The 51,691-nt window shown below is 39.7% G+C and overlaps 3 protein-coding genes across 4 annotated transcripts in view; 1 reads left to right on the top strand and 2 right to left on the bottom strand.

Moving 5' to 3' along the window:
* Positions 1–2,248: 2,248 nt before the first annotated feature.
* cdipt (CDP-diacylglycerol--inositol 3-phosphatidyltransferase (phosphatidylinositol synthase)) lies at positions 2,249–9,109 on the bottom strand. The gene is made up of 6 exons (XM_017681790.2): positions 9,067–9,109; positions 7,451–7,585; positions 7,199–7,352; positions 6,465–6,546; positions 4,801–4,882; positions 2,249–4,143 (listed from the first exon to the last, which is right to left on the bottom strand). The coding sequence occupies exons 1-6, from the start codon at positions 9,107–9,109 to the stop codon at positions 3,998–4,000; spliced, it is 642 nt and encodes a 213-aa protein (XP_017537279.1). The 3' UTR covers positions 2,249–3,997.
* A 6,147-nt stretch (positions 9,110–15,256) lies between these two features.
* Positions 15,257–44,262, bottom strand: taok2a (TAO kinase 2a). 2 transcript variants are annotated; one of them, XM_017681769.2, is made up of 20 exons: positions 43,441–44,262; positions 36,459–36,599; positions 35,964–36,035; positions 33,718–33,819; positions 33,560–33,605; positions 33,171–33,267; positions 31,563–31,676; positions 29,688–29,779; positions 29,252–29,345; positions 28,504–28,585; positions 24,262–24,429; positions 23,382–23,588; positions 21,562–21,705; positions 21,024–21,260; positions 20,629–20,757; positions 18,932–19,135; positions 18,106–18,345; positions 17,436–17,657; positions 16,794–16,976; positions 15,257–16,455 (listed from the first exon to the last, which is right to left on the bottom strand). In XM_017681769.2, exons 2-20 carry the CDS (start codon positions 36,588–36,590, stop codon positions 15,514–15,516), a joined length of 3,507 nt encoding a protein of 1,168 aa, XP_017537258.1. In that variant the 5' UTR covers positions 36,591–36,599; positions 43,441–44,262; the 3' UTR covers positions 15,257–15,513. The 2 variants fall into 2 exon arrangements, with proteins under 2 accessions (XP_017537258.1, XP_017537259.1); XM_017681770.2 differs by having other exon boundaries at positions 17,445–17,657; positions 43,441–44,261.
* A 7,244-nt stretch (positions 44,263–51,506) lies between these two features.
* The window catches only part of LOC108410616 (mast cell tryptase-like), a 7,428-nt gene continuing 7,243 nt past the window's right edge, over positions 51,507–51,691 (top strand). The window contains exon 1 of the mRNA XM_017681788.2: positions 51,507–51,691. This exon is cut by the window's right edge and continues 11 nt beyond it. Coding sequence (XP_017537277.2) covers positions 51,507–51,691 — 185 coding nt within the window.

Genomic DNA, 51,691 nt, shown 5'->3' with positions numbered 1-51,691 from the left:
GTCCATATTCTACATTTTTCACTCATATTGTATTTGCACCATAAAGTTTTCATGGTTTTGTGTACCAAAAACTCAATATTTTTTTTTACATAATTATAACATTTTACACCCTCCCTTAATCACTTAGAATAAAATGTTAGTTTCCCTTTAAAACGTATATGTAAATAACCTCTGTTCTGATTGGATGCTCTGTAGTGTGCAACATTTAAAAAGCAACCTGGGGGGGGGGCACGTTAGGAAGTTTGCATGAATGGGCCCAGTTAAACTGCTGTAGAAATATGTAAATTGTTTGGTTTTCATGACATAGTCAAAAAGAATGAATTGAAAATGGGATGCAGCTTTGTACAAAGGACCGTAGTGACTGGGAAGCAAGTGGTATGTTTTGAAACTTTCATTCCAAAAAATTGTTTAACAATGAATGATATGGGCCATTTGAGGTACAGTATCTCACAAAAGTGAGTACACCCCTCACATCTCTACAAATATTTTATATCTTTTCATGGGACAACACTATACAAATGAAACTTGGATGTAACAAAGTAGTCAGTATACAGCTTGTATAGCAGTATAGATTTACTGGCCTCTGAAAATAACAATACAGCCATTAATGTCTAAATAGCTGGCAACACAAGTGAGTACACCTGAGTGAACATGCCCAGGTTCTACCCAGTTGTGTCGTTGTCCCTCCCTGGTGTTATGTGACTTGTTAGCATTACAAGGTTCCAGGTGTGAATGGGGAGCAGGGCTGTTAAAGTTGATGTTTTGAGTACAATTCGCTCATACTGGCCACTGGATATTCAACATGGCACCTCATGGCAAAGAACTCTCTGAGGAGGTGAGAAATAGAATTTTTGCTCTCCACAGAGATGGTCTAGTCTAAAGATTGCTAACACCCCGAAACTGGGCTATAGCACCGTGCCAAGGTCATACAGTGGTTTTCCAGGGCAGGTTCCACTCGGAACAGGCCTTGCCAGGGTTGACCAAAGAAGTTGAGTCCACGTGTTCAGCATCTTATCCAGAGGTTGGTTTAAAAAAATAGACGCATGAGTGCTGATAGCATTGCTGCAAAGGTTGAAGAAGAAGAAGGAGGTTAGCCTGTCATTGCTCAGACCATACACTGCACAATGCATCAACTCAATCTGCATGGCCGTCGTCCCAGAAGGACGCCTCTTCTGAAGCTTACACACAAGAAAGCCCAGAAGCAGTTTACTGAAGACAAGCAGTCCAAGAACGTGGTTTACTGGAACCATGTCCTGTGGTCTGAAGCGACGAAGATAAACTTGTTTTGCTCAGATGGTGTCCAGCATGTGTGGTGGCACCCTGGTGAGGAGCACCAAAACAACTGTCTCTTGCTTAGAGCCAAGCATGGTAGTGGTAGCATCATGGTCTGGAGCTGCATGAGTGCTGCTGGCACTGGGGAGCTGTGATTCTTTGAGGCAAACATGAATTAACAACATGTACTGTGACATTCTGAAGCAGAGCATGAACCTCTCCCTTTGGAAACCGCGCCGCATGGCAGATTTACAACCCGATAACAACCCCAAACATACCTCCAAGATGACAACTGCCTTGCTGAAGGGTAAAGGTGATGGACTGGCCAAGTATGTCTCCAGACCTAAACCCAATGGAGCACCTGTGGGGCATCCTCAAGCGCAAGGTGTCTAACATCCACCAGCTCCATGATGTCATCATGGAGGAGTGGCAGAGGATTCCAGTAGCAACCTGTGCAGCTCTGGTGAATTCTATGCCCAAGAGGGTTAATGCAGTGCTAGATAATAATGGTGGTCACACAAAATATTGACCCTTTGAGCACAATTTGGACATGTTCACAGTGTACTCACTTGTGTTCCCAGCTATTAAGATGTTAATGGCTGTATGTTGAGTTATTTTCAGAGGACAGTAAATCTGTACTGCAATACAGGCTGTACACTGACTATCCATTATATCCAAATTTCATTTCTATAGTGTTGTCCCATGAAAAGATATAATAAAATATTTGCAGAAATGTGAGAGTTGTACTCACTTTTGTGAGATACTGTAGCTGAATGTACTAATTAGAAGGGGTGTCTAGAATTTGACATTTTTGCGTCAGTTTCCTGGACTATATTTTCCTTTCAATGGAGGCTCTCCATTCAAAATGCTGTGTAGTCCAGGAAACCAACCTATAGCGTGTGACTGAGCCTGGAGGCTTTTATGGGAGTAAAGTATTGTGTCAGCACAAATGTTGCACAAACTATTCGGCAGGCTATTAATTTTATGAGGATTTCTTTATTTCTGTGAATGTCTACAGAAAGCAATAGTATGTCTAGTGTTCCTCTAGTACTAATACATTCATGAGGTTTGGATGACACAGTGGGATTACCAGAGGTGACATTTCCACTCAAACAATTTATTTTCCCAATTAATACCAGGGGCGGAACATACAGGAGTAATTGTACTTATTCTAGAAGATTTGTACTTTAGTCGAGTACAATTGAAATTTAATAATTGTATTTCTAAATCAATAACATTTTAAAAGAAAAAATGTATTATTTTTATCAGAATATTCTATCAAATTCCTGCTATTGCTAAAATTATACTGTCTGTGTAAGTATATATATATATTTGGGCTTTTCGTACAAGTATGTATTTGGCACCATACTTCCACTTCTAACTCAGTAAGATTTTAATACAGGACCCATTTTTTCACATAAGTAAAGTTACTGTGTACTGTTTCCACCCCTGATAAACACAAAATATGGCACTGTCATGTACCTTTATGCAAGTTTAAAAAAACTTTGTTTTTTAAAACCTCATATCTGCAAAATTATAACTTTACAGGAGAATGACAAAAAAATAAAAGCTACCTACTTAACTTTTAATGTAAGTCAAGACCCCCCCCCCCAAAAAAAAATGGAGATAAGAGGTCCGACAGCAGCGATATATTATTATTTTTTTTTAAACTTACATAAAAGGTAAAATGATAGATAGCAACAATAATATATTACAACTGATAAAAGAAAATCCAATTAACGTAAACAAAAAACAAACCACAACACCCAACTGGTTTTCATTTTGAAGTGTGGAATGTGCCAGTCATTCGTTTAGTTGAGCAAGCTGGAGAATATGTGCATGTTTATCCCTGCTACACTACTCTTTTTTACCAAAGGGTAACATACATCATGTCCATGCCTTTACTCAGTGGTTGGTGTGAGGGTCAGCATCAAATAATATTTCATTATTAAGATGGAATAAGAAAAACACAAACCCAAGATACTTAAGATTAAAACAAGAGCAACAGCAATCTGATATATAACCATTACATTACCACTAGTAGTCTATGAATAAATAAATAATTGATCAACAGTTCAATTGTATTAAAGCAATACTCAGCTGTAACCTAAGCTTAATCTGCCACTTCTGCATCATACCGCTGATTACCACAATTCTCATGCATTTCCACATATTTAGGAAAGAACATATTCTCTCGAAGAACAAGTGGGTGGGTTCGCAACATATGTGGTTTCAACAGACTGCAGCGAATTTTGTTCTATTGCTTTTAACGAGAGAGACTTGTTTTGATCACTGTTTTTGCACATTTTATGTCAAAAACATAAATCTCAAGGTGGTCATAAGCATCGCTTCTGATACTTTTTTCATCATGTTTCTCTAACCCCTCCCTCTTAATTATCTAGATAAACATTTTAATTACATGACTCTATAACAGCTGCTCTGTGGTTTCTATGACAAAGGAGTCTCAAATCAACAGGCAACACACTGAAATGTCTGTGGTAAATCAACCGTTAACATCAGCTGTAACAGAGGTTAGGTTGAAAAACTAAAGTATTCCTTTAACTTATCTTTTAAACTGCTCTTTATCTCTTCAACCTCCCAACCCCACAGGTATCATCCCTCTTTTTATTCACCCGTTTTTCATTCATCCCCTCCTTACACAGTTACTGCTTATACATCACAGGTCCATTTAGATGCACTCCTCCATTCTTCCTTTATTCTTCTCTCACTTGGTCTTGCTCCTTTCCATTTCACGGTCAGCTAGGTCAATGGCAGCCATGTTGCGGGAGGCGGTGATGAGGTGGAGTACGCTGATGCCTGCCTTCAGCACACATACAATGCCACACACCGCCAACAGCCACTGTAGCCACACTAAAAATACATACACATACAGAGTTGCATACAAGAGCTTTGGGGGCATTCACATCTGGTAGCAAATTTGTTCTTTATTATTTACTATTAATTTATCTTGGAAATGTCTTTTTGAAAGGCTATACAACCTTAGAATAACTGCAGTAAAAAGTAACAAATTTTTGATGCCTCCAGCCACTGCATAGATTTGTTAAATTCCTAGAGCATCACATCTGATTTGTACATAAGTACAGATTAGCCAAAACAGGTACTGAATGATAACTATATTCGATACTGGCCTTCCGAGGGCTTCCAACGGTTAAGCAAACACTATATGCAATATGGGTCTATGGGAATTCCCTATTCAATGTATTCATAGTATTTGTTTTTATTCTAATATTAGTGTTTTTCTGAGCAAAGAAACACTTATTGACCAGTAGAAAAGCTTTTAAACAATTTCCTCAGCTGCCTAAACCTTCTGCACAGTACAGTGTATATACAAGATACAGCAGGAATTCTAAGGACAACAATTAGCCATTTACATAGTTAGACACACAACATGTAGACGACAAGCAGTTTGTGGCAAAGGCGAGCGAGATGGGAGAAGTAGAAGGAGGAAAAGAGAAAGAGGGAAGTGTGGCTAGGCAGAAGGAAACATTAGTGACTGCAAACACTCACCCTGTGGCTCTTCGATGTAGTACAGCACATACAGCAGGCAGTAAAACAGCTCATTCCCCATACACATGAAAAAGAGCACCGGCTATGGAAAAAAGCACAGCAGTTAGAGGAGCCTATATACAGTAGCGTATCACTTGGCATAAATATTTGCTGTTTTTGCATTTAATAACAACTTAGTATATAATGATTATAAAAAAACATATATATATACATACATACATACATATACACATACATACACACACACACACACACTTTTATTTATATTAGTTTTACTTTTATCTATATTTTTGATATATAATCCCTTCAAGATTTGAACATAAACTGCCTGCCAAAGGTTTTTTAAAATGTTGTGTAATACCAATAAGGACCTTTTTGTTGATTAATGTAACATAATAAAGACTAACCAAATCTGTCTTGATGAGGACAATCTCATGTGTAAATATTGGTGACAGCAATCACTGATGGTGCTTGTATGGAAATAAGGCCAAATCCCATACTGTTTATCCTCATGTTGTGATGTCATAACTCATCAGCACTCAAATCAATCAGCTGTTGAAACCACTGTTTCAATACGTGGACAAAAAAATGGTCAAATTACATGTCAGGCAAAGCCTTTAATACCAGGGAAGACACTTTGATGAGCATAAACCTGAATGCTCCAAAATATACCCAAAGTGTAAGCAAATAGCTTTGCAGGAACTCTGTACTTAACTGGGCCCAGTTTCCTGACGGCACAAAACAAGACATGAAAAAACAACACGAAAAAAGCTAAATATTCAGATGCAAGTTTTATGTATCAAAACTACGCAACATCTATGATCTATGATGAAATGGGCAATCTGTGACATTGTGCAGTATGTTTTACACTTTGGAAAAATGAAAGGAGCTCCCCTTTTCAGGAGTGGAAACTTTATGAACTCCTTTACTCACAGCTCAGATCTTCATAACTCAGAACTGATTTTGAAGATGCAGCTCTGCATGAGACAAAGCTCAAAACAAACAGACTGAATGTCTTTAAGAGCAAAACAAGATCCTCTACTCACAGATCGAGCAAATGTAACACTGGGCTACTGTTGATTTTAGAAAAGTGAAAAGTAGCATAAAGAGTTTTATCACTTCATTCAGAAGCTGAATATCTGACTGCTTCCGCACAGGCTATAACCTAGAAGTGTAACTCAGTTTGATCTGCTTTCAGAGATTCTCATCCTTTTGCCATTTGTGAAAAGTTGTATCTGCTGGAACACAGCTGCTCTATCATCTTGGTTGTCGCCATGCCAACACCAGAGATGGCTTAGTCAGATTTTGCAAGAAAAAGTCTGTAAAAATCAAATAGAGGGCAAATAAAATGTCATATTTTGGCCATCTGAAGAAAAAAAAAACGCGTTTTGTGTGCAAGATACAATCAGTTATACAAGTTTGAATTACTGTTGTCCAAAAAATTGCACTAATAGATCGCATTCGGTGTTCAGATTATCTTAATTGGTAGACAGAAAATTTAGCGTGATGATCACTGTACCATTTAAGAATGATCTTTATGCTAAAATGTTATTGGCAAATACAGTCCTGAAAAGTAAGAGTGAGAAAAGTCAAATTTTAGAAGAAGAAGACAAGGTGTCTGTAAATTCCGACAGGCGGTGTAGATATGTGTATTTGAGCATTACCCTGGAGGTGTAATAGATCCTGAGAATGGGGTTGCCAGACAGGTCAATGGTTTTGTGACTGGTTGCGCCCTTCATCATAGAGCTAAGAGAGAAAGATGCAAGAGGACAGAACATACATTTCCATTTGAAACAGATGTTTTACAGGACAGGACAAAGTGTAAAAATCTACTTTCTAACACCAACTGATGAGACAAACTGGCAAAATCACATGGCACCTCCTAAACAGCAGTAGTGTGTAAAGGGGGTTTGGTTTTTCTCCTTCGCCCAAGCGCAGTTGATCAGCCAAGACATTTTTGGTGTCTAAATGTCTTTCTTTAGGTTTGCAGCAGAGCTACAAGGGTAAGGTAGCTGACAAGTGAAATTATGGACACCAATTAGGTCCATACCAACTTGCCTTAAACCACATTTAGTAGTAAAAATAGATTTTTGTATGACACAGCATAACACACTGTTAATTAGACTGTATAGCTAACAACAGTAATGTTGGCAGTCAAACTATCGCTTTAACACTACGTGAACATGCACCTTACATTATGCCAACCCCTAAATCTGAGATCACAAAAATAATAAATACATAATTTAGAAAAGAAAGAACAAAACTGAATTTGAAATATATTCCCTCTGTGATTTCTTGAACTGAGAGCCAGACAGCCTTCTGAATTTCTGGGAAACAAGACAAATGACCACTTCATACTGCATGCACCTGAAAGAAAACAAAAGGGTGTCTGACTCACCTGTGCAGGTGCAGCCAGTGGCTGGCCACATCCAGGCTCATGCTCAACTGAAAGAGGAAGGTGTAGGATGGGTAGAGGAGAGCCAGGTTCACCAACAGACACATGGTGGCACAGCGGTCAGTCAACATGTCCAGCATAGCACCAAATTTAGTGCCTGAATGGAAAGGAAGACGGCATGAGAGAAAAGTGGAGAACTCTCCAACTGCATAAACCACAATATGTCCCTATAAAGTAAAGGGAAGAAATAACTACCTTGATTAAGGGCTCTTGCTGCGTGTCCATCAAAGGCATCCAACAGTGCACTCAGGAGGTAACAGAACACCGCTGGAGCTGGACAGCACGGCATCAAATAGAAGGACAACAAAGCCAAAATAATTCGGGCATAACCTGTGGCAAGAAGAAAAAAGTATGGCGAGCTAATTTAGCTTCTACTTTCTATATATCAAAAATTCAAAATGTACAAAAATACTAGCAAAATGCAACTTGACATTCATGTCTAAATAAATCTTTCGTAGCAGAAATATTTTAGCATGCAAGATTTCTCTCACAAATGAGAATTCATGGCTTTTCCCAGTTCATTTTTAATGGGAGGAATAAAGGAGTTATTAAAGTACCCATTCTTACACGTAAGATATTTTACTTTTACATGAAAGACCTAAAGTGCAACATGTAGCCTAATAATTACATTTCTGCTAATAAGATATCAATTGGGACATGCATAATTAGAATAATTAGAATAAACATGTTTAAGTGCAATATTTATCTGTGAAGTCCTTTGGACTTCTTTTAGTAATTCCACACTGTCAGCACTATCATATTTATTATTATTTACTCATTAATATATACATTATGAGAACATTTTTCTAGTTTGTTCCACAGAACTCTGAAAAAAAGAACATGTTTATTTCCAAACCCACATTTTAAAGCAAAGTTTTCATGGTGGTTTTGACGTGTTCAGTCCCTCCATATTAACCCAGACATTTCAAACTAGAAGAATCATTTTAGCTTTTAATTTGAACTCTAAACATAACTTGTTGTCTTCTAAATGTTTCTTTACTGGAAACAAAGGCCAGGATGTTTTCATTATTTTATTTGACAAAAATCATATTAAATGTGCAAGTGGGCTTATGAGGGCCTCTGCTCTAATTCAGGCATGGTGAATTAGGCATGGTGGGCCGAGGACCAAAAAAACTAAACAATATACAAATAAAGAAGGCCGATAGGTTTCTAATCTGTTTTTGTAATGTATTTTGTACTGTACTATATTTTAGTATTAAAATAGTTTTAATTAGGAAAAATTGATTTCAATATGTTATACACCCCCAGACCAACTGTGAGTCATACTAGCAAAAACTCTTCATCCCTATTAAAATGAAATGAAAAATAAAATGGCTCTCCATAAAAGCGCAATGGTCACCCAAGACTAGAAAAAAGCAAGTAATTAGGAAACACTGCTGTTTCTGCCGGACTGACGGAACCTGGCAGGCCACCTTAAATGGTGCTGCCTCATGTGCAGAATGTCAGCCCTGTGAGGCCGATGTGAGGAGCCCACTGCATGGCTGACAGGATGTTAGTAACCGACTGACTGAGCTGCTGTACTTCTTGCTTCAGTGGACGAAGTTACCCTTTTTAAACTGAACAGGGTTGAAGTTGGTTTCCCTATTCAGCGGCTTTTTGATCGGGTTTTCCAGTTCCACCTTAAATGCTGCAGCAGTTTCTCCTACACTGATCTCCTCCGACCATTTTTGATATGATATTAAAACGACCCACAGAGCAAATCAAAAGACAGTCACTCATTCAAACACGGCTTTAGCTCATCTAACCGACACACACACACACACACACCGCGGAGCCTCGGCGGGACTTACCGATCAAATTCGGCACGAACAGAAAGATGTTCTCCTCGGCCATTATAAGCACCGTGGCGTGCTGATCAGAAGGCTGACTGGGTTTTTTTGTCAGTTAATTCTGTGTCGCTTTCTGTTTCAGCAGCTCGATGATCGTCAGGAAGCATACATTTGTCGTAAGGTGTGACGTCAGGTTTCCGCTCGCGCAGTTAACCCATTAATACCCGTGTCTGTGTTCAGTCCTTGAAATCTACACTGCTCAAAAAAATAAAGGGAACACTTAAACAACACAATATAACTCCAAGTAAATCAAACTTCTGTGAAATCAAACTGTCCACTTAGGAAGCAACACTGATTGACGATCAATTTCACAGCTGTTGTGCAAATGGAATAGACAACAGGAAATTATTGGTGATTAGCAAGACTCACTCAATAAAGGAGTGGTTCTGCAGGTGGGGACCACAGACCACTTCTCAGTACTGATGCTTTCTGGCTGATGTTTTGGTCACTTTTGAATGTTGGTGGTGCTTTCACACTCGTGGTAGCATGAGACGGACTCTACAACCCACACAAGTGGCTCAGGTAGTGCAGCTCATCCAGGATGGCACATCATTGCGAGCTGTGGCAAGAAGGTTTGCTGTGTCTGTCAGCGTAGTGTCCAGAGGCTGGAGGCGCTACCAGGACACAGGCCAGTACACCAGGAGACGTGGAGGAGGCCGTAGGAGGGAAACAACCTAGAAGCAGGACCGCTACCTCCGCCTTTGTGCAAGGAGGAACAGGAGGAGCACTGCCAGAGCCCTGCAAAATGACCTCCTGCAGGCCACAAACGTGCATGTGTCTGCACAAACGGTTAGAAACCGACTCCATGAGGATGGTATGAGGGCCCGATGTCCACAGATGGGGGTTGTGCTCATAGCCCAACAACGTGCAGGACGCTTGGCAAATTCGCCACTGGCGCCCTGTGGTCTTCACAGATGAAAGCAGGTTCACACTGAGCACATGTGACAGACGTGACAGAGTCTGGAGACACCGTGGAGAGCGATCTGCTGCCTGCAACATCCTTCAGCATGACCGGTTTTGGCAGTGGGTCAGTAACGGTGTGGGGTGGCATTTCTTTGGAGGGCCGCACAGCCCTCCATGTGCTCGCCAGAGGTAGCCTGACTGCCATTAGGTACCAAGATGAGATCCTCAGACCCCTTGTGAGACCATATGCTGGTACAGTTGGCCCTGGGTTCCTCACAATGCAGGACAACCTCATGTGGCTGGAGTGTGTCAGAAGTTCCTGCAAGATGAAGGCATTGAAGCTATGGACTAGCCCACCCGTTCCCCAGACCTGAATCCGATTGAGCACATCTGGGACATCATGTCTTGCTCCATCCACCAACGCCACGTTGCACCACAGACTGTCCAGGAGTTGACGGAGGCTTTAGTCCAGGTCCGGTAGGAGATCCCTCAGGAGACCATCTGACACCATCAGGAGCATGCCCAGGTGTTGTAGGGAGGTCATACAGGCACGTGGAGGCCACACACAATACTGAGCCTCATTTTGACTTGTTTTAAGGACATTACATCAAAGTTGGATCAGCCTGTCGTGTTTTTCCACTTTGTTTTCATTTTGTTTGTGACTCCAAATGGCCTCCATTGGTTAATAAATTTGATTTCCATTGATGATTTTTGTGTGATTTTGTTGTCCGCATGTTCAACTTTGTACAGAACAATGAAATATTCTCATTGAATACTTTTATTCAGATCTAGGATGTTATTTGAGTGTTCCCTTTTTTTTGAGCAGTGTACATTTTCCAAAACTTATTAAAAGTTTTTAAACATTAAATTCCATCGTTTGGTAACACGGAGGTACTGAGTAACGGAACAAAAATCCACATGTGATCGTGAACAGAAGCTCATTTTTAAAACAATAGAAAAGGGGGGTAGTGTAAGAAGTTTCTTTTGCACCCTTCAGAACAAGGCCTGTAGCATTTTTTTCTTCTTTTCATACTAATACTGGTCACTGGACATGGAAGAGTTAAAGTAAAGCCAAAGCCTTCCCCTTTAATCTGCACCATCTCCAACTTGAGCTCCAAAAAAAAATATTTATCAGAAAAATTCTGTTTGGTAGAATCAATAATGCAAAAAAGCATAGAATTGTGCCTTTACAAATCTATAAAAATGATCTGTAAATAGCTTTATTGCAAAAATAATTATTTAACCTGATAACCTTAATTTACAACTATGATTTGAAAAGCCAAATGCTGATTTGTTTGGTGCAAATACTGCAACAAAAAAGTTACAAAAGTCACTGTACATCTGCCATCCTGACTGTATTACAGTTGTAGACAGCTCATCCTTTTCCTCTTGGAAAATCAGCTGTCTGCTGGCTGAAATAGATGAACTATGAACTAAAAGGCAAATCAAAGATAAATTTGTATGAACAACTCTTGGCTTAAAATGGTTATGTTTGCCACAGCTAGTGATGGTTGTTGGCTGTGTTAAGCCTCTGGGACAGGCCTGCAATTAAGATTTGTTAATTGACCAGATAAACACAGCAACGTGTCTCACAGCGACACTGCGGTCAGCCCTATGGACTTGGTCTCTATGGTAACCTCAAACCCTGTCCAGTGTGTTGCTGCTTCAACATGACCTCAGTGACTCTTGCCAGCAGTGCGGATTAAAAGCAGTGAAGCACAGGCTCCAGCAGTGGCTCATTGAGTGTAGGTCTCACAGAGCCAACAGCAACAACATGATCATGCACAAAATACACACCACAGAAAGATGCACAAAAATGGACTGGAAGAACGACTCGAATGCTAGATTTTTATGCTTTTTTTATTACTTGTTAATGGTTTCTGTACAAGTTCTATAACCCATTTCTTGTTGTCCTGCTCTTGTTAAACCTGAACACAGTTTGGCCTTGTGAATCGCACTTTCTCTGAACAGCCTCCTCTTGCTAACACTTAAATCAACACATGCCTTGAGAGCACTCTTTCAAATGTGTGCTCTCACACACAGACACGCACGCACACACACACACACACACACACACACTCTCTCTCTCTCTCTCCTTGGCCTGAACCGCCCCCATTCTTCCAACAGAGCAGAGATGGGGACAGAGGTGCCCACGCTTTCCTCTGATCATTCCGATTTCTTAGTCCCAGACTTAGAAACACCCCCTCCAGAACAGACGGCTATAAGAATCCAGCACGTTTTGCTGTAAACACATGGAGTGAAGTGGGCCAAAGCTACGGTGGCCGAGGTTTAGAGTGGTTCTCCTCCTCTGTCTTCAAAAGGTAAACAAACTCAGTTACAACAAAAGAGATTTAACATAGGAAATGAAAAAAAAAAAAAGATTAACTGAAGGGGATGTTGGAGGAATGGGAGCTGAAGAGGGGAGCAAACAAAGGAAAACGAAAAAAGGAGAGGTCAGGCAGACATAGGAGTGTGAGGTACAGCAAGTCTCCATAGTGTGTGTATGCAAGGAAGAGACAAAGGAGTGGAAAAAAGACAGCATGATAAAATGAAAAATACAAAAGAAAAAAAAAAAAAAACAGAAAAAAGGAGGGAAATGACAAAATTATAAAGTGAAAGAGTGAGCGAGCGCGAGAGCGAGAGAGCGCGAGAGCGAGAGAGCGCGAGCGAGCGAGATATAATGTATGCAAGTGAGCGCTGGTGTTTGTGAAGAGCTGGCAGTGTGGAGGTTTGGAGACCCCTTCAGTTCACTGTGAAAATCTTTGTATGTTACTGAGACAATTTGGTTGTCCATGTGAACAGCTCAAATTGTCTTTAGTGTGTCTAGAAATGAAAAAAGACAAAAAAAGACAACATCTAGGCATTGAAATGATATGGCAAAACATGCTGGATCAGAGGGGGCATTTTAGACAATGTACAATTAGCTAGAAATTTTCTATACAGCTAAAATTCTTTAAAATGTCCTGTACAAGTTTAATACTGGCTCTAAAATACTACAATCCCAAGAATGCACTGCTTAACAGACACCTAACCCTGAGACGTAACAAGGAATGCTGGGATAGGTAGTCTTTTCTATTTTTTTTGTCCCATCCCCTCCCCCCTCCCTAAAGGTGAGACTTCTCAAGTTCTCCATCACAGTAAAATCACTTGCATTCTCCACCTAGTGGTCAATGTTGGCAAAAAAGGAATTAAAACCGTTAAAAAAAAAAAAGAAAAAAAATGCAGTAATAAAAAAAAAAGTGACAGAATTAGTTTAGAATTAATTACAACATAAATTACAACTGCAGTAGTTGAAGTAATAACAGTATGTTTTTTTTCATTTCTTACTTTCCAATTACTATATGTTCCCATAGCAAAATTATCATTATCCTATACAAGAGTTGAGTTAGTGCTTTTATGTACACACGCATTATATAAGTACAATATAGATCAAAAGTATTTAACAGTGAACAATCTTAAACCTAGCTGTCAAACCTGACAGGTATAATACACATATATACTCACTCATATATAAATGTGCTGTGTGTACGGTTTTGTATACAAATGGCCTCTGTACATTAGGGCTTGATGCAATGTAATCAGCTCTCCTATTGACACGTACGTTACATACACATATGCCTTTGTAGAGAGAGACAAGGAGATGTAACAGTAATACACTGCCCTCTGAATGGCTTTTCCAACACATCAGGCAAGAAGACACCTGTTCTATGAACCAAGATCCTCTTAACATGACCACACAAAAAAGGGTCATTGACAATTACTGCTCGACTAAAACAAACAACTTGGCATCCATATGAGGACACTGGGCGGAGTTGCTTTAGGTCACTCGAGCCTCTGGATGGCAGTATGCAAAGAAAGTGTGGCAAATAAAAAAAATGTTGCTTTAAAAAATAAAAAAAAAAATACACAATTCTCCTTGTCCCTAGTACAACTGTGCATTCTAATGACCATTTTTGATTAGTGTGGTTTTAGTATTATATACACAACTACATGGTATTTATTTTAAGCACCCTCTTTTGTGTTCAGTTTAATATCTTTAAACTAATTTTAAAACAACATGCTACTAACTCTGATGCAGCTTACTATTGCCTCTCTCTCTTTTAGTAGTAAAGCTCACATTGGCATTTTAATTATCATTTCCGGGGCCTTAAAGTCCCAATCAGGAACAGTTGAAAGCAATAGAGACTGGCTGCAGACATGCACCATCAGCTGAATGCACTCTCAGCCCCAGTGACATCACGCGCACATGCACTCTCTGCCACAATGGCACAAGCCGTCCAACGGCACAGTAACTTCTGGCTGCTGCTGCTTAGCGCTTTCATCACTTAATCATTTTTTTTGGTCCATAACACAGCTAGATTACATTTAATGCACCTACTGGTGATCACCTTCAGCATGGCTTTCATGAGTTTCGGCAGTAGCATTTTTGTTTTTTTTTCTGAGAATAAACCCGACATTCATGTCTGATCATTGTGGTTGATTTTATTTTTAAAGTTTCCATTTTTAATTCTCTCATTATCTGTACGACAACGTTGATACACAATCAGTGTACCTCTTGTTGCCCAACAGTATGTGGTTCGCCGTTTTTCCTCATAAAACTGACTAACACTATTGTGGCAGAGTGTGCACTGACGTCACCAGTAGGATGGCGGTGCATGTCAGGCTGAGAGTGCATGTCTGCAGCCAGACCCTTTTCGTTGAAACAGCACCATGCCAGCACAAAAAAGGGGTCTGTAGTTTTACAAAAGCGTAGTGTACTTTTTCTGTTTGAAAGTGTTTATTTCTATAGTACCAAAAACTGGCACAGATACTGCAGCAATTTCTGATTGGAGCCTTAATTGCTGATGGGGGCTAGGAGTATTCACTTTCTGTTGACATCTTGCAAAAGTCAGTGTGGCAATCTAACATCTAATCTTTCCATGGATCCTGACAGGTTTTCTAATGTAGTGTTTGTTATAAGGGTGTGCTAGCACTTCACGGCAAGCAATTCAAGCATTGCTCTTTCTAGAGGTAGCCTGTTGAATTTTCTGGTCTACTGATAAGTGTTCTTTCTCCCAGGAATACAAAAAAAGCCCCCAACAGAACCACTGAATGACCATCCTGCCATACAGTATTGGCACCATTCACTTTCGCATTCTACCTTCAAATATCAAGCACATACCTTTCTTTCTTCTCTCACTCTGTCACATCTCTGTCTTTAGCGCCTGCCCCCCCCCCCGCCCCCAACCCCCACTGCTCCCACCCACTCCCTTGGTAACCCTGAGATCAATCTACCTTATGAGTAAAGGTGATGACTGCTGCTCACTGTCTAAAATACTGATCAGAAAAAGCCACAGCCTGGGCTACGGCTAATCCCACCTGATTTACTATTAAAGGGGTGGAATGAAGATCTTTCAAATCCACACTAAATACCAGCGAACAAAGGCTCTAACACTAAAGAGCCCAACCCAAACTGGGGGCCTCCCTCGCAAATTTCTGCCAAAGGTGTCTGGCTCCTTGGTGACTTTAGGAGTAGGAGAGGTGGGACCCGTTGGAGATGTGAGAGGTGACGGAGGTGCTGCGGCTCAGGCCTCCGTCTCCACCTGGTCCTCCGGGCCCTCCACCCGACGCTGTCCTCCTCAGGGGCCCCGGGCTGTTCCTCAGGGCCATCAGGCTGGGGCCCCTCACCACCAGGCCCTCTCCTCTCCCTCCATACCCACCCTGAGAGGAGGAAGAGGAGGAGGATGATTGGGGAGAGGATGAGGAAAGAGAAATGGGTGGAGGTGGTGGAGGAGGAGGAAGCAGAGCAAGAGACTGAGAGGAAGTGTGGGCAGAGAGATGGTGGTGTGAGTGTCCATGGGAGTAGGAGGATGAAGAGGAGGAGTGGTGGTGGCTCCCTCCTCCTCCTCCTCCACCCACCCACTCTCTCTCTCGCTCCCGATCACGTTCACGGCTCTCCCGGTACAGGTGCGGTGTGCTCTGATGGTGGTACTGCTGCGGAAGATAATGGAGGCGGTGGTGGGACGAGGAGGATGAAGAGGAGGACGAGGAGGCTGACGAAAGAGAACTAGGCAGGCCACGTGATCCCAGTATGTCGAAATCTCGCTCGCTGTCCCTCTCTCTCTCTCGCTCCCTCTCCCGAATCGAGACTGACTCGATTCTGCCAAATCCAGCTGTGCTGTTCTGGCTCCTCCAGGAGGGGGGCGCTGCTGAATTCTGAACACCATGGCTCCAGTGACTGCCCGAGCGGGGCACAGGGCGAGAGGGCCAGCCACCGGGCCCTGAGGAGGGTGGGTTGGGGTAGCCCTGGCTGTAGGCCTCCGCAGGGATGCCAGTGAGGGCCATGTTGCTGAAACCCAGCCGCATGCTCTCAGAGTCGAAAGCCTCAATCTCTCGGGCCTGCCGCTCCAGCAACGTCCGGATGCGCTCAGAACGTTCATTCTGAAGAGAGAGCATCTCTTCCTCGATCTGAAGAGAGCCAAGGATATATATTATGTAAGAATGTGCAACAAACTTCCCTGCTTTGTGAAAGGCAAAAAGTTGGTGTTTAATTCATAAAATTGAAACACTTTTTTTAACGATGATTTGATTCCATTACCATTCATTAGGAAATTATTAAATACATCATGTAATTTCAAAATCTACAATTTGACTATTTTAGTATAATTCTGAATTATTTTAAAACAAAAAGGGGATGGTGATTTATTCTTGGAAAAAGGCAGCTGATTTACCTCTTTCATATTGATGTTACTGAACAACATGAACAATATACAACACTTGCATGCATGTGTGCACATATGTCTCACCCTCTGTTCAAGCAGCGCTCTCCGGATGGATACTCTTTGCTCCAAGTCTTTAATCTCCCTCTCGTGCTGCGTATCAGTGTGCATTTTAATCTTGCTCTGATACGCATTCAGCAGCTCCAGCTCCTGTTGAAGCTGCATCCGCAGGACTTGGTACTCTGCCTCCTGCGTCTCATCCAGTCGCAGCTAAAGAGATAAGCAAAGGGGCAGGATGTCAGCAGAGAATCAGACCGTCAGGAGCTGAGATGGCTTTAGAGAGTTTTAGAGACTTTTAGATACCTGGTGTGATCCATACTCCTAAAACATGCTGTACAATGGTTATAAAAAAAATATAGGGCTGGCCAAAATAACATGAATATTAGCAATATTCTATGCTAAAATTAAGTATTCATTTGTTGCTTTGGTATTTGGTCCTCTATGCAACATTCAGAAGCTTTGTCTTTTTTCATGCTTTAATGAATTAATTTCATTTATTTAATTGAATTTAATTGATGCCCTTGGGTAGAAGCATATATTGTAATATGTGCCTTTAATTATGTGGTGCAGGCATTTGAAACACCATCTTACCGTCTTGCACACATGCTCTGTGAACAGAATTGTGCATGTGTTATATAGTGTGTGCATTAGAAGGCGGTCTCTCCTTGCCTTACTCACAGCCTGTGTGGACAGCAAGTCATTGATGGAGTGGTCGTACTGCTCAGCCAAGATGGCCAGCTTGCGAGTCTGCTCCTCCTTCAGCCTCTTCAGCACGGCCTTGTGGTCCGATTTGGGTGTGGTCTCCAGCAGGTGGTTCCGCAGGGCCTTGTATTGCCTTGTCTGGATCTTACATGTGTCCTGAAACTGGCGCTTGATCTGTAGCTCTTTAGTCTGCGAGGCCCAAGGAGGTGTGGGGGTAGACAATAAAAGATAAAATGTATATCTGTATCTTCTATATATCGTCGCTTTTGAAAGAAAATCTTGTATCTCCAAAACAACTTTACAGGAGAAAGAAAAAACGTCAATAACACCAGAATTTTTTTTTGGGGTAGTTTCTTCTGGTCCATTCATCATGAAGATTACACATGTAAAGGGCAACAGTTACTTTCAAATTATGTCAAATACTGCATCAAAAACTAGTACAATGATTCACATAGTGCACTACACTAAACTACATAGGTTCTCTTAACATAGGTTCGCATATTTTGATGTAGTGTAATGTAACATATCTTGAGGATTTTGTCATGTTGTCCAGCCCAATTGCATCATTAACCACTTTAAAACCACTCACTCACACATGCCTAGAGAACCCATTCTGTGTGCACCAATTTCCCCTCACCTTCAGGCTCTTGGGCTGCTGGCGGACCTCCATGCTGTGCTTCTGCCGCAGCTCCTGCTCCCGCCTCTTGTTGTAGTCCATCTGATTGGCGAGCTCGCTCTGGTGCTGCGTGCGGATAAGGTCAGCACGAGTGTGCTGCACAAGGCCCAGCTGCCGGAACTCCAGCTCCTGCGTGGACTCGTGATGGCGCAGCAGCATTGCGCACTCTAGATCCTTTTGTGTCTGACGCTTATTCAGCTCCTACAGGGTGATATAAGATAACCGTAAGAAGACTGCAAGCAGTAAACACAGCAGACATCATTAAAACTGAACTGAAACAAGTACATTTTTTTAAAAAAGGGTTTGTATATTTAATAAGCTTAGTAGGTTTGCCAAGTGCTTAGTTTGATACAAATGTGATAGGAGAACCACAAAGGCCCAATTTGCAGCAGTCTATATGGCAAACATCTGGTGCAGCAAAATTGAGCATACAATGAAAAATGCTATTCTCAGCCAATAAACTTAAATGTGTTCTGCTAGTGTTCCAAAAACCATGGACTATTAGGCAGCCCAACAAATATAGGTGGCTTCAACAAAAATCCAGATCTCTATCTTTTAACATACCATCATAAATGCTACAATATATGCATAAACACAATCACAATATGGCATGTATTCAGAATACGATAATTTACTTTTTAAGACTTTTAAGATAATTTTAATTTTTAAGACTCACTGACCTCACAGTACAGGATTAATTAAGCCAGTGCAAAAGTTTGACAGTTTGTCAATGACGATGACTGTACCAACTTGTGCTGTCTGCATAGGTATGCTGTGGAAGCATTACCTCTCTGAGCAGGTCCTGCTCCAGGTTATGTCGCGCTAGCAGCATCTTCCTCTTATACTGTCTACACTGTAGTTCGTAATACTGCCTCTGGCGGCGCAGTAATCCAGCCTCCTCCTCTGCCTGGATCTGTTGGAGACACTCCTTTTGCCTCACAAGCCATTCCTGCTTCTCCCTCTTAGGGGTGGACTGGTTCTCATTCAGCTCCTGCACACAAATCAGAGCACAAGTTCAAAGTGAGGTACACACCAGGGCTATTATAGCCTTCAAATTTTCATTTGTTTTTTTGATGCAAGTTTAAGTTTAAATTTAAGTGTGCATTTTTAATTTTATTTTTTTGCATTTTAGTTTTATTTAGTTATTTAATTTTACTTTTAAATATTATAATAAAAATTGTGATAGTAGGTAAATACACAACAGTAGACTGAGCTCGGCTTGTGCTTTCCTTAAAGATGGCTGAGAGCCTCACTTCTAAACACTCAAACACTGAAAAAAAAATTAATCTCAGTAATTCTATTTTGTTTTAGTTAGTTTTTCAGTGGACATTACAGTCTTACATGTTGCCTTCATGTTTCTGAAATGTGTCATTTGTATTCAAGTTAACAAGATCATTTTTCACCATTATTATTCATTTTAGTGCTAGTTTTACAACTAGCACAAACACACAAAGTAGAAATCTCTTTTACTTGTCTAATCAGGTTGATACTGAAATATATACAGATCTTCTAATCTTTTTCTGATATTTGTTCATTATCAGTTGTGTATTAATTGTAAATCTTGACTTGCAACTTGTAGTAACAGTTAGTCAATATAAATCACCATAACAAATATACTGTCAGCATCTGAACAAAACCTTGTATCCTCAAAATGGAATCTTCACAGGAGAAAGAAAAAATTTCCTCAACTTGTGACGTACGTTAATATAATTAATTTTATTGCAAGCAAATTTGGACTGTTTCTGTTGGCCTATTAATCATGAAGTTTTGAAAGAATGTGAAGGGAAATCAGTCAATTTAAAATAAATAAATAAAAATTCACAAATGAAGATAGGAGGATTTGTTCCAACAGCAATTGACAAACAAATGCAAAAATAAATTACCTTACACAATATAATTTAAATAAATGAAACATAATTCCAAGTGTCACATCTATAAAACAGACTGAAGAGAAACCAACAACCTGTACTCTGTGCAATCTTATGTAAGGCTGTATACAGGCTACAATTGGTTTCTTTGTCACACAGAATGAGTTCAAAACACTAACGATAGAGCAGATTTTCAACTTCAAGAAGGTGAGATGAGATTGGTGTTAGGGTGAAATGTTAATCTACTATGTCACTGAACAAAAATATTAGCTGCAAAAATGTCAAACTCAAGCTTATTTTATACCTAAAGCTAAATGGCAAGGCAGCAAAGTAGAACACAAAACTAGAATTGAAGCATGGAGTGTGATGACTTTCTGCTCTAAAACTCACTTACCTCAGCTGTACTCTCATGAAAAAAAAAAGCCCAGTTATGAGGAACTGCACCAGGTAATAAACGGAAATCCCAACTTAAATGTTTTTTTTTTGCATAGCACTATTCACATTTTTCTGATCTAAGAAATTTCTGATAATGTAGAATAATCTACAACAATATACCGGAAATAATCTGAAAAATACATTCATGTTCCTTCATAAATATGTACATGCATACATGTACCTCTTTAAGCTGCTCCTTGCGCTGTCTGTATTGCCTTTTCTGGGACTCCAGTAGGCTGGTGAGCTCCTTCTTCTGCTGGCCCAGGATGTGCTGCTGGAACTTCTTCTCCTCAGCCAGGGCTGCTTTAGTCTGCGGAGCAGTGCAATACTTAAAGATCTACACACACTCGGCAGTCACAAACTGCCTGCTTCAGCTCAGATCTTTTCCACTCCATATTTCATACTTGCAGTACACCTGAACTCTTATTTTAAAATTTTCTTACTTGCATTACTAGTTTGTTGTATTGCTGAGCTCTGTAAAATTCTTTACAGAGAAAATGCTTTTGCTCTCTCTATCTTCCCTGTCCAAAACATCTAGACTTGCGCCTTAGATCTCTGTACATCATGGACCCCCACCTCTTTCTCCAAGATTGCCTGATGTTTCTTGGACAGTTTGTCTGCCTCGCTGCTGAAGCTGTTCCTTTGGCTCTCCAGCTCTTTGTCCAGCCGCAGCTGGTGCTCATCCATCTCAGACTTTAACTTGTTCTCCAGTGCCAGCAGCTGTTTCTGGTGTTGCCGCCGCATGCGTTTGTAGCCAGTCATTTGTTCCCGAAGTGCTGAGCCCTGCTCATGTTCTTGTATCTGCCGTGTCACCTGGGAGACAGAACAGACATAGGGGCTTCCAAATCAGTCAACAGCACCAAAAAACAAACAAACAAAAGGTAGAAACAGTTCATGATTTGGTTATAGTGTAATTATTTAGTGAAGACAGTTACTGGTGGGTGCAATATTGTAAAGGTAAGCAGAACAAACTGGCATGGACAACATCTAATGACTATTAAACTAAAGAAAATACATTAGAGGAAATGTAGCACTTGATGTTAAACTGACATGTCTTGGAATATTAAGGACAAAGCTCTGAAATGAAAGAAGAGGTCTTGTACTGTTTTCTCACCAGTGAAGCTGTGCGAATGGTGGCGAAGTGATCACGGTTGCGGTAGTGTGCTCTTCTGCGCGCTCCTGAGGATGCCTGCTGTTGCTGCTGCTGCTGGGAATCCATTTCTGGTTGGTATGGGTCATCATATATATTATCAGGACCCTGAAAGACATTCACATCAAATAAAATCTAAAGTCAAATGAAGAACAAAGTACATGAAATGCATAATGTTTTTCTTTTTGACATGACTTTAAATAGGATATTATTTATTATAATATACCCACACGTGTAAAATATATATATATATATATATATATATATATATAAAAAAACTTAAAACACACACACACCCCAGCAGACCGACAGAAGTAATCCGATTTTGGCAATATTGCGCAGGTATTTCCTCAAATATTTTCAAATATTTCCTCAAGCAATCTCTGGTATGCATAAGAATTCATAGTCAGTTCTAAGACTGCAAGATGCCCAGGCCCTGAGGCAGCAAAGCACTTCCATGCCATAATATTTCCACCACCATGCTTTACAGTTGCTATGAGGCTCTTCTGATCAAACATTGCTTTTGGGTTTTCACCAAACATGGCTTCTGGTATTGTGGCCAAACAACTCTACCTCGATTTCATCCGTCCATTGCATTAGCAAACTTTAGTCTTGCCCTAATGTTCTTTTAGAAAGGATTTCACCTGGCACACCTTCCATGTAGGTCAAATTTGTGCAGTCTTTTCCCTATTGGTACATGCACTCACTTTTACATAAACAGTGGAACTACCTGCAGATCCTGTGATAAAATTCTGGAGTTCTTAGAACCTTCTTTTAGCAGCTTATGGTCTGCTCTTGGGTAAAATTCGCTGGGGTAGAACAGTCAGGACAATTTTGCAGTGGTTTTAAATCTTCTTCACTTGTAGATGATTTTCTGGACAGTGGAATGACTGATTTCAAATATTCTGGAGATCATCTTAAACCCCTTACCAGACACACAGGTATCCACAATTTTTTTTGAGGGCCTCAGAGACCTCTTTTGATCTAGGCATGATGATCCTACACAGTCCAAAGAGCAAACCAGACCAGATACTTGAGGTTTAAATAAGACAAGGTATTGATAAGATATTAGCTAACAGTGCAGCTGATTTTAATTAGACATGTCTGAAGTAGTGATATACATGAGTGTACATTAATTTACATTAGAGTTTATTTCAATTATATAAAGGATGAAAAAAATGTTATTTCTAAGTGTCACTTGTTAAATTACCTTTGTCAATTGAAATTGTTTAAATTAAGTCTTAATGTCAGTGTCATCGAAACATAGAAAAAGTCTTTTGCCCACATGACTGTAAAAACTTACTAAAATAAAACTGCTTGTGGCTATATATTCTTAAGCCCTATTCAAGCTTAGGCTTACTTGGGAGGTATGATGATTTATATAATAACCAACAAGATCCATTATTTTAAGCCAATATAATTCACAATTTGTGCAGTCGGACTGCAATAAATTAATCTTTAACGACCCAGTGTATTTTGCTGAACCTGGAGCACTGCTAACATCCATCCATCCATCCATCCATCCAATGACAAATTCTACTGGATGCATGCAACACTTACATGAACAATCAGAATATCATCAATTCAGACTGCCTGTTGTAATTTCAGGGAATTCAGAAACTTTATCCTGCACGAATCAGCCAGCCAAATCCTTACTTTATAGAACCCCCCATTAACACAAATCCAGTTCAAACAGGGCTACAGACAATCCTGCATTCACTAGGTCTCTCTTTCACCTCCACAACACTTAACTCCAAATACACAAAACACACACATTTACTTACACAGGGCCGGTGAATGATGGAGCTGTTTGATGTGACTGTGTGTTCTCCTTCCCCCATCATAGCCATCTCAGCACTGTCATCTGAGCCATCAGCTAGGCTGTTGACTGAGGAGCTCTGGGAGCTGGCACTGATGGACATGGAGGGCACTGATTGAGAGCTCTCCATGCTGTTTACCGTGCCTGTCCGCAACAGATACTGCTCCACGTCCTACACACACACACACACACACACACACACACACACACACACACACACACACACACACACACACACACACACACACAAAAATCAGAACAAAACAACAACAAAACACGGAAGAGGAACAAGGGTGTTGTGTGTTAGACAAAGGGAGAAAAAACACTGAAGAACATTTAAAAAATGAGTACTCATGTGACTAACTGTTCCCAGTATAGGAGTACTTGTAATTGCAAAAAAGCATAGTGCACACTGCCATTCCAAATCATTGTGCCTTAAAATGAGCGTGTTACCAAGAACATGTTAAGGACATAGTAGAGAGGACAGACTGCTTGTCTAGCTGATGTTGGCTAGGTTCAGAAACAGAAGGAATATATTTCTTTACTAAACTAACATGCTGGCACATCATCCACTGAGGAGAAAGGACCTTGTGTAAAAGGACAAGTCCTCATCAGCATGTAGCGTTGAATCGGTAAGCTGTCGTTTTAGCTTCACATCTGAAGAGGCTGCCTCAGATACTCATCCAACACGAAAACTAATAATTTCCCTGAGCATTTTTGAAAAGTAAAATGTTTTCAAATGTACTTCTCTCACAGCTGCACAGCTTCTCTCAATTGTTCGCACTACTGTTTTCTTAATTAATCAGGTTGCAGATCTCTAGTGTGAAAAGCGTGAAATTACATACTTCCTCCTCCTCGCCTCCATCTTGTGTGGGGCCGTTGTGTGTCTCCTGGAAAAGAATTTTCTTCATTTTCCTGTATTGCAGGTTGTCCAGCTCCCTCACTGCATCTTTAGTGCGTGCAATCAGATCCATCACCACAGACAGGGGGCGCTCTCGACACAGGAACCGATGCTGTAGGCAGATAGCAGGCCAAAAAGAGATCATACCACATTCCAGACTTGCTTATACAAGCATATGAGCAGGTTTCATCCAGATCAGCATGTAAGTGACCATGACATTTGAAGTCAACCAGAATGTGCATCAGTTAGCACAGTTACAACCAGCATTTTCCACACAGCTTAAGTAAAACAAAAGTGAAAGGTTGCTTTAATGCTGAGTGAGATATATATATATATATATATATATATATATATATATATATATATATATATATATATTTTTTACACATACACACACACACACCTCAAAAAAAAATAAAGGGAACACATCCTAGATCTGAATGAATGAAATATTCACATTGAATACTTTGTTCTGTACAAAGTTGAATGTGCTGACAACAAAATCACACAAAAACCATCAATGGAAATCAAATTTATTAAACAATGGAGACCTGGATTTAGAGTCACACACAAAATTAAAGTGGAAAAACACACTACAGGCTGATCCACCTTTGATGTAATGTCCTTAAAACAAGTCAAATGAGGCTCAGTATTGTGTGTGGCCTCCACGTGCCTGTATGACCTCCCTACAATGCCTAGGCATGCTCCTGATGAGCTGACAGATGGTCTCCTGAGGGAGCTCCTCCCAGACCTGGACTAAAGCATTCGCCAACTCCTGGACAGTCTGTGGTGCAACGTGGCGTTGGTGGATGGAGCGAGACATGATGTCCCAGATGTGCTCAATCGGATTCAGGTCTGGGGAACGGGCGGACCACTCCATAGCTTCAATGCCTTCATCTTGCAGGAACTGCTGACACACTCCAGCCACATGAGGTCTAGCATTGTCCTGCATTAGGAGGAACCCAGGGCCAACGGCACCAGCATATGCTCTCACAAGGGGTCTGAGGATCTCATCTTGGTACCTAATGGCAGTCAGGCTACCTCTAGCGAGCACATGGAGGGCTGTGCGGCCCTCCAAAGAAATTCCACCCCACACCATTACTGACCCACTGCCAAACCGGTCATGCTGAAGGATGTTGCAGGCAGCAGATCACTCTCCACGGCGTCTCCAGACTGTGACACGTCCGTCACATGTGCTCAGTGTGAACCTGCTTTCATCTGTGAAGATCACAGGGCGCCAGTGGCGAATTTGCCAATCCTGGTGTTCTCTGGCAAATGCCAAGCGTCCTGCACGGTGTTGGGCTGTGAGCACAATCCCCATCTGTGGATGTCGGGCCCTCATACCATCCTCATGGAGTCGGTTTCTAACCGTTTGTGCAGACACATGCACATTTGTGGCCTGCTGGAGGTCATTTTGCAGGGCTCCGGCAGTGCTCCTCCTGTTCCTCCTTGTACAAAGGCGGAGGTAGCGGTACTCCAGCCTCTGAACACTACGCTGACAGTCACAGCAAACCTTCTTGCCACAGCTTGCATTGATGTGCCATCCTGGATGAGCTGCACTACCTGAGCCACTTGTGTGGGTTGTAGAGTCCGTCTCATGCTACCACGAGTGTGAAAGCACCACCAACATTCAAAAGTGACCAAAACATCAGCCAGAAAGCATCGGTACTGAGAAGTGGTATGTGGTCCCCACCTGCAGAACCACTCCTTTATTGAGTGTGTCTTGCTAATCGCCAATGATTTCCACCTGTTGTCTATTCCATTTGGACAACAGCTGTGAAATTGATTGTCAATCAGTGCTGCTTCCTAAGTGGACAGTTTGATTTCACAGAAGTTTGATTTACTTGGAGTTATATTGTGTTGTTTAAGTGTTCCCTTTATTTTTTTGAGCAGAGTGTGTGTGTGTGTGTGTGTGTGTGTGTGTGTGTGTATGTGTGTATATATATATATATATATATATATATATATATATATATATATATATATATATATATATATATATATATATATATATATATATATCCATATCCTACACAGACATAGTACATTATTGATGTACTGTCATACTCCTTTTCAGTATTTCACAGATATACTCCCCTGATGTCAAGCAGTTTGTTTTTAGTTTCAGATTTTATTTAGTGCACTTTACTTCAGATATTCAGAAGAGTTAATTGTCATTTACTGGGTACTTCAGATTGTTCTGAAGGAGCATTTCACAATATATAAATATTAAAACATTCTGTGTAAGGTCCCTTCAGTGTAAGGTCCCCTTTTTAAAGAGAAGAACATGGAATAAAAGGGTGAAGAAAAACAAAAACAAAACAGGGTTATACTGTACTATTTTAGCACAATGTACATATATTAAGGGAGCTTGGGTTTTTTACCTTTATTAATGCTAACTTAAAGTACTGCCCAGCACTAATATGTATGGGTATGCACACACCCGAGACATCTGAAGCATAATGCTGTAGTTGAAAGAAAACCTTGCATCTCTAAATACAACCCCAATTCCAATGAAGTTGAGACGTTGTGTAAAACCTTTTCAACCTATATTCGAATACACTACAAAGACAGAAATATTTAATGTTCAAACAGATAAACTTCACTGTTTTTTGCAAATATTCACTCATTTTGAATTTGATGCCTGTAACACGTTCCAAAGAAGTTGGGACAGGGGCATGTTTACCACTGTGTTACATCACCTTTCCTTTTAACATCACTCAATAAGCATTTGGGAACTGAGGACTAATTGTTGAAGCTTTGTAGGTGGAATTCTTTCCCATTCTTGCTTGATGTACAACTTCAGTTGCTCAACAGTGCGGGGTCTCCGTTGTTGTTATATTACTACGAAGCCACGCTGTTGAAACATGTGCAGAATGTGGCTTGACATTGTCTTGCTGAAATAAGCAGAAAAATCCCTGAAAAAGACGTTGCTTGGATGGCAGCATATGTTGCTCCAAAACCTGTATGTTCATTTCAGCATTAATGGTGCCTTTACAGATGTGCAAGTTACCCATGCCATGGGCACTAACAAACCCCCACACTATCAGAGATGCTGGCTTTTGAACTTTGCACTGATAACAATCCGGACAGTCCTTTTCCATCTCAGATGAGCTCAGGCCCAGAGAAGCCGGCAGCGTTTCTGGGTGTTGTTGATATATGGCTTTCGCTTTGCATGGCAGAGGTTTAACTTGCACTTGTAGACGGAGTGATGAACTGTGTTCATTGACAATGGTTTTCTGAAGTGTTCCTGAGCCCATGTGGTAATATCCGTTACAGAATGATGTCGGTTTTTAATGCAGTGCCGCCTGAGGGATCGAAGGTCAGGGGCATTCAATGTTGGTTTTCTGCCTTGCCGCTTACTTGCAGAGATTTCTCCAGATTCTCTGAATCTTTTGATGATATTATGGACTGTAGATGATGAAAACCCTAAATTCCATTGCAACTGCACGTTGAGAAACTTTGTTCTTTAATTGTTGGACTTTTTGCTCACGCAGTTGTTCACAAAGTGGTGAACCTCACCCTATCCTTGCTTGTGAACAACTGAGCCTTTCAGGTGCTTTCTTTATAGCCAATCATGACACACACTTGTTTCCAATTAACCTGTTCACCTGTGGAATATTCCAAACAGGTATTTTTTGAGCATTCCTCAACTTTCGCAGTCTTTTGTTGCCCCTGTCCCAACTTCTATGGAATGTGTTGCAGGCATCAAATTCAAAATGAGTGAATATTTGCAAAAAACAATAAAGTTTATCCATTTGAACATTAAATATCTTGTCTTTGTAGTGTATTCAACTGAATGTAGGCTGAAAAGGATTTGCAAATCATCGTATTCTGTTTTTATTTATGTTTTACACAACGTCCCAACTTCATGGGAATTGGAGTCGTAATTCTACACCATTTGATTTGTTCCATTCATTAAGAAATGGACACACAATGTACAGGATAACCGGTATTATCAAATTGTCAAAAACTGAAAAACAAAAATGTAGATACACAGTTTTCTTCCAACAGCAGTGATATGCAAAAACCGTGCCCCTGCACTAGTTGAATGTTGAAGGTACAGGATATAAATGCCAACGTATTGCTTCTCTCTACGTGAAGGAAGAATACTGACTTAAAAAATATGAGAAAGAGTGTGTGTGTGTGTGTGTGTGCGCTTGTGTTCTCAGGGGTTCAGTCTTACATTGAGCAGCACGTCAGAGGTAGGCCTGTCCTGAGGAATCTTCTGTAGACAAGAGTCCACAAAGTTACGGAAATAATCTGACCTGAAAATATAAGGGGAATGTGTGAGCATTAAATGTGAAATATGACAAGTATTTATAAAGCATTAACAGGGTTTGGACAGACCAGCATGAGATGCAATGATAACAGATCCTAGATCAACACAAGTTTTTGGAATATTTGAAACCGGTTTTTTGGCTTGATCAACATGCATAGAGTAAGCACAGCAACTGTTGCACCCAAGTTTGATACAGCCTTTGTTCTACTTTTTCTGACACAGCTATATTCTGACCTAAATGATAGAGATTTTAAAAGCAGTACAACACGCATTTACTTGGAGGCTCAATTTTCATACTGTTAAAAGGTTAACCATTTTTAAATAAAGTTTTAATAGAGTTTTTAATAAATGTTGATCTTACAAAGTAGTTATGTAGAACAATTAATAACCACACCAGCACAAAAAAAAAAAAAAAAAAAAAAAAAAAAAAAAAATCATATTCAAGTCTCAGATTGATTTCTCTATGCTAGCTTTTACTGTATGTGCAAGCAGATTTAAGCATTAAGTCTATCTAAATCTAATGTTAAAACAAATGATCCCCAACTCATCCTACAACTCATACAATTTATAAGTAAGTGGAGATATATTTAACATACAAAAAAAAAAAAAAAAAAAAAAAAAAAAAAAAACCACAACATGTAGAGGTGCTTACCAGTGATTTGACGCCAGGATGGGGCTTTCGTTCTGAGCAATGTGATATAAGGCACTCATAGCATTCATATTAAACAAGGGCGGTTTCCGCTCCGCTAGAGAGAAACATGAGAAAGAGAGAATGAATAAATAACGGTTACAAAAGACTAGGTAGTGATAATGAATTTCAGAAGTGAAAGAAAGTGAAAAAAAGCAAGTGAACTGAACAAGAGGAAGGGAGAAAGACAGAGAGAAATAGAGGGAATGAGAGAGATGTCAGCTTGTAACCAAAGCAGCTTATAAACTAAACCTCAAATCCCTCTCCTAACAGGCCTCACAGACACAAAATCCCACACACAACCACACCGGCCTAAATGTCTACTGTGACCTACAATCACAGTGGGTGTAAGGTGCTGAATGTTAAAAGGTCAGCTGCTGGTCATCTGAGTAACACTCACCTAACTCTATGCAGGTGATTCCCAGAGACCAGACATCCACCTTCCCATCGTACTGACCCTCATCCATCGCCAAGATAACTTCCGGGGCCATCCTGCACACCAGAGGACAAAGAGCAAACATCAGGGGGGGGGACCCACATACACACACACACACCAAAGCTGGGGGACATGATTTCACTAGTCAAGTGAGCCTGGCTAGCCCTAGCGGCCAAATGGTACAAAAACCTGCCTTGTCCCAAAAAGTGTTTCATCATAGACTTTACTCAGAATTACCCAACTACTGACCAGTGCGCAGAAGATGGTGCCATTAAGAGGCGTGCCAGTATGAGACAAAGATATACTCAAAACTGAAAGTTTCAAACACATTCTAAGGCAGTCTAACTATGTCTCTTTATTTCTCTTTCTATTCTCTTGCAGATACCACACCAGCCTGTTACAGTGTGGGAGAGACAGCAGTAATTATCTGTGGGTGCTCCAGCCTTAGACAGGGTGTGGACAACAACTTGCCCATACTCATTCTAAACTTATTCACAGAGACTAAGACACATGAATAAAGCAAAAATTTCTCATTCTGAAAAGAAAAAAAATTGGTGCAGCTAAATAGACCACACTATATGCTTGGTTGGCATATTTTTAATCTGACATTATCAAATACATGTACACTATACTTGAGTGACATCCTATTATTAATCCATAAGGTTTAATGTGACGTCAGCCAAACCATTGCAGCTCTAAGAGCTTCAACTATTTTGGGAAGGCTTTCCACAAGGTTTAGGAGTTCATGGGAATTTTTGACCGTTCTTCCAGGAGCTCATTTGTGAGGTCAGAAACTGATTTTGGACGAAAAGGCCTGGCTCACAGTCTCCACTCTAAATCATCCCAAAAGTGTTCTGTCGGGTTGAGGTCAGGACTCTGTGCAGGCCAATCAAGTTCTTCCATAGCCAGCTCGCTCATCCATGTCTTTATGGGCCTTGCTTTGTGCACTGGTGCACAGTCATGTTGGAATAGGAAGGGGCCATCCCCAAACTGTTCCCACAAAGTTGACACATCTCTTGACCATAATCCCCCCCTCCACCAAACTATACACTTGGCACAATGCAGTCAGACAAATACTGTTCTCCTGGTAACCGCCAAACCCAGACTCGTCCATAGGACTGCCAGACGGTGAAGCCGATTCGTCACTCCAGAGAACCCGTCTCCACTGCTCTAGAGTGCCGTAGCGCTTTGCATTGCGCTTGGTGATAAGGCTTGGATGCAGCTGCTAAGTCATAGAAACCCATTCCATTAAGCTGTCTACACACTGTTCTTGAGCTAATCTGCAGGCCACGTGAAGTTTGGAGGTCTGTAGCGAGTGACTCTGCAGAAAGTTGGCGACCTCTGCGTACTATGCGCCTCAGCATCCAGTGACCCCGCTCTGTCATTTTACATGGCCTACCACTTCGTGGCGAGTTTCTGTCGTTCCCAATTGCTTCCACTTTGTTATAATACCACGGACAGATGACTGGAATATTTGGTAGCGAGGATTTTTCACTACTGGACTTGTTGCAGAAGTGACATTCTAGCATGGTACCATGGTGGAATTCACTGAGCTCCTGAGAGTGGCCCATTCTTTCAGAAATGCTTGTAGAAGCAGTCTGCAGGCCTAGGTGCTTGGTTTTATATACCTGTGGCCAATATAGTGATTGGAACACCTGAATTCAATTATTTGAATGGGTGAGTGACACACACTAAATTGCCAAAAGAATTCAGAGATTTCAGAGGTTAATTATTACTGTTCATCTGAGAGCAACACCTTCATTCTCCCCCCCAAAAAAATAAATAAATAAACCCACACACACAAACACCCACGAGTTTTACATAGGGTCTTTCTCTCACCAGTAGGGCGTGCCCACAAAAGAGTTGGCAGGGGCAACGATAGAGGCAGAGCCAAAATCTCCTAGTTTCACCTGGCCAGGCTCAGTCAGCAAAATATTACCTGCCTTCACATCCCTGATAGAGAGAAAGTGAGAAAGAAAAAGACAGAGAAAAAGAGAAAGAATGAGAGAGATGGACAGAGTGAGTGAGACTGGGGGTCCCTAACACAGACCCCGGTAACAATCTTTCTAATTTCTCTTTCTATCTAAATACTTGTAATTACTGCAGTTTGTTAAATACTGTCCAACATCAACCAAAGTTAGCAGCAGTCACAGAGGCATAGTACTGATTTGCTTAAAATCCATAAAAATTAGGAAACGCAGGAAGCATGAGTTCATTAGCTTTACTAATGTAAACTTTAGTATCACCTGATTGCATGATACTGATATAGGTTTGAAAATACCATGATACTGAATTTTATCACTAACTGCTCAGCACAAATTTAACATACAACAATTTAGATAGCTGTTATCAGAGGAAAAAAAACTAGATTATCTAAATATTAAATTAATATTCAAACATTATTAACTAGTATGTCAAAATGCAGTTTAAATACAACGACTATGAGTGATATTGAGTGAAATTTTGCTCCATTCGTTAATGTTTCACAACAATTTCAGACCCTATACATTTTGTTTTTATACCTCTTCCATCTTCCCATATTTTCATGTGCAAACATGTCCATCGGTTTCATTTGTAAAGAATGGTTTAGTGTCTTGTCATAACATACCATAGACACATTACCTAATTATGTGCATGCATGCATACACATTGCTCTCTATTTCATTATGTTCAACTCAAAATCAAATAAGTTAGCAATAACAAAGACTCATTTACTTGGCCAGCGAATTGTGTTATCTAACTGAAGTTCATTTTGGGAGGGATCAGTTTTACATTTCTTAGTTTCTTAGCGATCGTACTAACCCTACCTTTCGGTATAGTTTTCAAATGTTATTGGCTTCAAAAGTATTGGCTTTATTATTACTTTCCTTATGCAAAAAAAAAGTGCATAGAGCTCCTAGTTTTATTTGTGGTTTTCCATTCAAAATTTATGAAATGATTTCAGTTTGTGTATCAATATTTTTTAAACATTCTCAGCACAATTTAAAATACTGCAACAATAATGGTAACTGTGATAAATTTGTTCACTATAACCATGATATTGAATTTTCATACTGTTTCATCTCTAAACAATACTATAATGAAATCACTTAATTTATATGCATGCATGATAACATTCTGAACACAGTGTAAACTTTTAGAGATGCAGATATCACAAGCTTACATATTCCACTATAAAGACCTCTCTATTGCCTCCTGAAAGCATGGCTCACTTAAACTAACAACCATAAAATGGATTTGATGGAGACATCCCAATACCTATTAGCACATTTATTGACTTGAAAAGTCTGGTCATATCAGAATCACATGAGATCGGTTAGATATATTAGCTTATCAAGACGCAACAAAAATTGTGACTCTTTCACTGGCAGCAATGTTCACCATGTTAGAATGCTATGAAATAAGCAGCAGAGAAAAGCTCTCAGAGCTCTAAAAGAAAATGCTCACCTGTGGATCATGTTGTGAGAATGAAGGTAGGCCAGACCCTGCAGTGCACCATGGGTAATAGCAGCGATTTCCACTTCCTGAAGGGGCTTCTTATGCACTGCAGGTGTAAAACACAGTCAAAAGAATCAGCAACTCTCAATAACAAGCACATCATCAAACATTTATTAAAAGCATGGAAGTTTTGATAATGAGTTGTATTTTAACAACACTTCAGAGAAGTGTTCTCAGTGCCCTCTGCCATCTCGCTTTATCCACTGCCATTGCATTGGATAAAGCGAGATGGCAGAGGGCACTGAGGGTCATCAAGAGAGGTGTGGAAAGATAGAAGAAGTGTTAAAGACAGGAGAGAGAGGGGAAAAAAAAAAAAAAAAGACGACATTGCTACTCACCCTCTAAAAGATCAGAGGCAGAACCCAAACAATACTCCATCACCAGCTACAAGGGAGAGATGGACAGCAAGAAAAAGAGAAATCATTGAACACTGAAGCTACATCACAAAACTGAATTACGCATAACGAAAAACACGCACATATACATGCAGACTTACCCATGCTGTGTGCTCCCTTAGATAGCAGCCTTTGTACTCGATGATGTTGGGGTGCCGGAGCTTCTGAAGGAACTTGACCTCTTTAATGATGTCTTGCCATTTCTGCATAGAGATAAAGACAGCAGAACAGAGGGTGAATATTGGGAGTGAAGCCCAGTGAAGTGTTATTACAGGATTATTATCGTCGATAAAAAGCCAGGGAGGGGCCACCATGACAAAAGTGCATAAACATCTGAGGTGATGCCCAGCTGGCAGCAGCATAAATATGTCCTATAGGGATGCGATCAAATAAGTCCCATGACACAGCCATTACCATACTTTGGTATATACGCTGCATTAGGGTGTAATGTAACCTTGTAGTCAGCTCTCTCAAACTGCGTACATGAGCGCTAAAGCAAAGAGCAGAGCCATGATATATGAAACAAACTTGGCCACAGAGTCTATAGACTCACAACTATTTTTCTGTAGACAGTGCTCATTCAGGTAGTTTGATAACAACCAGTGCTGAAATACAAGCATCAGAGGTAAACCCAGCAGACCTGCAGCCATCATTGATGCCATCTGACCCAACAGCTGGAGAAACTGGCAAAAATGCAGCCTTCGCCCGTTGAAACTGCGTATGGCAGCTGCAAAACGCACACATTCTGCGGTCTGACAGACAAGCTCAGCTGGCGAGAAAACATATTTCCAACCCTAGTTTTTGGCTCGGAGGTCTTTTTCAAATTGACCGAAAGATCCAACCGCTGCATGCTAGACAGCGCAGCTTCTGTGTTCTCCTGATTTTTCCCTTTCAATTGTGTTACTATAGCCAGGTCATCCAGACAAGTGAGCATGTGCATACCCCACCTCCGCAGCAGGGCAAGAGCCACTTCTACACACTTTGTAAAAGTGAGAGGACCTAGGAAAAACCCAAACAGGAGAATGAGCCACTCATGTGCCACATACATGAACGCAAACCTCAGACACTGTCTGCGATCTGGATGAACTGAAACATGAATTGAATTTTTATACAAGATTGAATTGAATTTACAACCACTGATTGAGACAAGATATGTCTGTAGGAGGGTGACTGAACTGATAGCCCTGGCCGTGCCGGCCTGTCTTACTAAGAAAAGGCAATACAGCAGTTCTTAAAAGAAAATACAGCAGGTCCTATGACCCATAATTATGAGATGGAATGAGGTAAGCTGCTAGCGATGGTGCCTTGGGAGAAGGGTTTATCAGCCCTACCTCCTCATCCCCTTCTAGATCATGAAACTGAGCATAGCCAGTGCTCATCAACAGCGTTTTAGCCCATGACGATATCTGGTGGTGTTTCACCATTGTCGGGACAAAGGAAAAACCCAGCAAATCTTTTTTGCCTTTTTAGCCAGGTGGGGGGCAAGCCACTCCACATTCAGTTTTTGCCCCGCCTGGCGCTATGGGAAATGAAAGAGCCATCAGCGTCATCCGGTTTTCCCTTCACAACCTCACAACCATAGCCTGAAACTACTCCTGCTTGTCCTCATAGAAACCATGCCCGCCTTCGCTAGATCTAACGCATAGTCATCATTGAGGTCAGTTGATGGCTCTGAGACCTGAGGCTTATTTAGGAAAGCCAACGATGAGGAATCCAATTTGCACACGTCTTCCAAGTTCTCCCCGTGCTCAGCCCAGTTAAGGCAAGGATCTACCTTCATACTCAGGTTCTTCAAAGCCCGAGTTCAGTTCAGCCTTTTCAGAAAACAGGGGTTCCTCACAGTCCAAAGTTGTTTGTCCAATAACTTTTTCAAAGAACGTCATACAGCATTCAAAGGTTGACTGCCTGAATTGCTGACAAAATGTACATGTATCAGGTTGTGCTAAACCCCTCCTAGCATGGACAATTCCCAAGCAGACTGGGCATGCATTATGTTGATCTTTCTTGTGAATAGCAAAATCACAACCTTTAGGCATAAGTATAAGCCGCTTTCTTGCCAGGTCGAGACAACACTCACAAGCTTATTTCAGATAGCCGCTAACAAGGCTAAACAGGCTAGCACAGAGACTTTGCAAAAGTGAACTTTAAAGAGTTCGAAAGAATCAGCAAAATCCTTCAAACAGTGCTCCGCAGGAAGACGAATCACCAATGTGTGATTGTTGCCATTCTTACCTATTGGAACAGTAAGTTTTAAAATTTTATGCTAAAAGGATATGGCTAACTTTGTGCTGATTTTGTGGTGGCTTCATGCATACAGATAATAGCCTAACTTGCAGAAGCTGCTTACCTCATTGGACTGTTTCCCACTGTAGGACATCTTTTTGATGGCCACCACCTCATTGGAGCGAACATCTCGTGCCTACAAAAAGCAGAGGTTAAATCAGTCTGCAGACACATACTGTCAATATACTGTTTGCTAATCGTATTAAGACACTGGCTTTGAGTTTACAGAAAAATGTGATATGTAAATGTGCCCTGAACCACAATGTCTTAATGTATAAGAACTCAGTCGGTCTGCATGAGTGGTAGTCACACGAACCAACAAAAAATATATTTTTGGTTAAAATAATACAGGTCAATCGTTAACCACACTACTTCAAATGTTTGATTGTACAAGTTGAAATCATATGCTTACTCTCAGACTTTCAGTACCTTTCTATACAAATTGATACTCTGTCCTGGAGAAGCAAATGAAACTTTTAAAACGGACCCATGCAAACAAACACACACACACACACACACACACACACACTCCCCAAAAATCCACATTTTCAGCTCTTACAAAGTAGACAGCTCCAAAGCTTCCATGGCCAATCTCTCTGAGGTCAGCGAAGAGTTTCTCAGGGTCATCTTTGTAGAAGAGATCTGCTACCTCAGGGTCCTTCAGACTCCCTGCTCGCACACTTGCAGGCATGGCCAGCTCCTGGGAGAGCAAGAAAAGCATTAAATTAAATTAAAAGCACGTAGTACTACAATTACATTTTAGTGGAAAAATTCTAGCATGCAGTGTGTCTTTACGCTGGGAGAGACACTGAACAACTGCTGTTTTTCATTAAAAAGAGAACATAGTCTGGTTATCTGGATCTAGAGCAGTACAATACGTGAACTGCTAAACACCATTGTGCCAAGTGTTTTATGGCAGTTTTTTTTTTGTGGCACTACTAGTGCATAGTGTCTGCATTAAAATATTGTGTTATATATGCACAGTGAAAATGTCTAAGTATTGATATGATATTTTACCATATTTCCCAATCCTGTATGAAGACAATTTTATTGCCCCTCTTACATAAAATATTCACAAATTTCTACTTACATTATTTGTGTAGCACAGTCAGGTCTATTTTATAGGGTCTATTAGGACTTAAAAAAAAACAGACAGTCATCATCAGCTGCAGCATTACCCCAGGGCTATGTTTTTTTCTTGCTTGCTTAAGCTGTGTAAGAACATAATGCGCAAAAAGAAATATTTTAAATAGTTTGAATAGCCTTGGTTCAGTAAAAACGTCAGCTCTTGAATCTGCACTCTTGGGAATGCTTGTACTCTTGCCTAAAGTAAGGGAATGGACCATCACATGGCTTAGACAAGAACAAGTGTCTTATTCAAACAAAGTTATGATGTGCTATTCTGGTGGCATACCTATATTACCCTCACTAGGCCACGTTAAGTTTAATTAAAGCAGCCTGTGTTGTGACAAATACAGACAAATGTGAAATATCTGAAATACTATGACTACTGCTGTCATGAACCAAGTTTATAGCCTTGGGCTGCATTTAAAAGTTCTATATCGCAGACATTTTTTATTTTGGAAGTAAGAGTTAGATAGTGAATGAAAATACTCAGTTTCCAAACATAACATTAAGCAGCAAAATTTCCTATTTTGAAGTAATCGTTTTTGTGATGCAACAAAAATCAGCATAAATCCTCCTATTCAGCAGACAGCAGTGTAGGCCTGGTTGTAAGGAGTGTTTCAGTAGGGAATGCTTTCTAAATTCATCACAATGCAGGTTAGTCGCTCAGAACACAGGTCACACATATACAGAAAAAGATACATTACATATAAAATGAGGCTGGAAAACAGGTGTGTAAAAATGAATTCCAAATGTTTTTGGGACATAAAATTAAAGTTATAAGCGGCAAAAAATACAAAAACAATTTACAACATTGGCCTTTTCGTTAGATGAATGTGTTAGCAGACCAATTTGTTTAAAATAATATTCTGATGAATACATTAAAAATTCTATATTGTTTCATTTCATACAAGAATAGCAAACAGCTGAACCAATGCACAAAAATTTATCTGCATACATGCATGTTTTGATACTTCTTGTGTGACATGTAGGTTGCAAAACTGTGCTAGAACAAAAACACGTGTGTTCATAAGCAAACACATAATTTAGTAAATACATAATGCTAACGGATAAAACTCCCGAAGAGCAGCTAAAACACATGATGTCAAGAACCTCACTAAGTTTTCCAGTTCAGTGTAGGCTCACTGTTGTCACAACAACCTAGAAACAACCTAATAATGCAGTTTTTGTGAGCTGGCAGTCTAGCACACTTCATTCACTGTTTGGGCATCAAGTGCAAAAAAAAAAAGGGCTGGTCTTTTTAGCAAGAAGGCCCAGAGCATAATTTAAAGAAAATAATAATATTTAGCTCATAAACACAAAATTACAGAGAAAAAAAAAAAAAAAAAAAAAAAAAAAAAAAAATCACAATTACATACTTTCCCCAAATTATTCAGCCCTAGAACCCATAGATGTGCAGAAAGCCAATCAAAAAAAAAAAATCCAATAGTTGTGGCCATTAACATACAAGTCTGACAATCCGGGCACATCTAGTGTTTGGAGTCTGGGGCAGAGGCCAGTCACTCAGCAGTTTACTTTTATAAAGCAGTGCATGTTTGTTCTGAGACTTTTGGACATCATCTCACAGGCATATTATTCGTCACACTACAAAGCAGTCTCACATACAGAGGTCTATGAGTGTCTGTGCCCTTTTATTATGCCCACACAATATACAATACTAACTAACAGTGCAAAACTGTATATTTATCTGAACTATACATTTTCCTGCCTAAAATTATTTTACCTAGCACTTTTTAATTCTGTATATTGATGATACCAGTGAACTTGAACTTGAAAATGATGCATCTCATCATTTTGCTTCATTAACTTCCCATAATACAGTGTCAGCGTCCCTGACTGAAACACATTAAAAGCCACTAGCTACTGACAGGAAGAAGAACAGAAGCCAAAGGATTTTCATTTAATAAGATGCCAAAAAGACAACATTCACATACTCCACCCTGACCCAGTATGACCCTTCTGCAGGAAGGGTACTGCATATTCATTTGGGGGAAGAAAAAAAAAAAAAAAAAAAAAAATCAAAGAAAAGACAGCTGGTCCTTTTAACAACCTGTAGTCAAAAAGCACTTTCAGGCAATGCCCCCTCCCAACCTCAACCTGGTAGCAAACTCCACAAGAGGTATAAAAAATAAGCCCCATCTCTATTATGCTTGACTAGGCACCACTTGACTAGATGGTTTGATTACAAAACATGCCATTTATAGAGTTATGTTCAAGTCACACAAATACTGATGGCATTAGATACATCCTGATGTGAAACCTGAGGAGGCTTATAATAATAGTATGCAGAATAACCATTAAGGCAGCAAGGTTGGTTTGAACAGCACTGAAACCTGTCAGCTTTCTCTCAGGGTGTAACAACCCGTTTTGAAGTTTGACATGATTTTTTATTATGCAGTCAAGACTGAATTAGATTCAACAGACATTTTGTTTTACAATTTTCACTTTGGTACTCCTTAGCTTTAATTACAAGTTCTTAAAGACAAATTTTCAATGCATGCTCCTCCAGCCCTGTAACAAAACTCCAAAAATCACAACAGAGGTTGGATATACTTCAAATTATTTACTGAAAAGAAAACAACAAAAAAAAGGTGTTCGACCAATGCAATCAGTAAAATCAAACAAACAAAAAAGTTAATTTAATTTCCAATACACAACAGTTCCTCTTTCAATAGGTGGGTTCATCTTTCAAGTTGAAGAACAATTTTTAATTGTACTCATGAGGCCACAGATGGCCTACAAAAAAAAAAAAGAAGCATGCCACTAAAATAGTGATGTTGAGATGTTACTTTTTGAGAGAAGAATAACTCAATGCATCATAAAGTTAAATAACCACAGGCGATAAGAAGGTCTATTTAGTTGACTACGTCCCAAGTGAAACTGTGATGTGCAGCATGAAGACATGAGCAAATCTTGCACCGGTCAAGGCATTTCTGTTTGTTTAATTTGGGCTACTAACAGATGGTACACATAACTTTAGAACTTTAGATTGTAGAACTTTCAGTAACCCATTAATGAATATTACACTGTTTATCAACTTTTTGGTAATTAAACAAAACTTGGCTCTCTGTTATGTGAAGTACTACTGACTAACTAGGTATTGAAATTTGGTACTGAATGACACAATCCTTTGTAGTCTTGAAGTCATTTGGACAGTACCATAGAAAGTATGGAATTTCAATACCTAAACCTAACAGCAACCCTTAGAATTTATAAGTAACTCTAGAAAAATAGCCCAGTCATTGGGGCGTGGTGGTGCCTAGCATGTCTCCTTCCCCCTCCAACTGTGCTCAGATAAGAAGCACCCAGAAGCCTAGTTTTAATAACTGACAGTGGTTTCCATGAAAGCAAATGAGTACTACTAGGAAGATCAGTGTATCAGTGATACAGATTGTTCCAGCTGCGGTTTTAACTGTACTGAAATTTCTACACCAATCCTTTCTGCTGATTCTCTGCAGAATTGTCTTACTATAAAATTTCAGAATGGTAAAGACTTTTTTTTAGAAAAAAAAAAAAAGAGGCCCAATGTAATCAAAATAAATTTTACTGCGATTCTAACATTTGGTACATATTTTTAAGAATCAACTTATTGGTTGATTATGAATCTGAATCAAGTGTATCAGATCAGGCCAAACCCTAAACAGTGCAGTGCTGTGCCCTTCCCTTCCCAAACCAGACAAGAACGACACATTACCAGGCTCTTTCACATCCTTGTCTGTAAATATTTCCTAGGTAATTATGTGCTAAAAACACACTACCACAAACATAACCCTCCAAACTATAACTCCTTCAGTCTGCATGCATACGTCATTACAGCCAAGCACTGCATTCGAAAGTGGCTACTTTCCTGGCAAACAAAGAACAAGGGCAGGTAGAAATAACAAGTCACAAACACAATCCATAGAACCTTCTGGTTGGCTTCATGTAATCTGTGCATTTACATGTAGGCAACGTTTTGTCTGAGCAAAACAGCAAACAAGGAGGGTGGGGGTTAAAAAGAAAAAAGTAAAATGCTTAAAAAAAAAAAAAAAAAAAAAAAATCACCATGGCAATATCATATTAGCATTGGCCTATTTAGAGCCAATATGAAGACACATTAACTAGCCCATGTTCCGGGTGAGAGGATAAACTTGTGTTTGTGCACAGAATGTGCTTGAGGCGATTTGCAGAGAGGCTAGAACATGTTCTCCCATAGTGGATCCTATTCTGCCTGTTTGATAGCTTATCACACTATGAAATCTAAAGCAACAATATCTGTACTGACGGTTTCCAGTCAATCAGATGGTAATAACAAGTAATATGCAGTATACTCTTGAAATGGCAAAAAAGAAAATCTAAAAATGAAATAAACCATGTTTATAAATGTTCAAAAATATATGACATACATATTTACAAGCCATATGTATGAATAATTATTTGCATGCAGATACTTAATGAAAATTTGCATGGAAAAGGGCCACTGAGATTCAGTGTTGATTCCTTGTTATTTTTCAACTTCTTAAAAATGCCAAAAGAATTCTCTAAAAGTGTATAAAAATACAAGAAAGTGCATATCAATACATATTATAGGGTGGGGGTGATACTGTTTATAGTGCATTACTAATATAATTCATGCAGCTTATATGCACATTTGTGTACAAGAATGCAGAACTCATCTTGTTTCAGCAAGTTATATCATTTTAGGGAAATAAAAAACATGTTAGACTTAGTGGCCAAAACTCATAAAAGCTCCACAGGGTGGAAATAGGCCAATACGATTGACATAGCCTCCCACATCAATGTTTTGCTCTAAACTTTCAGAAACTGAGGAGTATACTTGAACTGTGGGGTTTGGAGGTGAAGCAGCAGTATCATATGGGCCACACTTGTAGGACTCATTAATAAAGTTTATAAGAATGTCTTAGCTCTAAACAGATATATATATATATATATATATATATATATATATATATATATATATATATATATATATATATATATATATATATATATATATATATGTCCAGGGTACTGTCATGGGCCTTGGTGACATTGTACTGGGCTGCATTTCAGCACCTTCACATTATGTGATTAAAGTCATGCGGCAGTTAAAACGCATGCATTAGCGCAATATTCTACACATTCTGGGTCAGATGTCGGTCTCGTCTCAACACCAGCCATCACGAGTTACACACTGATGTGTGTATCGAATGCAGTTTTGCCGTGGATTTGGGGGCAGAAGGAGGGTTGACAGCTTTCACACACACCCAACACATGTTCATCCCTTTCACGCCAGTAGGGCTGCAAGGAGGAAATGAACCTCTGAAATGACTTCTCCCTTAAAAGGGGAAAGCTGATGCTATCTGGTGGTCTACACAGTAGGGCTGGGCAGTGACACTGACAGTGACATTGCTTTTCAATAATTTTTTTTTTTTTTTAAGTTCTAGTAATGTTTTCAGTGATGTATTTGATGCATAATGAGTATTATATTCATGATATAATAGCCATAAAAATGCCAGGTTTGTGAGCCATTCTTTTAGCCTAGAGGACCAGTACTCAGGAAATGAGGGTATAATAACTTCAAGATTGTGAACTTAAAACATCATTTTGACAGTGATTTTTAGAAAGTATCAGGATACTTGACTTTATCAATATCGCCCAATATCGTCCTACTATGCAGCCCTGATAGCTGAGAAAGCCTTGCCATGATTTTAACACACAAACACAGCTAATAATGATACATTTCCCTGCTTATAAGCCTGCTGCTCTTTGAAAAGCTGATAAAAACCATGCTGCTTCTCAATTAAATGCTCTATATACAGTGATGGAGCCAAACAGTGACACGTTGATTTCAATGACTGCCAACAAGGCTGGATAACATTAAATGCTAGAGGAGTTCCAGCGCACCATCCCTTAAGGCCTATAAATGTTTAACCGGTTTAAAGTGGATCACTAAGCAGACTGTGTGCTATCTTTACACACGACAAACGTGCCGCACTTCATGGAAATAAAAATGCGAAGATGAATCATGCTGCGCTGCGCTGTCCTGAGAAAAAAATCCAGCTGGCTAACTTAACGCTAACGTTACACTGAGGAAACACAAACTGAACAATAGATCAATGCAATTCCGGAATCGAGTCCTCCGACATTTTTTGACCATTAAAATATGGCAATGATCAAAAAACCTGCTGGGTAGCAGCGGTGATTTATAAGCTGTAATTATGTTACTATGCATAGACTTTCACAACGCTTTTTTTCCACAGCTGGCGCTAACTTAGGTTCGTTAACGGCGGTTCGCACAGCACACTTAGCAGAACCATGTCCAAGTCCGCTGGCCTCTCCTCTTGTGCGGACATCAGCACAAGATTAAATGGAAAGTAAAATTCGGATAGGACGGGGAAAAAAGAGGGACTTACCGCAGGCTTATTGTGGTCTCTTCTTGCAACGAATTAAATGTTTCTCCGGCTCTTTTCGAAATATCCGTAGCGTTTCCTGGCTCGTCCTTCGTCTGACCAAAGGAATAACTCAGTTCAAAATATGACCCATATTAGCTCGCCGGCTACTCTTTCTTTCCTATTCTCGTACTAAGAGCAGAGTTCCTAGCCAGCTAGCTAGCTAGGGTAACGTTAGCTAATTCGCTGTGTTCCGTAAAGACGTCCACTTTTATAACTAACGGCAGATTTCCCAGCAATGTTTGAAAGATAATGTCCAACTCTGCTGTCCTCTTCTCTCATGCAATCACAAATGAGTCCAACTTACTGAACGTCTACAACGAAAACACATATGACCCATATTTAGCCAGCCACACTTTCTTCCCCGTTTCGTACAAATTCCCTGTTCACGGCAGCGGAATTCTTAGCTAGCTAGCTAGCTAGCTAACGTTAGCTAACTCCTTGCGTCCTGCTACGGCAGACCAAACAAGCTGGCTAGTTAGCCGGCTAACGTTAGCCAGCTATCTTTATCCTTCCTTTCCCAACTGTCCGTTAGCTAACTAGCGCCTCTGCCTAGCTAGCTATGCTAGCTCTTTCCAGTCTCAATAAAGGGTGCGGCCTGTATTCGTCTTCGCCGATTCCTGTTCCTATCATATTGTACAGTTACAGCCGTATTTTAACATTTCTTTTATATTATTTTCAGTCGGGCTGATTCTCTTATCTGATTGTCTTTCCTTCTCGCCCCCTTTTTGTTCAGGAAACGCAAGATGGCTACGTGGGGCGGGAGCCAACGGAAAGAAGGGCAGGAGGAGAGACTCTTAAAAATGTGTTTCCTGTGGGGTCTTTTGTAATAGAAATAGCGCCATTTTAAGAAGGTCAAAGGATTCAGGAATAAATTAATCACATGTGTCCGAAACATGACTTAGCTTCAGAGGCATTTGAATAGTTAGCTAGAGTCTTACTCTTTTCAAGACAGATAGCTCGAAACAAACAGTAATGCAATGGAGAGTTTATTTAACCCCTTTACAAGCCACAGACCCACTTACACACTTCTATAACCTAAGAATCGCTCCATAAGTTTGCATATAAGTTCTTGTAGTTACTGAATAATAAGCCTTTCTATGTAATAAGCCTGGGTGGTTAAGGGGTTAAAGGGCCCATGTTATGGATAAACACATTTTCCTTATTGTTTGGAATAAAAGAGTTGTCAACAAAGTTTCAGAACATACCATTTACTTCCCTGTCTGCAAATAGAAAGCTACAAGTCTGATTTTAATTGATCAAACTTTGTTGTCGCAAAATAGAACACATTTACATATACACCGATCGGGCATAACATTATTGTTGTTTGTTGTTGTTTCTACGCTCATTGTCCATTTTATCAGCTCTACTTACTATATAGGTGCACTTTGTAGTTCTACAGTTACAGACTACAGTTACATCTGTTAGCTTCCTTTTACCATGTTCTTCAGTGGTCAGGACCCTCATGGACCCTCACAGGTATTATTTGGGTGGTGGATCATTCTCAGCACTGCAGTAACACTGATGTGGTGGTGGTGTGTTAGTTTGTGTTGCGCTGGTCTGAGTGGATCAGACACAGCAGTGCCACAGTTGCCCTTCTGTCGGATCAAACCTGATTCGATAGCCTTCATTGCCCTCATGTATTGATGAGCTTTGATCGCTCTACACCCTGTCATTGGTTTGTGGTTTGTTCCGCCTCAGACCACCGCTTCAATTCGTGCTTGAGGTTTCCACCTCAAAAGCCTTGATGGTTTGGAGATACTCCGACCCAGTCATCTGACCATAACGATTTGGTCCTTGTTAAAGTCGCTCAGTTCTTGACACCTGCCCCTTTCTTCCACATCTACCATGTCAACTCCAAGAACAGAGTGCTCACTTACTGTCTAATAAAGCTCAGCCGCTGTTACAGGATAATCAGCATTATTCACTTCATCTGTGATGTCTTCTGTGGTCATAAGGCTTTGGCTCATCTGTGTATAATATGAATAAAAATGTAGAATATAGGCCCATTATTGGCCTAATGTTGTCACATGTATGAAGTACCCCTTTAATAGAGTAAATATCTTAAAGGCTGAAAATCCAATAGGCTGCCATACAATCTCTGTAAAAAAGGTACAACACTGTCACTGGGGCAGTACCCCTCTTGTCACTGTGGTGGTACCCTTAGGGGTCCATCTCAATACCTTTAATCAGGGAACATAAGTGTACCATTATCCATTAAAATGATATTTTCTAAGTTGTATTGACTCCACACACCCCGTCTCATCGCCAGGCTTTTATTTTAATGTTCTGATTTAATACATTTGGTTATGAAAAGGTACAAATATCTACTTTTCCACTAGGAAAAACTCATGTAAGGTACACCATTGGACCACTGCTGTACCTTTCATGGTACACTTACATTGTTTGTACCTTGATGAATGAATCATGTACCCGCATAGTATGTTTATTTCTAACAGTGTACTAGGTGGCAGAAGCTTGTGTGTATACATATATGTGGGTGTTCTCAGGTGATTTCTATTCCCACGTCCATTGTTCTGTGTCCTGATGAAGGCCTGAGAGGGCTGCAACACGTCGGCACATTTTTATACTTATTGTCATGTTTCAATAAAAGCTTTTTAAATTTTTTAAGGGTGGTGCCCAGGATTTCTTTGCTTTTGGATTTATTTTGCTTTGTGGATGCGAATGGATACTTTTTTGTTTTTCACCTCCTCCAGCATGGAACCATTTCTCTTTTTAGTTTTCTGCACCTAATGCCCCAGGAGCACCTGTCTTTATGCTTCATTTTTGTGGCCTCTGTAGTGCTTCTTCATTTCTGTTGTTTCATGTGATAGTTTCTGCTATGAGCTGTGTTAGCCTATTTGTGGCATCACTGTTTATTTATTGAACTGGATTCCTTTTTCTATTTATTTCATGTTGACCCTAAAATCCTATGATCAAAAAAAAAAAAGCAACAAAAAAAAAGGAAATTCTTAAAGGCAGCTTCCACTAATTTTTCAAAATCTCTGCATAATTAAATAATGAAGATGTAAACAAAGTCATTCAGAGTGATGGGATGTGAAATGCTCCATTCTAGAGAAACACAGAGTCAGAGGTGATAGGAACCAGATGTCTGAAGCACTGAATGCCTCTAAAAGCAGTATCACAGAAAGTTTTTACATAAAATGGTTATGGATACAATGTCTGGTGTCTAAGAGATTATTTTACGGTAGTTCTAAGAGAGGGTTTTGGCTTATAGTTTAAAAATACTTTCATGGTGGACAGATACATGCAGGGCATTGTAAAGCAAAATAGTCCTCAAAGCAAATCTTTCTTTTAGATCTACCACTATTACATTACAAATGAAGACACATATAGGTTCAGTGGTCAATAAAAATGATTATTTTTGTGTTGCAGACACTGTGACCTCTGATTCGTATCACTGCCACTGTAAAAACATCAGAGTCAGTAAGTTTCACTCCAGCAAATATGTAAAACTGGCAATGTTGAAGATTTTACACAAAAAGGCATCTTTCAGATTTATTTAGTCCCTGCCGGCTAAAGCAAAAAGGGAACATACCACACACAGAAATTCTGAAATTCATGTAAACATTAAAATATGTCACTTTTCCCTTACATGCATGTGACCTGCTGCAAAATGCATGCACAAGTCCAGTAGAGCACTGATGCTAAGCTTATCTCTCATGAACCTGTCCACTGAGGAGACTGTTCAGTTTGACCATTGTTCAAAAGAGCTAAGTAATGTTGAGATCAATAATGGATCATCACATTGAATTATCAGTCTACTCAGACTTTAGCAGAGCTCATTAACACTAAGATTAATAACTGATCATCACATTGATTTATCAGTCTACTCAGGCTTTAGCAGAGCTCAGCAACACTGAGACTAATAACTGATCATCACATTGATTTATCAGTCTACTCAGACTTTAGTAGAGCTCAGCAACACTGAGACTAATAACTGATCATCACATTGATTTATCAGTCTACTCAGGCTTTAGTAGAGCTCATTAACACTGATACTAATAACTGATCATCACATTGATTTATCAGTCTACTCAGACTTTAGTAGAGCTCAGTAACTCTGAGACTAATAACTGATCATCACATTGATTTATCAGTCCACTCAGACTTTAGTAGAGCTCAGTAACTCTGAGACTAATAACTGATCATCACATTGATTTATCAGTGTACTCAGACTTTAGTAGAGCTCAGCAACACTGAGACTAATAACTGATCATCACATTGATTTATCAGTGTACTCAGACTTTAGTAGAGCTCAGCAACACTGAGACTAATAACTGATCATCACATTGATTTATCAGTGTACTCAGACTTTAGTAGAGCTCAGCAACACTGAGACTAATAACTGATCATCACATTGATTTATCAGTCTACTCAGACTTTAGTAGAGCTCAGCAACACTGAGACTAATAACTGATCATCACACTGATTTATCAGTCTACTCAGGCTTTAGTAGAGCTCAGTAACTCTGAGAGTAATAAGTGGCTCACCATATGGATTTATTAGCCTACTCTAATTTTAGTTTTTTTTTTATGCTTCTATAAAGTACACCTTTACATACTCTGGGTTTACAATAGTTAATAAACAAGCACTGGCTGTGTTTCTCCGCCCAGTGACCACTGGGATAGGCTCCAGTACCCCCTCCACCCACCACCCCCCACCCCCCGCAGCACTGAGGGAAAATGTGTATGTGAGTGTGTGTGTGGCTGTGTTTCTTTTGAAGACTATATAGATTTATTTAGTGGGTAAATGAAGGTCAGACATTTATTTACCTTTAAAAATTAAAAAGGACCTTTAAAAATAAAAAAGGCAACTGCATTTTGAAAACAAAATGTAACTTGGACTGAATATAGATACTGTAATTAATTTAAAGAATATAAATATAAATGTTTTTGGAAGTTACTTAAAAAAAAGTGTTCATGAAATTCTGATCTAGGATTTTAAACAATGTTCTCTTAAAAAAAAACGGGGAAACATCTTATCAGAAATATAAATTGTATCTAATGAAGGGAATTCATGCTACCATTTTCAGATGCGGTTTGTCATGTGCAGCATTGTTGATTCTTTCTATAGTTAGAACCTGTAACGCCTGTTTTAAGTAGACAATGACCGAATACTGTCCTAAACTCTGCAAATACTGATTGTTTTTGAGAAAACAAAAAGCTAAAGTAGGCGTGTCCAGTCTTATCCGGGCTGGTGTGGCTGCATGTTTCAAACGAGCGGCAAGCTGTGTAAGCCTAGAACAAAACTAAGCTCATTTCCATTACACTGATGTGCTGTGAACTGGAAGGTGATCTCACAGACTAGCTTTAAACTAGCTTTAAACATATTGTCCAAATTATTCGCCCATGAATATATCTTCAGTATGAGAAACACTGTAAATCAGGTCTGTGGTTCATAGTTAACTATATGGCACTATCATAAAGTCAAATTTCATTGGAGGCCAGGCTGCAGTAGCATGTCACCCTCCTTTTTGTTTTGCAATGCTTATCTATTACTAACTTTTCACTGCCACATTTCTGATTGGTCAGGAGGCTAAGTGTCTTACATGGCTGTGGTCAAGAAACATTGGCTAATATGCAGTTGTTAATGACATTGAATAAAAATCATGAAATAGCATGTTTGCCACTGCATTGCAGCACCCTCAGTTTTAACAATATTTAAAATTGTTTAGGGAAGACACCAACTGATCCAGTTTTGAAAGTAGATTTTTTGCCATTCTTCCATTATACAAGTCATCAGCTGCACAACCATTACTTTTTTGTTGCTGTATTTTGCACGTCTAGCTCCTGCGTTCACTATTTATGCAGCCCTGGCGTTGTAGCATGTATAGAATGTGGCTTGGTGTTGTCATGTTGGAATAATCATAGATGTCCCTAAAAAAGAAATTTTCTCTAAAATGCAACATATTTCGCTCCAAAAATGTGCTCAGCATTAAAGGTAACTTCATAGATGTGCAAGTTTCCAACTCGTATGCCCCTCTCCATACCAAGACAGATCCTGACTCTGAACTGTGGATGGCTCTTTTCATCTTTGTTCCAGAGAACATGACAGCGATTATTTCTATTAACAATCTGAGGTGTGACCAATCAGACCACAATAAACATTTCCTTTGAGCATCAGTCCACTTCAGATGAGCTTGAGTCCAGAGAGGTCAGCGGTGTTTCTACATGTTATTGACATCCAGTTCAAACAAACAGGTCTTCCTTACTTTTGATATATATGGCACATTTTAAAATGGATGTTTTCTTTTATTCCCAATATGTTAAACTCAGAAAATACATTGAAATTCTGCATGAAATTAGCAGAAAAAATGGCATATTTAAGTTTGTTCTTGGTAGAGGATGCGTTCACTGACTTCCACTTAGAAAAATCAACACAGCATGTAATTTGACCAGGAGTGTTCAAACTTTTGCATATAACTGTAGAGAACTCCATTGTCTATTTTAACCTAAAATGTCGATGCTGCTAGTAATGTATAAAAAAACAATAGGGGCCAATTAACACGAAGGTAAGCTTAAGCTACCTGATCATTCAAAGCTGTTTTAGATTCCTAGACAGACAGACTGATAACTTTACTGTCAATTTCTGGAAATTTTACCTTAAATGCTAATGTTGTTAATAATTAATAAAAATAATAGGGTCAAATTACCACAAACTTAAAATCAGGTCAGCTGGTCCTTACTAGCTCTTGCTGCAAAAAAGTGATACATATACAAAAAATTAAAAACAAACAAACAAACAAAAAACCTCACACTGCCAATGCTGATTGTGCAATTGATAAAACTAGTTTTCTATAGTCTGTAGTTTCATTATAGTTTTACGTTGCTGCCTTAATGCACAGGAGCAGCAGTTGCAGTAACCCACAACATGATGCCTTATTTGAACATTACGAGGTCCAAAAGTCCAAAAACAAATAATGAAGAAGAGGATTAAAGTGAATTCAGTTCACAGTGTAAGGAGGAGTCAGTTCAGTCATTCTGTGTTGTTTTTTTCTTTATTCTTTTCAGCTTTATTGAAACAAGATCCGTCATGAGCAAACAGAAAACTCTCTGAGATGAGAGAAACACTGAGAGGAACCAAGACTTAAAAGTATACAGCAAAGTTATAGACAGACATCAGTTTTTCTTACTGAGTGAGATTAAACTGGATCATACAAAAGAAAGATAGTCTCATGTCATGTTAAAGGTCTGTTACATCTTCAACATTTTATCAGGTTCTTAGATGATAAGATAAGATAAGCTCTTTAGATTGCATGAAACGCTGTTCCTGTAAATTCAATAAAGTTAGCATTTCAGAGTTACAAGGTTTTTTTTATGGCAGTGATATGGAGCAGTAAAGATAGGACAACATGACAGGAAGATGTTGAGTTAGAGAAGATCAAGACTTGTAAGAAATCAAGACACTGTGCAGGTACATTTTTCATTCATCAGGGTACAAACAATGCAAATGTAAACTCAAAGGTACAAAAGTGGTTTTAAGGTCCAATTGTGTACGCTAAATATGTTTTTTTCGCTGGTAAAAAAGTACCTATTTGTACTTCTCATAAGCTAATGTCTTAAAACAGAACAATAAAATAAATAGCCTGGAGACAAGACCGGGAGTGTGGAGTCAGTTGAGTTTAGAAAATATAATTTCAATGGATTATGTTACAAATATGTTCCCTGACTAAAGGTACTGAGATGTTGAGGGTCCCACCCCAGTGACAGTTTACTACCTTTATATCTGAGAGTGTATGAAACATTGGTTAATTATAAGGACACGGAATGTATAATCAAAAGTTTATTTAACACAGAAGTGAAACCAATAGAATGTATATCTCTTGCATACTGATGTCATGGAAAGATGTTTGGTATGGCTACTGTGCTATCATGCTGATCTGTGATCAGTTTAGCCTGATTAGAATTAGGGTAAGGGGAACTGGTTCTAGATCCATATGAGCAGGCAATGACGCTTTTGTGTGGGTGGGTAAGCAGGTGAGGCAGGTAAGGGAGGTGCCAAGTCGCATGTCACAGAAACAGAACAAGGAGGGAAAAAAGATAGATGAGATAGGATGTCGAAATACTAATCATCAACTGCCTTACCTGACAACTACACACGGTTTGGAGGAAGACCATCAGAACCGCAGAAGAAAGAGGAGCATGGAGCTTCACTGGTGGAAAGCTCTGCTCATTACAGGGGCTGTTCTTCT

Source organism: Pygocentrus nattereri, chromosome 14, assembly GCF_015220715.1.
Source record: "Pygocentrus nattereri isolate fPygNat1 chromosome 14, fPygNat1.pri, whole genome shotgun sequence".
NCBI lineage: Eukaryota > Metazoa > Chordata > Actinopteri > Characiformes > Serrasalmidae > Pygocentrus > Pygocentrus nattereri.
Note: the sequence above shows the minus strand (reverse complement) of the source record. Positions and strands in the feature narration are given on the sequence as shown.

Coding starts and splice junctions, on each gene's coding strand:
- taok2a (XM_017681769.2), bottom strand. CDS start 36,590: ATGCCTGCAAGTGTGCGAGCAGGGAGTCTGAAGGACCCTGAGGTAGCA. Junction 28,586..29,251: donor ATCCTGGCGTCAAATCACTG/GTAAGCACCTCT, acceptor TTATATTTTCAG/GTCAGATTATTTCCGTAACT. Junction 20,758..21,023: donor AGGCAATCTTGGAGAAAGAG/GTGGGGGTCCAT, acceptor ACTGCTCCGCAG/ACTAAAGCAGCCCTGGCTGA.
- cdipt (XM_017681790.2), bottom strand. CDS start 9,109: ATGGCCGAGGAGAACATCTTTCTGTTCGTGCCGAATTTGATCG. Junction 6,547..7,198: donor CACTGGCTGCACCTGCACAG/GTGAGTCAGACA, acceptor TTTCTCTCTTAG/CTCTATGATGAAGGGCGCAA. Junction 4,144..4,800: donor CTACATCGAAGAGCCACAGG/GTGAGTGTTTGC, acceptor ATGTATTTTTAG/TGTGGCTACAGTGGCTGTTG.